This window comes from Phascolarctos cinereus, unplaced genomic scaffold, assembly GCF_003287225.1.
Source record: "Phascolarctos cinereus isolate Bilbo 61053 unplaced genomic scaffold, phaCin_HiC Scaffold_726;HRSCAF=1367, whole genome shotgun sequence".
Lineage (NCBI taxonomy): Eukaryota > Metazoa > Chordata > Mammalia > Diprotodontia > Phascolarctidae > Phascolarctos > Phascolarctos cinereus.
Window position 1 is genome coordinate 293743700 of NW_027556098.1, and position 70512 is coordinate 293814211.

The 70512-nt window shown below is 37.2% G+C and overlaps 1 protein-coding gene across 1 annotated transcript; it reads right to left on the bottom strand.

Moving 5' to 3' along the window:
* Nucleotides 1–13864: 13864 nt before the first annotated feature.
* Nucleotides 13865–34385, bottom strand: LOC110214965 (macrophage metalloelastase-like). Its single transcript, XM_020996130.1, is given in 11 exon segments — nucleotides 13865–15006; nucleotides 17455–17558; nucleotides 19691–19850; nucleotides 20801–20934; nucleotides 22780–22915; nucleotides 23506–23667; nucleotides 26657–26782; nucleotides 26883–27031; nucleotides 32269–32513; nucleotides 34285–34352; nucleotides 34355–34385. Coding segments are annotated over 11 exon segments (1416 nt in total). The 3' UTR covers nucleotides 13865–14905.
* Nucleotides 34386–70512: the final 36127 nt, after the last annotated feature.

The window sequence follows — 70512 nt, forward strand, 5'->3', positions numbered from 1 at the left end:
TGGTTCTTAAAGTGCTTTACAACCTGGTCCGTTCTGCTGTGTCCAGTTTTCTTATACTTTACCCCAGCTTGGCATACGGTATGATCTAGGGATACTGGCTTTCTTGCTTCTTTGATCCCTTTACATTGACTGTCTCCCAAGCCAGAACTGTTTGCCCTCCTCATCATTGTCTCCCACTTTTCCTGGCTTCCTTCAAGACTTATTTCAAATTCTACCTTCTTCAAGAGGCCTTCCCAGCCTGTCCTCCTTTCCTGGCCCAGTGCCCACTGCCTTCTTTCTAATTACCCTCCTTTTATACTGTATTTCCTTAGTCTCCTTTAGACTGTGATATCCCTTTCTTTATATCTTACCATAGTACCTGGAAAATACTAAGTGCTTAATAAATACTTTTTGACAGTCTGAAAACAAATATCTTGGGTAACAAGCAGAAGACCACTAATGAGCAACCTTCTTCCAAATATTTACATAAGTTTCCACACAGTTTCAGTATAGAAGAGGAAGGTTTGTCCCTCTCCCTGCGTGGGCCCCTTCTGCCCCTAGCAGGTGTCACCAGGAATCACTCCTGCTTGGTGACAAAGCTGCTCTGCATCGTCTTTCAGCTCACTGGGGCATCATCAGAATTGGTTCTGAGAATGATCACAGCTCTTCTCCATCCTAGTTCCTCTTGTAGTTTTCTGTAGCTCCAGCAGGTGTCTCTATCCAGAAATCTATCAGGCCCTCATCTGCAGTAGCCCTAAGGTGTTATGGCTCTCTGACTCTTCCCCTTCACTCCCACAACTTTCTGTCTCACAAGGTAAAAACCCTCCTGAGGCAAAATTATTTGTCATTACGTGCTCCCTACTAGTTGCATTTCTGCCTTCTGGGGTAAAACAGAAGGAATCACAACAAAAGACCATAGACAGGAGATAATAGTAAATGTTTAACAACCAGCTTTCTAAAAAAATATGTACTCACAATACACTTTTAAGATTAATCTGCATCCCTAACATTTTTCTCCATTACATTGTCATTAATCAACAAAATAATAAGCTAAGTCCTGATTTGTAGCATTTGTCCATTTCTGAGGTATAAATACACTAAAAATTTAGCAATCAGCTCTTGGGAACTGGCAGAGGCTGGCTTCAGCACACCCCTGATTGTAGGCCATAACTTTGGAGTAGGATAGGACCTTGGAGAGCATCTAGACCAGAGCATTTTACAGATGAAGAAACTGAAGCCCAGAGAAGAAAAGCTAGTCACCCAGCAAGTGGCAAAGCCAAGATTTGAACCCAGGTTTTCCTGACTCTACCACCCTACCTTCAAATATTTAAAGAGAGCAGTTATTTCTCTCCAGGTTTTCTTTTCTTGGGGACACCATTCTCAGTCCCTAATTAATGGAGCCCTGGGATTCAAAAAGTTACTATGGATTTTTGATTGGATCTGGTGGCCCTGAGGCAGAGGAGAGGAGAAGGTGAAAGAGCCAAGTGTTGAATGAGTAAATGTACTTCTTCAGATTTCTTTTGGTGGTTTTCATTCCTCTCCTTTTCCCAGCTGTTTTCTTTCCCTTTTCTCTGAAGTCCAAAGTGAGATAGAAGGATGTGTGGGGAAGGTTAGGATGTTTCTCTAGTTTAGAGGTTATCTAGTTCAGCTGAAATGTGAAGGGTGAAAAAAATTCATCCAAACAAATAAAACCACACAGCTCCAGCTCCATGGAGGAAGAAATTGTTGTTATTCAGCCATTACAGTTCTAATTCTTTGCGACCCCATTTTGGGATTTTCTTGGCAAAGTAACTGGAGTGGTTTGCCATTTCCTTCTCCTGCTCATTTTACAGAAGAGGAAATGGAGGCAAACAGGGTTAAGCCAGATTTGAACTCAGGAAGAGCTCCTGACTCTAGGCTTTGTATCACCTAGGGAGAAATTACTTTCCTTTGGGGGGAAGGGATGGGGAGTAGATTAATATGAATTGTACTGACCACATTTGAATCACATATTTTTCAAATTATGGGATATGTAATTAACAAGTATATGTTCTCTTGTCTGTGACTATATGTGAAGAGTAATTTTTATGTCATAAACTATTCAGGATAGGATGTTGGAAAATTTTACCCTGGAGCAGTAAGTGATCATCAAAACAAATCTATAGAAGTCAATGAAGCTGGTCTCCTCAGTCAGAAAAATGTGATTGTTCACTGACCTCAGGGTATATCAGTCATCTTTGCTCTGCCAATGACTTGAGAGCTAAAGGCAGATTGTCCTCAGATAGGACAAGATGGTGGGAGGCAGAGCTAAACTGCACATCATTTGAAAAGAAAAAAAAAGGTTTAATGATTACAAGCTCATTGAAAGCCAGCAGAATGTGGTGGCCAAAAGAGCTAAGGATATTATGGTTTCATTGAAAATCATAGTGCTCAGGACTAGTCCTACCTTGCTCTATCCTGGTAGGACCAAATTTGCATTATTGTGTTTAATTCTGAGTACCACATTTTAGGGAGGACATTAATAAACTGGAGAGTGTCCAGAACAGGGCACGTTGATAGTAAGGGCTTTGAGTTCATCTCATATAGGATCAGTCAAAGTAAGTGGGAATATTTTGCCTGGAGAAGAGCAGGCTTGCACAGACATGATTGCTGTTTATAACTATTTGAAGGAAGTGACATCAACAAGGGAGTAGTAGACTTGTTCTTCATGGCCCCAGAGGGCAAAACCAGCAGTAATGAGAACTTGCAAAAAAGGCAGATTTAAATGGGTAAGGAAAAACTTTCTAACAATGAGAGCCATTCACAAGTGGGGTAGACTGTCTCTGAAGGTGATCGGCTTCCTCTCACTGAGGGTGTTCAAGCAAAGGTTGGATGATTCCTTGGTACAAGTGTTGGACCAGAGAGCAGCCTCTGATATCTCTTACAACTTAAAATCTCTTGATTTTTTGAGGAAAGGGATCATTATGGGCAGCTCTTTACTTTCAAATAATAAGAGTCAGAAATCAGCTTCTGGCCATTGAAAGAGGCGGCATAATGCCAACACCTGGAGGGGAGAGGATGCCTGCCTTTGAGGTCACCATTGCCACTAGTGTGACAGGGGATAGTAATGTGTCTAAGTCGGAGCTTAGAACAACTGGTAAGGAAATTGAAGGCAAGAATTTTGGGAGTCTAGAGTCATAGAAACCTCCAATATGGAGGTAAGGCAAGGAATAGGAAGGGGGACTATGTGTCCAAGATACTGTTTACCGGGCAGCACAGGCCACTTCGGAGATAGATATTAGTTAAGGAATCTGTGCTCTGAAAATCTATTTGCTTTTACGATTTTTTCATTTTCTGTTTTGTTATGATTTTTTGTTTTATTTCATTTCTTTTTTAATTAATTTTTAATAGTTCCCTTAGAAAAAGTTTCTCCTTAAAATTGATCATTTTTGTTCCATTTTTTCTGATCCAAAGATAGAGAAAATAGAAACAAAATCAGGGTTAAATAGTTCCATCTTCTTTTTATCATATTTTTCATCTCTGAGTTACAGTCTTTTTCCTTCCTCATCTTTTTCCTGCAATCAATATAATGAAAAAAACCCCCAACCTTTTTGTTAGCCTTAGCATTTATCACCAACCTCTACTCATTCTGGTCTTTAGTCTTCTGATGCTGTTCTTATGGGATTGTACCACCCTTTCTATGGATAGAGGGAAGACCTGAGTTCAAATCTAGCCAGGCTGTGTTACCCTGGGCAAGTCACTTAACCTGTTTGCTTCAGTTTCCTCACCTGTAAAATGGAAATAATATCTTTGTCTCCCAGGGTGATTGTAATGATCAAATGAGGTAATAATTATAAAGTTCTTAGCACAATACCCGGCACTGAGTAAGTGCTGTACAATGTTAGCTATTATTTTTAATCTTTAAAAAATTTAAATTGGCTCATCGGTTCCCTGGGTGCCAATGAATTATGTCATGATCTCTTTAGACACCTTCACCTTTTGTTTGTTTGCTTGTTTGTTTGTGCTAGCAGAAATTCATTATTCAAATCATCCCACCCATTTAAAGCTGAACTTTGTAGAATTTTAGGCTATGGGATCCTACCTTGAATTTCTCTGACCTCTTTGAAATATTCTCTTTCAAAATTTAGCTTGCATTCAATCAACAAATATTTATGAAGCATCTACTGTGTGCTAGACACTATGCTAGACCCTAAAGATATAAATGCAAAGATTGAAACAATTTGTACTAGCAATGAGCTTGCATTCTAATGGGAGGGGGAACAAGAAGTAAAATACTTATATAGCATAAGTATAAAGTCTATAAGTAAGAACATATATGAATCAGTTAAATACAAAGTAATTTGGGAAGGAGGACTCCAACAATTGGGGGGAATCAAGAAAGCCTTCATGCAGAAGATGTTGTCTGAGATATCTCTTAAAAGAAGAGAGGGGCTTTCCGAGATGAGGGCATGTAGGGAACTGCGTTGCATGCCTGGGAGCAGCTAGTACCACAGACAGATATAGGAGATAGACTATTGCAAGATATGAGAAACAGAGAAGATCTGTTTGGCTAGATTTCAGAGTGTTGGAGAAGTGGGGAGGAAATTCTTTTGGATAGGAATGTCTCATAGGCATCTCAAACTTAACATATACAATATTCATAGTACCTCCAAAAGAAACAGACAATTTAAAAGGAGTGGTGAATTTGAGGGGAAAGTTAATGAGTTCTATTTTGGACACATTCAAAGTATTTTGCAACTTTTGGGGGAAAATTCCCCTGACGTAAACATAATTTCTTATCGTGATGTGGATTTGAAATTGTATGTGGCACCTGGAGCTGAAAGGCAGGTAAGAGGCAGTATTGGTGGTTAGTAATCTAGGTGGAGTTGTGAATAGAGCACTGGACCTTAAGTCAGCTTCCTGAATTCAAATCTGGCCTCAGACAGTTAGTTACTAGCTGCATGACCCTGAGCAAGTCACTTAACCCTGTTTGCCTCAGTTTCTCCTCTGTAAACTGAGCTGGAGATGGAAACGGCAAACTACTCTAGTATCTTTGCCAAGAAAACTCTAAATGGGGTCACAAAGAGTCAGACAAGACTGAAATGACCAAACAATCCAAGGATCTCGGGTACCACCTTTTATAGTCTGCTCCAAATAAGGTTGCAGAACCATTTACTGTTGCAAAAGCAATCCAGCCTTGTAGTTTTTAGCTAAAATTGAGAAGGGTCATAAATTTGGAAAAAGAATTTGAGTAATGAAATTAAGTTTCTTTTAATGATCTGGAAATGTGTATTAGTTGTGTGCCCTCATATAAATATATTTTACAGTTAGCCATTGACTGACTATTCAAATTAAAAAGGAGATATCAACAGTATTTATATAGCATTTTGAAGTTTGTAAAGCTGTTTACATGTGTTATCTCACTTGATCCTCACTACAACCCTGTGAGGTAGATGTTATTATTATTCCCACCTTCTATGTGTGGTACCGAGGCAGAGAGAGGCTGCATAATTTGCCCAGGGCCATGTAGTTAATAGATATCTGAGGCAGAATCTGAATTTGGTTCTTCGTGACTCTAAGTCCAGCACTCTGTTCATGGTGCCACCTACTTGCTATATCATCACCACTACCATCTTCTACCAAAATACTCCTTTGATGGCCTTCCATGAAATAGAGATGATTTGGGGTCCTTACAGGTCATGCTACCAAAATGCATACTATAGCAGGTTCTGTTGGATATTCAAGTCTGTGTGTGTCTTGGCTGAGAATACCACTACTAGCCCTTTAGTTCAAAGAGGTTAAAGAAAGAAGAAAAAATCTGTATGTACACAAATATTATAGCAACTATTTTTGTAGTGACAAAGACCTGGAAACAAAGGGGAAATTTTTCATCAGTTGTGGAATAAATGAATACATATTATGTTCTATGAATGTAAAATATTCTTGTGCTGTAAGAAATTACAGCCAGGACTATTTCAGAGAAACCTGGGAAAACTTGTATGAACTGTTGTAGAGCAAAGTGAGCAGTAATAACAGCATTGTAAAGAAAAATAAGCTGGAAAGAATTAAGAACTCTGGTGAATGTGATGGCCCACCATAACTCCAGAAGATTGATGAGGAAACACATTAGCCTTATCTTCAGAGAGGTGTAGGCTCAAGATACAGAATTAGGTATGCATGTTTAGACATGGCAAATATGTGGATTTATTTTCCTTGACTATGCTTATTCATTATAAAGATTGTGTTTTTTCTCCTTTTTTTTTAATTGGAGGGGAAGAGTCTTTGGAGAAACAGAGGAACAAGTGATAGTGTTCTCCACACACACACACACACACACACACACACACACACACGCACGCACACACACAAAGGTCTTGAAAGCATTTGCATTCAGGAGAAAGAAGTTCAGAAGAAAACATAGACAAATGAGCAGGACATCTTTGAAAGGAATGTGTTGAATTTATTATGTGATTTTTTAAAAGCAAGCTGTAAATAATAGAAATTCGAATTTTCACATAAACTTCTGATTTGTCTTATATATGGAAATATCCTTTTTTGATATTTGTTAAATCCAAATAAAATAATAAATGGTTTTCATTTAGCTAATTGATTAATTTCTTGATGTCTTGTTTTCTTTTTGTGGGGGTTCTTGGGTTACTACTGGCCTCTCTTTTTGCCTACATCCTATGCAGAAGATACACTACTTTCTGAGTTCAAGTCAATCTTTTCCTCACATTTGGCTCTTTGTAGCGAGAACAGGAAAATTTTCTGGCTTTACAGACGTGTTGTAATTCTGGGCACAAAGAAACATCATCTTCTTTTGAGTCACTCTTTTATGGCTGTTAGACCATCCTTGTGATAGATCATGGCACTGTGATGATAGAATAAAAACTTGTATTGCAGTAATAAATATACTTGGAGTTAGGTATCAAAATAGGACTAACATTGGCATTACAAGGTATTAGTGGGTGGGCCTGTTTACTTCTCTCATAGCCATTGAACTGGAAGGTACCTTAGAGATCATCAGGTCCAACACTCTCATTTTACATATGAGCAAACTGAGGCCCAGACGGTTGAAGTAACTGGCCTGAGATAGTGAGGTAGATGGTGACAATGTGCCACAGGAGCAAATTGTGAGGGGCAAAGTTAGGATTCGAGCTCAGAGCCCCTAATTCCAAATCCAGGGCTTTTTCCATAGCACCAAACTGCTTCAACATTATAAAACATTATAAAGTAGAACAATTAAAACTCAGTGTTGAAAATCAGGTGAACAGAGCCTGTATTTTCATGCATTCATATCCTTTTAAGCTACAGATGACTCTTTTGGATTTATTGGAGTGATTTCCATTAGCAGTCACGCCCTTCAACCAAGATTCAGCAGTGTGCGGATGTGAAGAGATTCCTCATTTACCACTGTCATCACTCCAGCTACTGGGGCAATCATTCAGGAACAATAAAACTTTGAGATTCAGTGCTGAAGAGTAACCATTATTCTTCTGTATTTGCTAATAGGAGCAGTTACTGTCAGAACTAAGAAATAACTGCAGCATGACACTTATTATTTCATAACAATATGAAACATCAATGCATTCTTCTATTGGAAGCCCATATTATCTTAATTCTACTGTCACAAGAGAACATTCTTTGCTAAATAATCCATCTAAAAGCCGGTAACTGATATTTCAAAGGTCTGTGACTGTACCTTCTGGTACAGGTCATAACCTCTCTAAGTCTGCCTTGGTAGAACTTTGGCCAGAAAAAATCATCAGCCAGTGGCCAAACCTGTAAGAAAATAAATACTTTCTGCTTATGTTTAATCTGTATTTCCCCCAGAATCTCTGTCTTCTTGCTTCAGTTAAACCCACCTGAGAAAGAACAGTACAGGAACTTGATTAATTTTAAAGTGACTAGTCATTTTAATTTATGAGGAAAAAAACCCTTTATTGTACAATTTTAAGTACATCTTTGCCCATCAAAAGAATGTATTGATGATCAATAAGTTGCTAATTTATCAATAAATTATCAATAAAACACTAAATTATATGATTTGGGCACATACAGCAATGTGGTAAGAGGAAGCATACGTAGTGTAGTGGGTAGAGGGCTTTGTTGTTGAGAAGACCTGGGGCAAAATCTAGCCTCTGATACTGTTATCTATGTTACTGTCACATGTCAAAACTCAATTTCTTCGGGAAACTTTCTAGGAGTGTATGCTATTGATGAATAACTGACCTGTTATGCTATTGGAATTTCATTGAAATTCCTTATACTGATTAGATAACAAATCCAAAAAATTAATGTGGTATAAGAGAATGATAATAAAAGCCATTTATATAGCACTTCGAAGTTTACAAGGTATGTGGCATGTGCTATGTTGTTTGATCATCTTAACAATCTTGTAAGGAAAATAATGCATTTGTCACTTTCCTATTTTAAAAGAAACTGAGCCTCAGAGAGGGTCAAAGATTTTCCCAGGGACACATAGTTAGTAAATCCTGAAGATAAGTCTCAAAATTGAGCCTTCAGGCTCTAAGTCCCATCCTCTTTCCACTAGACCATGATGCCATGACTCTATTTCCAGCCAGCCAGTTTGGGATAGGGTGTGGCACAAAGAGGTTGAGGTTAAGGAGACAGGTATGAGGGAGAGCAAGAAAAATGGAAGAAGGAAGAAAGAGAAGGACATTGATAAATCATTAGGCGGATTCAGGGTGGGCTAAGGTAGAGAAAGTAAGAGGAGAAAGGGAATGATGGAGGCCAGAGGAATGCAACCTGAAGAGAAGGCTGTCCCTTCTTAAATGGAGGTTCTGGGAAGAGATATCCAATCAGAGAGAGGGACCCCAGAGTTGGAGGATACTTGTAAGGTATACACAAATGAACTGATGCAAAGCGAAGGGAGAAGAACTGGGAGATCATTGTGCACAGTAACAGCAATGTTATAATGATGATCAACTGTGAAAGACTTGGCTACTCTGATCAATACAGTGATCCAAGATAATTCCCAAGGACTCATGATGAAAAGTTCTTTCTGCCTCCAGAAAGACCATGAACTCTGAGTACAAATTGAAATATAATTTTCTTGTTTTCTTTAGTTTTCTTGTGATATGGCTAATATAGAAATGTTTTACATGATTTTATCTGTATAATTGATATCTCTTTGCTTACTTTATCAATGGGTGGGGAAAGGGTAGTAGGATTGGAGAGAATTTGGAACTCAAAATTTAAAAAGAAAAAAAGTTTAAAATTTAAAAAATAGTGACTTTTTTAAATGCCTCAAAATCAATCAACACCTTCTGGGGAAGTGCTTGGCCCTCTGCTATTTAATTTTTTTTTTCATTAGTGACTTAGATAAAGGCATAGATGGCATATTTATCAAATTCACAGCTGATTAAAAGTGGGAAGAATATCTAATATGCAACACAATAGACTCCAAAAGTATTGTAACAGGTTCCAGTATTTAGTATATGTAAAGTTTTGCAGTTTGGTTTTTAAAAACTCAGTTTCTCAAGAATAGGATCATAGCAATAATCTGGAAGTTGTAGTGTATATTGTAAACTCAGCATAAGAGTATGTGTGTGTGCATGTGTGATACAACCTATGTGATATAACATCCAAAAATAAATAAATAAAAGGAAGGTGAGTTGAGCAGGGGAATAAGGGCGGGGGTATTCAGAAGTAAATGTGATCTAAAAGCAAAAAGCCATCAATAAAAACAATTTTCTTTTAAATGACTCACCTTTCGGGGCAGCTAGGTGGTGCAGTGGATAGAGCACCGGCTCTGAAGTCAGGAAGACCTGAGTTCAAATCCAGCCTCACACCAAATATGTGATGCGTACTAGCTGTGTGACCCTGGGTAAGTCACTTAACCCCAATTGCCTAAAAATTAAAAAAAAATTTAATTCAGGATTCTACCTGTTAAAAAAAAATTACTCACCTTTTGGAGTTGGCCTCCAAACTACAGATTGTACTTTATTTACTCCCCTCACTTACACATCTCTATAGGATTTCCCTCACAGATATCAACAGGAGTAAGACAAGAAGATTTTTTAAAACAAAATGCAGAATTACTTTTCTTTGTCACTCCCAAGTAGCCAACCTGGAAAATTATACAGTTAAACCTGCCCTGATTTGGGCTGCTGTTCTGCATCAACCTAGGGATGATGCTGTCCATTTCTAGCAAAGGATCATAGGATTTTTTTTTCATATATGAAGCCATGATTCTATTTTGTTCATCTTACATTTTCTGAAGTATATATTAAATTTAACACATAGTGCCAACATTTTCTTCTTATCTGTGTTCCTTTGTCAACTTTCTTCTGCTCTCTTGTGTATTTTTTCCTTTTAGTGAATTTTTATTTGTTTAATTTTTAACATTCTTTTTTAAAAAATTTGAGTTCCCAAGTTTTTCCCTTTCTCCAGCCTATCCCCCACCAGTGATAAGGCAAGCAATATGCTATCAGTTACACACATGAAATCATGCAAAACATAATTCCATATTAGCTATATTACTAAAAAAGCAAGAAAAATAAAGGTAAAAATTTATGCTTTAATTTGCATTCAATAATTCATCAGCTCTCTCTCTGGAGGCAGATAGCACTTTTTACCATGAGTCCTTGAGAATTATTTTGAATCATTGTACTGATCAGACCAGATAAGTCTTTCACAGTTGATCATCATTACAACATTGCTATTACTGTGTACAATGTTCTTCTGGTTCTGCTCTCTTCACTTTTCATTGATTCAAATAAGTCTTCTCATGTGTTTGTGCATCCACCCCCTCATCATTTCTGATATCATAATAGTATTCAGTCACAATCACATACCACAACTCATTCAGTCATTCCCTAATTGATGGGCATCCTTTCAATTTCTAATTCTTTGCACCTTCCCCCCAAAAAAAGCTACTATAAATATTTTTGTACTCATAGGTTCCTTTTCCTTTTTCTTCAGTCTCTAGTAGTGGCATTTAAAAAAATATTTATTTTTAATTTATTGAGAACAAGACATTTCTGTAACATAGTACAATAAAAAGATGATTGTAGATGAAACTGCAAATCTGTTATGTACAACTTGCTATTCCTTTTAAACATATAATAAAGTTATCATGTAAATTTCTATTTTTTCCCTTTTTTTCTTCCCTCTTCCCCCTCTGTCCTAGAGATGAGTACCATTAGACACAATTATGTATGTACATATATATATATATATATGCATACATAAATGTACATATATATATGTAAAATCATCCTATGCATACTTCCATTTATCAGTTCTTTCTCTGGATGGAAATAGTGTCTTCCTTCATATGTCCTTTGTATTTGATTTGGGTATTTATAACATTCAAAATGACTTTGTTGTTCAAAGTTTTTAGAACAATGTTGCTGTTACTGTGTACAGTGTTCTCTTGGTTCTGCTCATTTCATTCTTCGTTATTTCATACAAGTCTACCTGTGTTTTTCTAAGATCATCAAGCTCACCATTTCCTATAGTACAGTAGTATTCCATCACAATCATTTACCACAACCTGTTCAGTCATTTCCACTTGATGCGCAGCCCTGCAATTTCTAGTTCTTCACCACCACAAAGAGAGCTGCTTTAAATACTTTAGAACATTTTTTTCTTTTTCCCTAATAATCTTCGGAGATAGACTTAGTGGTGGCATTGCTGGGTCAAAGGTATAGGCAGTTTAATAACCTCATTGGACATGATTCCATATTGCTCTCCAAAATAATTAGATCAGTTCACAATTCCACCAACAATTGAATTAGTGTTCCAATTTTTCCACATCCCCTCCAACATTTGTCAATTTCCCTTTCAATCATTTTAGCCAATCTGATAGGCGTAAAATGAACTCTCAAGGTTGTTTTAATTTGTATTTCTCTAACCAATAATGATTTTAGAGCATTTTTATATGACTATAAATTATTTTGATTTCTTTATCTAAAAACTGCCTGTTCATATTCTTTGACTATTTATCAATTGGGGAATGACTTATATTCTTATAGATTTGGCAAAAATTTTTATATATTGAGATGTGAGACTTTTATATGAGAAACTGTCTATAAAATTTTCCCCCAATTTTCTGCTTTCTTTCTGGTCTTGGTTAAATTGGTTTCATTTGTACAACTTTTTAATTAGATGTAATCAAAATTATCCATCTTACACCTCACTCTACTCTCTCTTGTTTATTCACAAATTGTTTTTCTATCCATAAGTCTTTTTCCATGTTCTTCATGGAAGTATTTTGCACGTTCTTCAAATTTCCTCTTAATATCTCTTTATCTAGGTCATGTATCCACTTTGATCTTACCTTGGTAAATGGTTTAAGATACTGGTCTATGCCCAGTTTCTGTCATGCTGCTTTCCAATTTCCCCAACAATTTTTACCAAATAATGAATTCTCACCCCAAAATCTTGTCTTTACACTGGTCAAATACAAGATTACTATATTTATTTGTATGTACATGAGCTCTCCAAAGATAGACTGTTTCCAGATGTTAGAATCCCATGTCACTATTGGGGAATATCAGGACTTAGACCCCAAAGGCCACATTAATATTGAAAGTCCATCTCTCCTTTGCTTCCATCATACTCTGCTTGGCATTTTACATATTTGTGTACATGTTACCCTTATTCCTTCCCCCCTTCCAACACACCCACAACCAGTAGAATGTAAGCTTCTAGAAGTCAGGGATGCTGCCATCCATTATCTTTGTGCCTTTTATGTTGTAGGGTTTAATAAGTTTTTTTTTTTTAGTAAAGTGATGTTAAAAAAGAAAAAGGATTTCCTATGGATCAAATCAATGTTCCCTTGGGAACCAAAAAGTCAGTTTTCTTCTTAAACCCCTTAATTAGGTGCAACATTATAGTAGTTACAGAGATGTAACCTACATTTGCCATCAGGAGACCCAGCTGGGTTCAAAACATGGCTCAGAGACGTGTTCTTTGTGGGAGAATGAGAAAGTCACAACTCCTGAGAGCCTGAATTTCTTCTCGAATAAAATGAATAATATAATTATATTTGCAGTAGCTACCTTGCAATATTGATGTGAGGAAAACGGTTGGAAAGCTTTCCATCCTCTAGATAAGTGAGTTGTCATTGTTGTTATTTTGACCTTAGCTTTAAGAGCAAGCCAAGTTAGAAGCAACAGTTTCATCTCACTCTAATTTGCTGCCTGGGAGTCTGAATGAGAGTTGGAAGGACTGGTGGATTCAAATAGCCTTGGGGAAGTTCTGATGTAGGCCAAGGGAGCTGGCAACTAAAGACAGGGGTCCAAATCAGACCTGAACTTTCCTAGCCTCCCACCTTAGAAGGGCTGTCCCACATAGATTCACCCTCAGACAATTGAGTCTAAAAACAAAGACGCCTATTTTATTTAGATGTTGTGCACAGCTAACTCAGCTCACCACAAGAGCAAGGATCCTATACTAACTCTGAAGGGATAAGGCCAGCTTAACCTTCTGTCTCGAATGTGCATTGATGAGGTGGAGACAACAAAGCATTCACTTAAGTAGTAAAGTAACAGGAACTTCTCAAGTCAAGATGACGTAGAGCTCATGCTGTGCTAAAGACAGTGCATGCACATCCTGTGCACTTATCTGACTCCAATCCCAGATAAACTGCTAATGACCATACAATAACTAAGGGAGTTAAAGATTGTTAAAGATCCATAGAATGGAGCACCGAACCAGGCGACCTTTGCTCATAGATCAGCCCCCCAGAGGGGCCTCCACCCATCAGTGAGACCTCATGAACAGCCTGTGGCCCTCTACATCCTTACGGATCCCCAACATTTAGACAAGTCAGAGATCAAAATAGGAGTTTTAAAAGTGCAGTCTGATGTGTTAAGCAGATCAAACATCATTCCAACAAAGTATGACTTAAAAAAAATTTATTTCTGAGCAAAACATATAATAAGAACACTTTGCAAATACAGTTAAAAGACAAAAATAATTAAGAAAGTATTATAGGTATTGCACAATAAAAATAAGTATGGTAGGTATTATGACAAGCAATAAGTTACGTAGTTAAATTACACTCTTAGATTTTTTTTACTTTAATTACACAATCAAGGATGACATTTTGACCTTGAAGAGAAAGTCTGGATTTCTTTTGTCCTTACTTTCGAAATATGCACTTGATTCAACTATAAATAAGTTTGAATTTTCACATAAACAATTCATGTCTGAGGTTAAAGGTAGAATGGTTGTATTTAAATAAGCCCTCTACTGTGAGCCAGAGAGATACCATGAAATAATGAGCACAAGGGCCAAAGGCCAGCCTTGGAATTAAGAAGACCCAAGTTCAAGGTCTATCTATGACACTTACTGGCTCTGTGACCTTGGACAAATTACTTAACCTTTCAGTGCCTCCATGCAGCTCTCTATGACTATAAATTATAGGAAAGGGGGTCTGTATCAGGGGAGGGAATTTCCATACTGGGAACTCTCTACACTAAAAAAAAAAATCACAGTTCCAGAACAAAAGCCTATAGTGGCAGGCTGGAGTTTCTCCTGGCCTGCAGGGTTTTCTTCTCTTAAAATGGTAAGTGACAAATACACAGGGGTAAAAACATGGACCCCAAGAAAACTATGTTCTATTATGTTATAGAGGCTTTTTGAAAGTGCAAAGTACCAAAAAATAAAAAATAGGCTTCCATTTGTTATTTTCTAAGTCAACTTTTTTAAATGATCTCCATTTTTTATTCATCAAGTTAGTTGAGTATTAGTTAACAATATATAAATATGTCTATGTTTTGAATGTAGACTACATTTTACATCATGAAAAGGACAAGAACCCTAGCAGATGTATTGGTAGATATATCCCTCTTCATCCCCATATATAGATGAAATAAATCATGGGTCTATCAAAATAGGGAAAACCTAGCACAATTCTGGGCAAAGAGTTTATGTTCAATAAATTAATGAAATAAATTAATTGGATCAGACCATCAGCCCACGGGTTCTGTTTCTAACAACCAAACCAGCTGTTTCTATTCAGAACTTGAGTAACACGGTTCGAAAAGATGTCATATTCAAGTTGCTTGGCTCCTTGGAAAAAGTAGTAGTGTCCTACAAATGAAAAACAAATTCAAATGGTTACATTTTTAGAGTCACAGACTCTTAGAGTTGAAAGGAACCGCATGTATGACAGAAGCCCAGTCTGGAGCTTAACAGGAAGTCCATCTATTACATCTTTAGCTAGTGATCACCCAACCTTAGCCAGTGTTAGCGAACTCAGTAGTCCCCTCCCCCCAACCCATTTTATTCTAGATATTAATTAATTATTAATAAGTTTTATATACATAAAACAAAATTTTTCTCCAATTTCCAAACCATGCTGCCTACACTCTGCCTCCTTCCACCACAGGAACTTGGATCCTGACCCCTGAGATCCTGGGTTCTTAAAGGTGAGGAGTCACTTTATCTTGCCCTGAAGCAGGTCACCCCATTCATTAGCCATTTCCAAATCCTATCACGGACTGCATACCCTTCTCGCTCCCTAATTTTTGTCCCTCTAACTTCCCTTCATGGGCTGTCTTCCCTTATTAGAATATGAGTTCCTTGAAGACAAAGATGGCCTTGCTTATATTTTTTTTGTATCCCCAGCTTAGCACAGAGCCTGGCTCATAATAAGCTTCATTCATTCATTCAACCATTCATGGGACAGTCTTAAAGAACTTAAAGATGGCTCACTTCCCTCCCCCCCATCTCTTCTAGGTTAAATATCTTTAGTTCCTGCAAACTGACTCACTGAGCTGATGACTCAAATCCTTCCCTACTTTGATGGGAGAGTTGGGGGAGAAGTGGGTAAGGTTATAGTTAGAAATCAGGAAGGCATTATACCTCTTGCCTTCCTGGTTAGCCTTCTCTGGGAAATTTTTAACTTATCAACGACCTTCCTAAAATGTGATGCCCAGACCTGAATACAATGTTACAAATACAGGCAGGGCAGAGCCAGAGCTGATCACAACTGAGATTATCAATGTTTTTGTGTTAAACCCCATGTACCTATTAATGTACTGTAAGATTATATTCACTTTCTTGGCCTCTCTGTTGACTCATATTGAACTTGCCATCCACAAAAACCCATAACTCGTTTCCAATGTTGTCTTCCTTCCCGTGCCAACTTGTACCTTTGACATAGATTTTAAAATGCAAAGAAACGGCAATTCTACTTTTATCCTGATTAAATGTTATCTTATTATTTTCAGACCATTGTTCTACCCTATCCATGTCATTTTGTACCTTGACTTTTTCTATTAGTGGTCCCTTTGTGTCATCTATAAATCCAATGAACATGTCTTTCTGTTCTCCTAGATCTTAAAGAGGATAGGAGTCATCTATTTTTGAGAGTTCTGGAGACCATTAGTGTCCTAGGGCTACTTAATGAGAATATCTGGGATTTTTCTCTTGCTGGGCTGGAAGTGGGGGAGCTACAAAATGAAAATATTCATCGGTAGTTCAAGCCCTATGAGCTGTCATCATGGGAAGGGGGATTGGGCATGTCCCACATTGGTGGATTAGAATAATTATAAACAGGTAAGACAAAAATTATAATGATCAAACTTGGATTTGGAAGAAGATAAGGAAGGAGAAAAGGATCCTCCCCCTCTTCTTACAGAGATGGGAAATTACGGTGTGAAACTTGTCAGACTTGTTGATGTATACGTTTGGAAATTCTAAACAACAGTCAAAAAAGAACAAATAGAGCCCTGAGGTAAAGTTACCCAGTCATAATGGTCAGGTGAGTGGCTAATTAGGAGGAGACTACTGGAAGAGTTCCTTTACTTGATAAGTGAACTAGGGAGCTCTACCCCATGAGTAGTCATTATTTACAATACAATTTGAAATGGAAAATGGAGCTTTAGGTCCCTGGGCAATTGTGTGTTTTGATCTAAGGTTATTCTACTTGTATCTGGACCCGTGCTGCCAAATATCAGTGGAACCTCTTATGTTACTATTATAACATCCTTCCTATGTACCACATACATCAAACCAATCCTAGCCCTTCAGCATCTTATCTAGGGCTGGCCTATCTTAAGTCGACTCACAGGCCCCAAAGAACAGTGCTAACTTTGTGGATTCTTGAGGCAATGCCAGCACTTTTGAGGGAAAGGGAAAGGGCTTTAGGGATTGTCCAGGATATGCTCCCTTGTTCCCATATCAGAGAGTGGAAGTCTGCCCATTAATGTGCTACATAATCTTGATCACTGTGCAGACAGGAATTTATCTGAGAGCAGATGTCAGGGAATTGAGTGCACAGTCTCACTGAAAGCTCATTAGGAATTTGAGAGATACTATCAGTGTGCCCCAGAGAATGCTACAGTAGATCCGTAGCTCATCCTGATCTCCACTCCCTACCAAAGTCTGGCTATGAGAACCCTGGAGAGGATTGGGGGCTTGTGTTATCTTTGCCAGTTTATTCCCATGTTTATTCCTTAATAATTTAGAGAAAGCTCTTCAGCTGGAGAATCTCAAAGAGGTTTCTTGTTTCTTAAAAAGCATCAAAATACTTACTGTTGTAGTAAAAGGCAGCTTCCACTTTAGGTCCAACTCCTAGAAATGCTTTAGCAATCTGTCTAGGATAACTCTTGTCCATTGAATGACTCTTCTCATCGTACCTGAGCAAAGAAATCATTAAGAAATGCTCTATCAGAAAATTGGATAGTAGTCAATCTTCTATCTATCCCTACATTCCCCCAAAGACTCTCTGATACTTGGGGCCATTCTCTCACTCCTTCCTTCTTTCCTTTCTTCCCTTCTTTCCTTTTTCTTTTTTTTTTGGGGGGAAGGGGGATAAGGATAGAGGAGATAGGGTCTCCCTATCTTAGCCAGGCTAGAAATGTAGCAGCATTCATGGGCATAATCCTTCATTGATTGCCACAGCAACTTTGACCTGTTTTGTTTCTTTTTTTTTTCCTGCTTTGTTTCTAAACTCGGTTAATTCAGCCCTCTTTAGGCAGCCTGTTGCCATCCCCTCCTTCCACCTCTGGAGAACCTGGGGAATTTACTTAATGTGGATACCCAATTAACTTAAGCCTGCTGCAGCCCTAACTCCCTCTCTCAAGCAATCCATCAGGCTCAGCCTGCCCTCCACCCCCAGCAGGGATTACAGGGGAATGCAGCCACATCCAGTAACTCTCTTCTTTTTAAGAGCTCTCACCTATGAACTTTTAAAGTTAGCAATGCCCTTGTTACATGGATGTTGCAGATACGGAAGGCTGCAAGGAAACTTTAGAGATAATTTTGTCCAGCTCACTCATTCCACAAATGCAGAAAATGACTTGGAAGGCATGTGTCTTATTGGAGGTTACACAGCCACTTAGTGAGGGATCTGGGACTGAATCCCTGCATTTACTAGCTGTGTGATATGGGAAAAGCCACTTAAATTCCCTGGGCCTCAGTTTCTACTATAGTAAAAATAAGGTGATAGGACTCAATGACCTCTGAGGTCCCTTTCATTTCTAAATCTATGGTCCCATGATCTTGATAGTACTCTCCAAAAAGTCTGACGTGACATAGAGAAAAGAATGTTTTTAACATCAAGAGACCTGGGTTTGAATCCTGACACTGATAGATATTTACTAGTTATGTGACTACAGACTAGTCATGTCACCTCTCTGATCCTTACTTTCTTCATCTATAAACTAGGGGTAATATTCATGCACTATGTTTTTATAGGGTTATTGCAAGGAAAGCATTTGTGAATGAGAATTCACCATGTAAACATGAGTTCCTACATTATATCCTCAGAGACATGGCTCAAATGTGCATGATCCTGCCCTTTCCTTTTGTCTGTTGTGGCAGTCCTATCGTATTTATGTGATTAATAATTATCTAATCATTTTGCTGAACTAGGAAAGGGAATTCTCTCCTATATCATCCATCATTGGAACACCCTTCCCTCAAGGCAACCTTGGGTATGTTTCCTCACCAGAGAAAGGAGAAGGAAAATAGGTGGGAATGGAAGCACCAATATGGATCCTGCTTTTCCCAGCTACCACTGAACCTTGCCTCCCTCCCCTCTGCCCATACCAACTCAGAAGATCCCAAGCCTACTAAAGGCTATGCCAGAATGGGTATTAAATGACTTCTCATTCTGCAAGAATCTCCAGTTAATATCAATGTGTGCTCCATAGCTGGGCCTCTCCATCCAAATTCAGACTGTTACCTGCTAAGCCTAACATCTCTTGATAGGGGCGAGAGATTGAATAAAAAGCCCCCAGCTCCGCTACAAATCTTACCTACCACATCCAATGTCCTTCCTCTGAGATTAGAATATTAATTAAAACTCAGAAGAGCCCAAACTAGACAAATCTTCTGTCTTGTCATGACAGATTTGTGCTCAGTCAAGAAACACTTATACTTAAACCCTGCATGGCAGAATGATGGGCCCCTTCTGCCTTCTAAACTGCTCTGGTTCTCTGCCTCCCTGGAGGTAGAGGATTCCCACTCACTAGGATCCTTCCTCCCTTGCCAGCTGCTTAAATGATCTAACTTTGTTTTCATGTTCCTATGACATTTCAAGTATATCAGAACCCCAAAAGGCATTAGTAATCCATCACTCAATCTAGACTAGTGTTCCTTAAAAATGATTAGATTTGATGCTGGTCTTAAGCATCAAAAGGGATAAAAAAGCCACCTATGTGCTCTGCCTCTAAAGTAGGGAAGGGAGGCTAACTACAGGATGCCCTTCCTACCTCACTTCTGCCTTTCTATTTTTAAGGCAAAGGTACTAAACAATGAACCTCACCTCCAGTAATTATCTCCTACGAAGAAATAGGTTTTTCCAGAAAAGGGATTATGAACAGCTGCATCGATTTTTTTCACATAGCTTGGGAAGCCCAGAGAATGGATGTTCTTGGGATATCGTGTTAGAAGGTTTGTTCCACTGACCACCCAGTACTTGCTGTCTGTGAAGAAAAATAACTTAATTTTAAAATGTTGCTTTCCTCTTTGCCCAAGATCTAAATGGGGCTTAAAATGGAAGCATTAATAAAATCTAACATATGGATTTTTTTAAAAGTAACAACCCTGCAACATTTAGCCCATAATCCATTCCACAAATTCACCCAAACATTGTTCACCTTTTCCATAATAATGAGTAGCTTGAAGAAATTTAAGAGTGAGGAGGGTACATAGGCAATTAAAAAGAAATTCAGTCACTGCTTGACACAGTCTCATTTTTTCAGTCCTTGCCCAATATTTTCAGTCATATATACAGGCTGCATTCATCTGCAGGACTATATTAATATTATACATAAATCATAATAAAAACAAAGCTGAAGTTGTATTTTTAATGAGCAGACTAGAAAGTAGAAATATGTATGCTTTAAACTTATTTTAGACCTATAAATGCATTGAAAATTCAGATACCTGTTTGTATTGACAGAAGAGCGTTCTTGATCAAAGAAAGCTGTCCTTGAAAGTGCACTATTTCCCATCTCCCCATATGTCCCTCCATTGATATGACCATTTTACTTTTTCATATCTTACATTTGTATTTGTTTTAATAAACTTGTATTAGGTAGTGGGATCCCCTTCATTAAAGGTCTTCAAGCAAAAAAAGGATGACTGATTTCTGAGTATGTTATATGAGTTAGACTAGATGGTTGCTAAAGTCCTTTCCAATTCTATGATTATGATTTTGTGTTAATATGATATGGGTATTGGGGCTATCCTGGGTGCCAGTTCACAGCGGAAAAGTTGCAGAGTCTTAAGCAATTTGGTATATACCAAAGATATATGAATTAAGTATACCATATCATATAAAAGCTATTCATGTTCCTTAACTTTGAATTCCTTCAGGTGTATTCACTGTCAAAAATAATTGAGAGAAAAAAAAACAAATGCATGTAGTCACCTTTAAAAAGAAAAACTTGATCCTTAGATTCAAATTCATAGGCAGCCTGAATGCCAGATGGTAGAGATGGCCAGAATAAGGAAAGCAAATGAACGATCACTTCAGGGTTCTGGAGCTGTTTCCGCATTAAGAACCTGATAGGAAAGACAATGTATAGACAGAAGAATTACCTCATTCTATATTCAGGAGGTTGAATTCTGGTGTCAAGAAGGTCTAAGTTCAAATCTGGCCTCAGACACTTACTGTGTGATCCTGGGGAAGTCACTTAATCTCTGTCTGCCTCCATCTCCTCAACTATAAAATGGAGATAATAATTGCACCCACTTTCCATGATTGTTGTGAGCATCACATGGGATAACATTTGTAAAGTGTTTAGCACATTATAGGTACTTGAAAAATGCTTTTTCCTTCCATGCGTGTGCTGGCTAAAGTTTCTTTTGTGCTGTCTTTACATTCTATGCATCTGTGTCCATGGCAGCATTTGTCTCGGATTCTGATCTTCTTGACCATAAGGGTCAGTCTAGTACAATTCTTTCAGCAGCACCTGAATTCTTTCAACAATGTGAAATCAGGTTAATTCTTGATGATGGCAACAATTCTTGATGATGAGAGGGAGTGCAGCGTAATGGACAGAGCTTAGGCCTAGGATAGGAGACTTGGGTTCTAATGTTGGCTCAGCCACAGAGTGTGTGATGTGTATGTAATGTTAATCAAGAATGGGCCTCAGTTTCCTCGTCTATCAGAAGGGCATGATAATACTTGTCCCACCTAACTCACAGAGTTGAAAGGATAAAATGGAATCATAGATGTGAAAAAATGAAATGTACTAGACAAATATTTGAGGACAATGATGGTGAGGATAATGGCAATGTTTCCAGAAATAGTGGATCATGTAAGATATTGTTTCTGGGGTCCAATGGCAGAAGTTCTGCCTGGTTTCCAACATTCTTATTGTTAAAAGATAAATCTGCTTTTGTTCCTACGAGACACAGCCCCAGACCCCCCCCCATACCTCCTTAGAATAGCTTTGAGTATTATTTTTGTGCTTTCATGCAAGCTTTCTCCTTATGTTACACAGACCTCATGTCATCTAATATTAAAACTTCTAGTCCATTTAACTAAAAAAGAAGTCAGTTAAGCTGATTATCATTAGATGAAATAGTCAGCCAATTAACATTTTCTTTTTTTTAAATGATTTATGTGGTACCATATAGATAGAACTTGGCATCCCACTGACACAGTTGCCAGTAGCTGGCTATCTATACTTTTTAAAGTTCCTCCATCTTTCTGGAGCTGTTTCCTTACCTGTAAAATGGAAGTTTTAGGGCATGAGTTACAACCTGGTAAAGGAATGTGATTTGGTGGAAAGAGTACTGATTCAGAGTCAGAAGCCTTGGCTTAAAATCTAGCCTTTACCACTTTCTACCAGTGAGTTTGTAGCAGTCAACTCACCACTCTGAGCCTCAGTTTTCTTATTTGTAAAATGAAAGGGTCAGTCAACAAAATTTATTAAGAACTTACTATGTACCAGGTATTATACTAAGCACTGGGGATACCCCAAAAATAGTCCTTGTCTTCAAGGAGCTTACAATCTAATGGGGGATACAAAGAACTAACAAACATGTGCAAACAAGCTATATACAAGAACAAGCTGTGCACAGGATTGGGCTAAATAATAACAGTTAACATTTCTATAGCATTTGAAGGTTACAAAGGGAATTACAGGCATTATCTCATTTGATCCTTACAACAACCCTAGGAGGCAGGTGCTTTCATTGTACTGATTTTATAGAAGAGGTAACTGAGCTTGAGGGAGGTTAAATGACTTGTCCAGAGTAGCACACCTAGGTGTCTGAGGCAGGCTTGAACCTAGGACTCCAAGCCCAGCATTATGCCGTACTGTCTCCCTCTAAAGTCCCTTCCAGAACCAAATTTTATAATTCTACAATCCTGCAAGTTTAGTTCAAAAGTTGGCCTACCCGTCTTTAAAGAAAATGATTTCTCCTCGGAGTGTGGTAATAGCATCAAATGTCATGGAGGAACTGCAAACGTTTGGCTTCGTGGTGGGTTTGGAGGGTAATTCTGGTGACTTAGAAGGACGATTCACTGGACCTCCTGAAAAAAGCCCCAGAAATATTTGAAAAACTTTGTATGCTATCATATGAGAAAATTCATACTATGGAATCTATGGAATTCTTTTAAAACATGATATATTTTCTTGAACAATAATGAATGGAAATGACTTGAGCATTCTGCATTCTGTCTCTGAAAAAGTTAATGGCTTGGTGATTTAAAAAAATTATTTAGCATGATTTTATGTAATAGTTTCTCCTGTCTAAGAAAAAGAAGTCCTACTTTCATCTACTTTATCTGTATTTTACTTTCATGATTCTCCTGCAACTTTTCCGATGGAGTTACTCTTCTGTTTGACACTCTTTTCAAAATGGAGAATTAGTTTGGTGAAGTAGGAAGTGTACCAGCCTCAGAGCCAGGACCCCTGGGTTTTAGGCCTAGCTATCCCACTAGTTGACAGGACTCCATAAAGTCAATTCACCTCTCTAGGCCTTAGTTTGATTTATCTATAAAATCAGAGAACTAGAGTAGGTGATTTCTAAGGTGTCTTTTAACTCCAACATCTTGACCTCATTTTCTCATGTTCATAAGAGATATTAGATGATGTTAAAAAATAAACTATTGGTGCCTACCATAGAGGGTCTGAATGCCTTTGACGTCATCCTGAGAAAGGCGGAATTGGCTGGGGTCAACATGCCTGTAGTTGGGATACATTAAGGCTTGTGGATCTCTAGAATGATCGAGACCCAGTGAATGGCCAAATTCATGAGCAGCAACAAGGAATAAGTTGTATCCTGAAAAGGAAACAATCCAGGTAAAAATCAGTGATATTCATAGGTAAATATTAAATAAAGGGTACAGTTATACAAATAAATGGGCCTACACATCAAGCTCAACTCTGGGAGGTTTTCTATTCCTACTGCAATGACCAATGACCTAGCTAAATTATCTCCTTTGAACCTTTCTGCCCTCCAGGCTCTGTCCAGCTATTTCCAGTCTCAGGGACCAGAAGGCAGCAAGAGGAAGCAAGAAGGAAGAAGCTGGGAGGAGGGACTGGATGCAAGAGGAAGGAGGAGCCAAGTTTTTTATGTTTTATTTAGATTTGTGCATTTTTTCTAGCCAATAAAAATATTCTAACAAATGGTTGAGTTCATCTAGCCCATTCCTTCACTCTCCAGCAGAATCATATTTAAGCCAGAAAGGTACAAATGTTTGCTTGATAAAGATAGCTAGTGAAAGAACTTCCTTAGAAGCTCCCTAGATAACTCATCCCCACGAATGACAGTATTTCATGTTCTCAGTAGAATGTAAGCTCCTTGAGGTCAGGAACTGTTTCATTGATATCTATATCCCCAGCACTGAATTCAGTACCTTGGACACAGTAGGCATGTAATAAACGTTTATTTAATCAAATTGAATCAAAATTCCTCCTAACTTCAAATGTCTCTTGCTTTGACTCAAGCCTTTTTCCTCTTGTTCAGTGCTTGTGGAAGATGGAGAATATTTGGTTACTCTCATATATTTGAGAACCCTCTGCATTTTTATTTTGTAGACTATTATTAAATCCTGTCTTCTCCAGACCCAGTGATCCCAGCTCCTTCTACAGTTCCTCATATCAAGTCTAATTTCAATGATTTTAACAAATTCAAGTAGACACAAAATTTGATTACAAATGCACTGCCAAATTACAGTATTTGCTTTCTGTTTTCTTCTTTCTCCCTGCTAGACAGTATGCATTCCCTGAGTGTAGAGGAGAAGAAGTGTCTGTTACTTGTAGCACTTATTTGTTTCTCAAATACCCTCTCCTATACTTTTTTAGCTTCTTTGAAAACACTAGTAAGTGTTAGGAGAACATATTGGGGGACATCACTACATTCCCTGAACCCTGAATGAAGCCAAGGAGCATAGGGATGAAACATGGGAGTGATATGGACATTGTCCTCATGTTGGGTCAGGAAGGCAAGACAGCAATCATTTTCACATTGAATGGAGTCTTTAGGGCAAAAAATTATGTTCATTAAGTATCCCAAATCCAAAATTTGGATATCAATATACAAAAAAAAAAACCTTCTTCTTTTGCTCAATCAAAAAAAATAAGATTATATTATAGCCTGTTGTTTTTAATGGATGCTGTTTTTTTTTCAATTAAAGATTATCAATGATGAGATATAGGATTACCTGTTTTTTACTTCAGCCTACTTAAAGCAAGGAGACAACAGAGTACAGAGGAAAGTGTATTGAAATAGGAATCAGGAGACCTGGGTTGTAGACCCTATTAAGACGCTTGCCAGCTGTGTGACCCTCAGTTTTCTCATCTGTAAAATGAGGAGCAGATCATCCTACAGTCTTTTCTAGCTACAAAATATTCTATGAAGCAATCTAACACGTGGCCCCCTTATACTTTACACATCACAAACTCCATAAAATCTGATTGAACACATTGGGGTGGTTAATTACAGCTAAGGCCTAATCCTGGATCAGTGCCTGTTTTTTTTGTTTGTTTGTTTTTCCTTTTTAAAAAATAAACAAATCTCCTCATTAAGAAGAATTTCATGAGCTTCAGGCAAAAGCTGAATGGATTCTCCAGAAAGATTCTTGGGAAGATCTGGCCCCTATAAAAATGCTGGAATTCCGTTTGAGCAAACTCAATCAGGTTGGGTTGGGCACATTTCTTTGATGATTTTCCCCTCAGGTTGCTTGTCCTTTCTTAGTGAAAATATGTATAAATGCAGGCCTTTTAGAAAAGTATTCACAGCTCCCTAGTGTGATAAACCCTGAATCATCCCAAAGAAGCTCTGTACAATGGATGTTAATCCATTGGATGCTAATCCAGTTGGAGGTCTGAATCAGCCTAAATTTCATCATGCTTGAAAGACCAGAAGATTTATGCCAGGCACTCTCTACTTTAAATTCCTACAACACACTCTCCCCTGTTCTAAAAACAAACAAGAAAAATCCTTTTATTTGACTCTACTATCCCCTCAAGTTATCATCCCATATTATTCTTCTATCAAAACCAAACTCCAAGGGTGAAAAAATTAAAAGGCCTACACTCATTGCTTCTACTTTTTTACCTTTTATTCATTTCTGAATCTCTTGTAATTTGGTATCCAATGTCATCACAGAATTGAAACTGCTCTCTCTAAGGATACAAATAATCTTTAACAAATCCTATGGCCTCTTCTAGTCCTTTTCCTTTTCAACCTCTGTGACATTTAACTGTGTTGACCAAGCCTTCCTCCTAGGTGTTATTTCTTCCTTTTTTTTGTGACACCACTTTCTTCTGATCTTACTCCTATGGTTGGGTCATCATCTAGCCATCTGATCCTGACTCCTATGTGTGGATGTGTCTCAGAGATCTATCCTGGGTCTCCTTGACTCTCTCCACTCTCTCAGTGAGGGCACAGTCTATTTCATTTTTAGCTTTTTTCTCTCCTAAGTCTAGCACAATGTCTAGACCATAGTAAACACTCAATAATTGATTGTGGAAGAGAAAGAGGCAATAGGAAAGAAGAAAGGAAGAAAAAGGAAGGAAGGAAGGAAGGAAGGAAGGAAGGAAGGAGGAAGGGAGGAAGGAAGGAAGGAAGGAAGGAAGGAAGGAAGGAAGGAAGGAAGGAAGGAAGGAAGGAAGGAAGGAAGGAAGGAAGGAAGGAAGGAAGGAAGGAAGGAAGGAAGGAAGGAAGGAAGGAAGGAAGGAAGGAAGGAAGGAAGGAAGACATCTGAGTAGTCTGGTATCATTTGTAGGATAGACACAATAAGAAAAGAGCTTCTTTTTTACCCTACCTCTTGTTCCTGCTGTCCAGCTTTCATCCTCATCAAAATGAGCGTCTCCTCCAATCCCAGTGCCAGGAGCATAGGCATGAGCCAAGGTGCCATCGCGGCCATCAAAAGGATAAAAGTCACCATGAGCTTGGAAGAGAAAAACAAAATTGAGTTCTTTGCTTCACATTATCAGCTATACTGAGAACAATCTGGGTAAAGTAAGTGTTAAATCTTAAAGGCTATTTACCTCCAGATGCAAAAGATATCATTATATCCGCTTCTCCCTCATAAATCCTTCTGAATGTCAGAGGGGTTACATTGCTCCATACTTTAAAAGCTTTCTCAATGGCATAGTCCACATCAGCTCTAGTCATGTCAGGGGTATAGTTTGTTATTCTTTATCAAAAATAATGAGAAAAAAATGGAAGTTATTGACTGATATTGGAATAGAGTATCTCATGGGATAAAGCATTTGATAGCAATGAATTTTACAGATAATTGAAGCTTTGCTTCCTTTAGCTATTTTAAAAGGAAATTTTATTTTTAACGCAATATGCTGCACAAGGACTTTCATCATATTCTCAATTACTAGCACTGAGTCCCTCTTGAAATTAATCTGCATTTCTTTGTATATATTATATTGTTACTTACTTGTGTATGTGTCTAATCTCCCTAATAAAACATAAACTTCTTAAGCAAGGGAATAATTCACATTTGTCTTTATATTTCCCTCATCTAGCCCAATGTCTGGCACATTGTATTTATTAATATTTTTTAAATTTTTTTATTTTTTTACTTTCAGTTCCAAATTCTCTCACTCCTTTCTGTCCCTGCCTCAGCCACTGAAAATGTAAGCAATAAGATGTTGTCATCATTCAGTCGTTTTGTGTCCAACTCTTTGTGACTCCATTTGTGGTTTTCTTGTCAAAGATACCAGAGTAGGTTGCCATTTCCTTTTCCAGATCATTTTACAGATAAGCAGGGTTAAGTGACTTTCCCAGGGTCACACAGCTAGTAGGTACTTAATAAATGTTAGTTGACTTTAATTGAATTTAACAGCATATCACAACCCAATTTCTTGTCCTTGGCCCAATTGCTAACATATTTAATATTTAAAATTGCGCTATAATCATGATGCCTCCATTGTATTGGGCATTGAGTATATAGGAATATTGACTTGTTACCATTGGTCCAGACTGCTCTGCTTGAATAGTTCTTTATACAATTCACCCCCCTGATTTCAGGCAATTGTTCCTTCCTTCATTCAGCAAATACTGATTGAGTACCTACTATGTACAAGGCACTGTACTTCAAAGCCCTGTCCTCATGGAGCTTCCAATCTAAAGTGGCTCAAACTATGGCTCTTCCATTTGTTATCTATGTGAGCCTGTTCAAATAATTTTCCCTCTGTAGACTTCAATGTTCTTATCTGTAGAATGGGAGAGTTTGACCAAATGACCTCTGAGGTCCTAAAGATCCTAAGAGATGTCATAGACACAGAGATGGAAGGGACCTCAGAGGTCATCTGGAACATACACACACACATATACATATACATATATGTAATCTGTATATATGTGTACACATTAGACACCTAGAGACCACACAACAAAGAGCTATGCTAATCAGAGATTACTCATGCTTTAGGCTAAGGGTCCTTATCCTCAGGTCTGTGAACTTTTTGAATGCTATTGTAATGTATTTGATTTCCTTTGTAATCTGTGATGTTTTAAAAGTTTGAGGGATATAATTTCTGGGTAATTAACCATTTTATTACTTAGTTAAAAGGGTCAGTGACACTCTTGAATGCCAAAGACCCCTCATGGGACTGGGCTCACAATTTATATGCCCTTGGAAGAGTGGATATTCCTGAGGGTGGCAATCAATTCTGATTGGTTAAGAGAATGAATATTACAATGAGAAGTAGGCTTACTCCAATGAAGGGCTGAGAGAGTGACATCATGTCACTCTTGGACAAAAAAGACTATCTCTACACCCAGACCACATCCAGCCTTGGGCAATCTAGAGGAAGGAACTACTTCCACCCAAACTTGCTTGAGCAGAACACAATGGGCAGAAATTCATCTTAACTAAGATAGTCTAGTTGGGGTAAATTTTTCATTAAAGTCAGTACTATCCTTCAAAGGTTGGGCTTTGAACAGGACAGGGAAAAGGCCTGGATCTCCCTCATAATTGGATATTAATAATAATTTCTCTCAAATCTTATGTATTTTATGTAATTAAAAAATTATTCTGAAAAGGGTTCCATAGGCTTCACTAGATTGCCAAAGGGGAGCATGATGCAAAAAAAAAATACATATATATATGTATATACATATATATATATATATATATATACACACACATACATATACATATATACATACACATACACACACACATATATACATGTATACATATGTATATATGTATACATGTATATATGTGTGTATGTATGTGTGTATGTAATTCCTCTCTTAGGGGATGAGGGAAAACTAGAAAGAAGATTAGCTAAGCAAGGCCTTGAAAGATGTGTAGGAGTCAGGAAGAAATGGGGTCAATGAAGTATTAGGCACAGGGAAGAGTGCATGAAAAAGTATAAGTGGAAAACAAGAACAGTGAACAGTACAGTTTGGCTCCAGGGTAGAATGTATAAAGTAGGGGTAATGGGTGACATGATTAGAAAGAAAAGGGACAGCTAGGTGGCACAGTGGATGGAACACTGGCCCTGAAGGCAGGAGAACTGGATTTCAAATCCAACCTCAGACAGTTGCTACTTGTGTTAGCCTGGGCATTTGACAGCCCCGTTTGCCTCCAATAAATCAACAAATAAATAAATAAATAAATAACAAGAAAAGTTGAAGCATAATTTTAAAGCAAACAAACATATTAGAGCCAGAAGGGACCTGCAAAATTACCTAATCCAACCACTCATTAACATATAAGGAAGCTGTGGCCTAGAGAGATGCAATGATTTCCCCAAGATCATACGGATGATGAACTTTAAATATCAGTATTAGGGTTTTAAGAGGCAATGGGAAGCCACTACTGATTTGAGCAAAAGGGTGACAGGATTGGAGATTTGCTTTAGGAGGATTCACTTGACAGCCGGTGTAGAAAGGGTTGTAGGTGACAAAGAGAGGAGATAAAGAGACAAGTTAAGAGGATGTTTCAATCATCCAGGGAAAAAATAGGTCAGGGCCTAAACTGAGGCAAATTAAGAACAGGTGGGGCCCTTGGAAAATACACTGATAAAGGGCTGCCTTTAACAATTAGTCAGTCATTATTTACAACTTAATTTGTAGTGCAAAATAGAGTTTGAAGGTCCCTTCCATTTTCATCATTATAACAATAAACACCTAGCCTGAACTATGTTGGTGGCAACTGGAATAAATGGAATGGGATAGATATGAGATATTAGGACAGAGAACAGTAAGATTTGGTAGTTAATTGGAAATCAGAGGCAAAGGAAGAATAAAAGTGGAACCTTAAGTTTTGAGCCTAAGCAACTGAGAAAATTGTGGTACAATTGAGAGAAATATAGAAGTCTGGAAGAGTGGGTTAGAGGGAGAGACAAAGTTGATGAATTCAGTTTATGGCATTAAGACGTCATTGAGACACCCAGATGGAGACATACAGAATATAGTTAAAAAGTGAGTCTGGAGAGAGGTCAGGGTGGATTAATAGATATATTAATTGAGGAGCCATACAAATAGAGGCAGGTTGAAGTAAAAGGAGTGGATGCAGTAATGCAGGGAGAGAAAATTCAGGTGGTCCGTAGAGTGACGGGCCTGGAGTCAGGAAGACTAGAGTTCAAATCCAGCCTTAGACACATATTAGCTGTGTTACCCTGACAAGTGGTATCTAGCTTTTTTTACTTGGTGGCCTCCAGTAAGAGGAAAATCACTATATTCCAAGGCAGCCCAATACACTTTTGGAGAGCTCTAATTGTTAGAACAGGTGTCCTTACATCAAACCTCAATTTATTTCTTGCAACTTCTACCCACTGGAGTCAAATATAATTAGACTAATCTCTCTTTCATGTGCTAGCCCTTCATATTCTTGATGACAATTATCATGCTCCCTATAAGTTCTTTCAATCCATCCTCATAGGACGTGAAGTTGAGTTCCTCCACCATTCTGATTGCCTTCTACTGCATATTGATATTCTTTACAAAATGTGGCAGTAAGAACTAAATATAATGTACCAAATATTGTCTGACCAAGGTAAAAGACAAGTGGAACTGCCACTCCGTTATTCCTGTATGCTCTTATTTTCTTAAAGCAGTCTGAAATTGAATAAGCTTTCTTGGCATCCACATCATACATTTGACTCGTGTGCAGTTCACGATTCCACGAAAATCCCCAGATCTTTTCAGACAAAGTGCGTCTATCCATGAATCTCTCATCATCTATCTGTCAAGTCACTCTTTGTAAGACTTCATATGTCTCCTCACAAAGGTTGTCTTACTAGATTTGTCCTAACATTCTAGTCTGCCAAGAACTTTCAGAAATCTTATTCTGTCATCCATGCTACTTACTAGCTATCTCTCCCAGCCTTGTGTCATCTGCACAATTGATAAGCATGATGTCTATTCCTTTATCCAAGTTATTTATTTTTAAAAAATGTTCTATAGCACAGGGCTAAGCACAGGTTGCTGGACACTCTACTAGAGCCATCCTTCTAAGTCAAGATAAAATCATTAATGACTACTCTTTGAGCCTAGTGACACAACCATGAACTCAGTCAATTATTCTCTCATCTAGCCCATGTCTCTCCATCTTTTCCACAAGCATAACATGAGAGACGTTATCAAATGCTTTTCTAAAATTTGGGGAAACAGTATAGTGTTCTCAGACTAAAGAAGGGGGTCAATATCACAAAGATAGCATTTTTAAAAGGAGGGGCTTATCAACAATGTCAAATACTGCAGAGAGGTGAAAGAAAATGAAGACTAAAAAAAAATCCATTGGATCTGATGGTTCAGAGATATTGTCAACCTTCCAGAGAACAGTGTCAACAGAGAGTAGAGACAGAAACCAGATTGCCCAGGGTTGGAGAGTAAATGGCTAGTGAGGAAGTGGAATTGCTGTCAATTACTTAGAATCTATTATATAGCAGTAATCTATTTAAGATTAGAGCAGTGTAAAGTGGAGCAGTGGATAGAGTGTTGGGCCTGGAGTCAGGAAGCCTCATCTTCCAGAGTTCAAACCTGACCTTAGACACCTGCTACCTGTGTGACTGTGGGCAAGTCACTTACACCTGTTTGCCTCAGTCTCCTCATCTATAAAATGATCCAGAGAAGGAAATGGCAAACCACTCAACTATCTTTGCCAAGAAAACACCAAATGGCATTGTGAAGAGACAGACACTACTGAAATAACTGAACAACAAGAGTCAACAGGCTCTGAATAAGGCTCAAGACCTTATACTACAGGGATCATGAACATTGCTCATAACCTTTAGTATTTGGGCTTTATGAGATTAATTTGGTGGAACAAGGGACATTTTCAGTCTCCATATTTGAAGCTTTAAGCATTTGGAGCTCTGTGCCCTAACTTGTTGACAGTTCTATGTTTCCAGATAAGGCAAGTGTTACTATGCACAAAAAAATACCTGAGTAAAATGTTACCTGTAGGTGAGATCATATTTCTTCCATGTTGGCCGACTTGGAAATACACTAAAATCGTGCACATCAGGAACTCCACATCGAGGTTTTTGCATCATCTCCAAAGTTGCAGAATCCAGTGTGCCTGTCACCTCCAACCCAAAGAACTCCTGCATTTCCTCAATCTTCTCCACTACAGGGTCATTGCCTTTTACTTTATTCAAAGGCACTTCATTCATTTTAAGGCCATAAAAATTTTCCAGGTAAGTCTAAGTAAAGCAATAAACATAAGAAAAAATTATCCCACCTATAAGATTCTTTCAGTTCTCATTTAATCTGCTTAGGAACATCAATAAGAACTGGTTCCAAATGAAGTAAACAGAACCAAGAAAATAATATATACAAATACATCGACGTGAGTGGAAAAGGCAACAACAAGCCAACAAAAATGAACTTTGCGTAATTATATTGACTAAGCTTCCCTCCCTCCTTCCTTTCCAGAGGTCATGACTGTGGGTGCAGAACATTGTATATACTTTCAGAAGTGGTTGATGTGTTGGTTAGTTTTGCTAAGTTGGTTTTTCTTTCCCTCTTTCTCTTTCTTTTTTATTCTTTCTTACAAGGGATGACTCTCTTGGTAAGAGAGAAGAGAGAGATGCATCAGGAAATGAAGATGATGCAGGTGATGTAAAAATAAGAAAACTATTAATAAATTTTTTAACTTTTTCACCTATGGGTATGGACATACAACTGAGAAAGGCTGACTGTGATTCCACTGATCCATCCCAGCTGTCTTAGGAAGATCAAAAAATGGTGAACTCTGAGACACAAACTGGTACTCAGTTTCTCTTTTTTTGGCAGAGGTGGGGGCAGGGTAGAATGAAAGATCTCAGCCTGTGACTTCACTGTTGTGGAGAACTCTTGGTGTGGAAGTATGTTCAACCTCAACAATCACTCTACAATTTGTTATCTTTAAGACCTGTGTGGGACACAGAGATTAAGTGATTTGTCTATGTCCCATAGATTGTATGTGTCAGAAAGCAGAACCTGACTCTAGCTCTTTCTGACTCTAAGGCTAATCTTCTATGTCATGCTGTCTCTCCATCATTATTAAAATGGCTAGAAACTTTGCAGTGACTGTGGTGACCTCACTTGGACTGTGGTGGTTCCCTTGTATAAATTATCACACCTCCAATCTGGGTAGTTACATTTTTATTCTGACATACTTTCTCTGGTGCTTATGCATCCTATTAGACCAATTTTCATCTGGAACTTCAAAGAAATTCAGATCACATAAAAAAGATAGACATTATATAAACATTCCCCAGCCTGTGACTTGAAAAGGAAAATATACAAATATTATTAAATACTAAAAAGAAAAATTCCCATTGAGCTTGGCATCTCTCCATTTCCTCTTGCAATAAGACAAATAGAGGGAAGAGTTGAGGTTATCCCATCTAAACAACACTGATAGAGAAAATAGTTGGTGGCCTAGATGATCTGAATAGGCTGCTAGTATAAAGGGAGCTGATTCAGTGCTTGCTCAGTTTCAGCTTATTAAACTGACAAGCTAAAGATTCATTTAAAGATTGTAAGGTGAAAATATATCTCTAATTATTGTCACATCTACAATTCATATTTGCAATTTCCCCCTTTCTTAAAAACATACAAACTAGGAATATAGCTTCCTTTCTACCCCAGCTCAAAATGTTCCTTCAAAACCAATACTGTTAGTTTAAAAAATTCCTATTTGGCAAAGGAAATTATGTATACAAAACAGACTTGAAGTTGTCACTTCTAATTTTCCAAATGGATATAGTAAATTATCTAATGCTGTCCCATGCCATTTTTAAACTAGTGCTTTTCAAAATAAAGTCAGCAAATCAACAAACAAGCATTAATTGAGGATCGACTATAAGTGAGCATTTATTAAGCACTTATGTGGGACAATAGTGCCATTGACCAATTTTCCACCAAAGCACTAGATATAAAAAATACTAGATACAAAAAAAAAAGATTCAATGCAATGGGAAAACTTACCTCTGCAAGCAAGAGATTCTTTTCAAGAGTTGTGTGATGGTTTGCTGGGAAAGTATAGGAGATAGAGCATGCAGAGCCAATATCAGCAGAAAGCTCTTCATTCTGAGAATCTCTTCTACCTTTTAGCTAAAGCCAGTTCACCTTCTTCCTCTTCTGTACAAGGTTCCCTAATGGTCCCTCTTTATATAGTACTTGGACTGGCTTTGTTAACCTCAGACCCAGAGTGACTCACTCTTCATATCACCCTTTGATTTGTCACCAAAGCATGTCAACACATGTATAACCCTCTTCCAGGACAAGGAAAAGAGACCCATGAGTATCCTCTAAAATAAACCAAAAGGACCTACAAGTCAGATAGCTTCTAATGTCTTCCCTTGGTCAATCAGATTAAGAAGTTCATTAGAAAATGTGTTAGCATTCTGGTATCTGTTCAATTGCAAAATATTTATTATGTTCTGGTGTCTTCCGCAGGGTGGCTTCCTCTAAGTTCCAATCCCATCTTTTACTGGAAGTTTTCCCCAACTCATTTCAATTTTACTGCTTTCCCTCTGTTAATTATTTCCTATTTATCCTGACTATAGCTTGATATGTATGTGTATATGTATATGTGTATGTATGTATATATATATATATATATATGTGTGTGTGTGTGTGTGTGTGTATATATATATATACACATTATATGTGTATATATATGCACACACACCACATATATTTATATATACATACATAGACACATATGTGTGTCTGTGTATGTATATATATGTGTGTGTATAATTTTGTTTTATTTTTGTTTGCATATTGTCTCCCCATTAGGTTTTAAGCTCCCTGAGGGCAAGGACTGTCTTTTGCCTCTTTTTGTATCCCTAGCACATAGCACAGTGCTGGGCACATAGTAGGCCCTTAATAAACGTTTATTGATTAGTTGATTGAGAATGGACACTTCATAAATGTTTGTTGAATTTAAATTACCTAGAAAAGTCAGCTACATGGCGCAGTGGATAGAGTGCTGGATCTGGAGTCAGGAAAACTCATCTTTCTGATTTCAAATCTGGCCTCAGACATTTATTAGCTTTGTGACCCTGGACAAGTCATTTAACCCTGTTTGCCTCAGTTTCCTTATCTATAAAATGAGCTGGAGAAGGAAATGGCAAACCACTCCAATATCTTTGCCAGGAAAGCTCCAAAACGGGTCACAAAGAGTCAGATATGACTGAAAACAACCGAACAACAACAAAAAAAGTCAGTGTTAGCAATGCTAACAGATGGATAAAGACAACTTCTCAGAACTTTGGAGTCTCCATATAATGCTTCAGGAGCATAAAAATTAAAGCTAGAAAGGGTCTCTGAGATCATTCAATCTAACTTCATTTTGTAGTGAAGGATCATGGGATCATAGGTATCAAACTGAAAAACATTAGAGGCCATCAATTTTAACCCCTTCATTGCAGATGAGGAAACCAAGCTTGAGAAGTTGTGACTTACCTAAAGCCATAGAGTAAAGCATCTAAAGCACTACTTGAACCCAGGAATACCTGACTCCCAGTCCAGCATTCTATCCATTATGCCCAATTATTGAGGCCCAGGGTTTTGACTTGCTCAAGATCACAAAGGTATTAGGTGTCAGAAGTAGGGTGTTAAACTAGGTGCCCTGAGGCCAAATCCAGTACTTTTTTTTCCCCTATGACATCACACTGCAGGAACATAGCTGTCCACCTACCGCTATAATTTTGCCTACATCTCTACATCTTTATCCATGAAATGTCTGCCCTGCTCCATCCTGTACATAGAATCCTGCATCTGGAACTGAAAAGGACCTTAGAGGATGTGTTGTCCAACTCCCTCATTTTTCATATGAGGAAATTGAGGCCCAAAGGAGTGAAACACCTTGCCTCAAGTCATTTAGCTAGTAAATGGCAGTGCCTGTGTTTTTTTACCCTTGTTCTGATACTCTTGCTTTCTTTTAGTGGTTAAAGAAACAGTATCACCAGGACAAAATTCAAAATGAACCTGTCATACAAGTAACCCAACTCTTACAGTGGAGAAAACATGGACATACAAAACCAGTAGGGAAAGGTTAATTACATTGACATATTTCCATCATTTTTATTTTACTTTAAATTTTTTTAAGTCTGATTCTGCCACCATGCATAGAGTGAACTTTTTCTATAGCTTCAGGTATATTGGAATTCTATTCTTGGAAATGGGTGACTGCAGAGGCCCTCAGCCTGAGCCTCAACCAGTCTTGAGCTGGATGGCCTACGCAAAGTGCAGGGCAAGTAAAGTTACTCTTTCATTTCTTTCCCACCACCTCCCCTCTCAGCATGCCAGGAACCCAGCCCCAGTCCTGTTCTTGCAAGGCTTACTCCATAAGGCTTAATACTGCCCAGACCCATTTGCATTTCCAGGGATAATACTGGGATACCAGGTAGGGATATTGGGAGGCAGAGGAAAAGAATAGTAGATTTGGAGTCAGAGAATCAAAGAATTACAGAATTTTATTCAAGTCCAACATGCACAAAGGGATTCAAAGGACCTGATTTCAAATCTCAGCGGTGCCATTTCCTACCTGTAAGACTTCGGAAAAGTTATTTCATACCTTGTCCAGTTCTCTGTTTCCCTACCTATAAAAATAATGGAAATGAAGTTTCTTACCAGCTCTAAACTTATTACATTGGTATGGGGCAGAGGCACTGCTTGATACCGTTTTTAATCACATTACTTAGAATCAAAGGAGCAAAGGATTTCAGAACTGGGTGTTACACACCTGAAGGGGACCCCACATGACACGTTACTGGATTTCCTTCCTACAGGCTCCTTCTATGGTCAAGAATCATCCCTTAAGGATAACTAGACAGGACGGGGGGGGGGGACAATATATTCATAAATAAACATGATATAAAAGTAAGAAAGAATAGACATTTAAAAAATTACCATGCCTTCTGTTAGCCTAGTTGAACTTTTACTTACATAATCCTTTTCATTCTCATAGCTTCCCTGAATGAAAACTCAGAGAGCTAAAGTGACTTTTCCCAGGTCACATAGCTAATAAGCTTTCTTAAATTTTCTGTCTCCAATATACTACATCTGACTGCCTGTCCTCCACACAGCCTCACCAAATATTACAGAAGAGACAATCCAAGATCATCATCTCTAAGGGGTCCTTGTAGAGTGGTGTCTGCTCCATGCCCGTGCCATCCTGCAGTAGAAAATCCCCCATCCATGCTAGTGCCAGCACTATTTGTGTGACCTTGGGTAAGTTGCTTAACATCCCTCAGCCTCAGTTCCCCCATCAGTAAAACAAGGAGGCTGGACTAGAGGATTCCACCTCTAGGTCTATGATCTAATGATTTCTGATCTATAGTCTGTTTCATAGGCCTTGGGGTAGATTGTCAGGTAGAGACCCCAAAGTTAGGGTCATCTTGCCCTGCAAAGAACAGCACATTTATTCATACCTGCTGGGAAGAGGCAGAACAGAGAGCAAATGAGGTCAAAGGATCCCATGAGGGCTGCCAGCAAATCCTCATAGGTCGTAGGTGATAGATAAGAGCTTCCTCTTTAGAGGTGAATGCTGAGGCTGGGATCACTAACACTGCCCTTCCTGAGTCAGAGGTCAGGGCATTCCAGTGTGTCTGAATGATAATACTTCCTGTAATCACCTGGAGTATTCACTCATGAGTATGATAAGACCAGGGAAATGCCAAAATTATATAATGTTGATACATTATAAGGTGATGGTGATGATGATCATGCTAGATAGTACAATCTTTAATTCAGTCAGACCTGATATAACATCTTACCAGGTGATAACCTGTTTAAAATATTTCCCCTAGTTGCAGTATTACAGGGAACTCCAGAAGAGAGAAAGGTGTTTCAAATGCAAAGAAACCTATTTCTACTGAAGGAATTCCAGGTGCTCTAGCTTAGTGGTTGGGAAGGCCCTCACTCAGGGACTCCTGAAAGAGAGAAGGCTCAGGGGAGATGTGGTAGCTATCTGCAAGTATTTAAATGGCTGTCATGTAGTAGAGGGACTAGATTTATAACCTACCTGTCAGTAGGCAGCTAGGTGGCCTGGAGTCAGGACGACTTGATTTCAAATCCAGCCTCAAACATTTAGTAGCTATGTGACCGTGGACAAGTTCCTTAACCATTACTCGCCTCAGTTTCCTCAACCATAAAATGGGGACCATAAGAGCACCTATCTTACAGGTTGCCATGTGGATCAAATGAGATAATATTTAAGTGCTTAGCACAGCACCTGGCACATAATAGGCACTTAATAAATGCTTGTTCCCCTTTTCCCTCTTGTTCTGAGAAGATAGAACTGTAAGCAAAGGGTGAAAGTTTCAGAGAAAAAGAGTTATGCCTGATGTGAAGAAAAGATTCCTAATTAGAGCTCTCCCAAAGTGCAATGGGCTGCCTCAGGAGGTAGTGGGTGTCCTAGCAATGGGGTCTTCCTTGGAGTTGGAAGACCATTTGTCAATGATGTTGGCTAGAGACGGCACTTTGTCAGGTACAGGTCAAGCCAGATGGCCTCATATCCTGTGATTCTGAGAATTCAAATCATGTAGGCAGCCACCTACTCAGTTTATTTGGAAATTCAGCCTTCTCTAAAACCAAAATGTAAACTATATGAAGTGAATCACATCAGGGTCCAGAAAGAGGAAGAGGGGGCAGAGGAGCAAGCTGGAGAAAGATAAAAAAAGGGGTGAGAAATCAAAAAAAGGTTAAGACAATTATCCTAACTCTATTCTATGCCCCTTGATATCAGGAACCATGTCTTAGAATATAAACCATAAAAGTTGGAGGATTAGTTAGTCTAACCCTCCAGATAAGAGAACTGATGCCCAAAGAAGATTGTTTTTATTGATAATTATAACTGGAAAGGACCTCAGAGTTCGAGTCTTAACCCCACATTTTACAGAAGAGGAAAGTAAGACCCAGAGTGCATAAGTGACCCAAGTCACACAAGTAATAAGAAATAGAACTGATTTGGACCCAGTTTCTCTTATTCCAAATACAAAGCACTTTCCCCTCCATTACAATGAAATTGCTCCAAATCACGCAACCTGACCTCATGTGACAACTTCCATCAATTGCTACTAGTTCTGCTTTTTGAGACCAAGGAGAACAGAAAATGAGGGGGCAAAAAGTATCAGTGGAAGTTGTGAGGAAAACAGGAAATCAAAGCAGATGATATCTCAGTATAGAATGTGTAGTCACCTCACCTAAGACAAGAGAAGCAAGAAGCTAATTCTTCATAATACCATGTAAGGGAGTTTCTTCTTTTTATTTACAACCCCTCCCATTCCTCCCAAAACCCAAACTACAAGTCTCACTAGTGCTTTCATGTGAACAAAAATAGAGCTGGGATTTTCCAACTTGGGCCAGCAATGAGACTGTCTACTTTTTAGAAAGGGAGAAAGACTTCCTTCCTTCTTCTTTAATACCAAGGTTATCAGGGGATGAATAAACCTTGTGAAGAAACATGAATCATCATCTGGTGAGACATAGTAAGTGGAGTAGGGGATAGCACACTGGACCTGGACCTAAGGAGTCTTGGTTTGAATCTGTTCTCTAATATTTATTAGCTACGTGACACTGGGTAAAACATTTAATCTTTTTGAGTATCAGTTTCTTCACCTGGAGAATGGGGATACTAGTATCTGTAAATCAGTACCTGAGAGTATTATTGTAAGGCTAAAGTGAAATAAAACATGTAAGTTTTTGCATATCTTAAAGCCTATTCAAAAAGCCTCTATTTCCCCTTCTGTAAAATGGGGATATTATTCCTTATACTATCCATCTCACAGGATAATAATGAAGAAATATATAATTACTATATAAACAAATACTATATATAACATATATACATACTATACTATGTATAAATATGTATAAACATATGTACATGCTATACTATGTACAAATAATATGTAAAAACCATACAACTATACAATGACTGTATAAATGAGTAATAATTCTATTTGTTTAAAACTCCTTATGAATTGAAAATATTCTGTAGTAAAATTACAAGGCAAAAATTTTGTGAATTTTGATTTATGTAGCAACAATGACTAATTGTATGTAGATTGAGGATACTTCAAAGGTTCATAGGTGCAAAGTCAGAAGGGGTCTCAGAAGCCTTCATTTTACCAGTCAGGGCATGGAAGCCTGGAGAAATTCAGTGATTTTCCCAAGTTTACACAGGTCATAAGCATTGGAGGAGAATTGAAACCAAATCTGTTAACTCCAATCATCGTTCTTTGCATTATACCATGTTGCTTCATTATCAGTCAAATGTGTGCTCCTTGATTTTGCCTATGTTTTTCTTCCCTTTCCTATCTACTCAGCCCTGCTCCTTTCTCCCCACTTGGCCAAATCTCATTCATCTTTCTATGGCAAGCTCACATTCCTCGTCTTCCATGAAAGCTTTTTTTCCACCTCAGCTTTTACACCTCACAAGAATCTCTCTCTTTTCTAATATCATGGGGCATGGACCAAACAAAGCCTTTGTTTTTTGGTCTTAGCCATATTGACATCCAATTTTTGTGTATTCAACAATTGAATCCTACAAACATATGTTAAGTACCTACATTGAGCCAAACACTGGGCTAAGCACCAGGGATATAATAGAAAAAACAACAGCTTACATTTCCTGGCAGCTTTGGAAGAGCAGGGGATAAGGAGTACAAATCTTGCCTCAGACACTCGCTAACTGTGTGACCCTGGTCCTGTCACTTAACCCTGTTTGCCTCAGTTTCCTCATCTGTAAAATGAGCTGGAGAAGGAAATGGTAAATCACTCCAGTATCTTTGCCAAGAAAACCCCAAAGAATCAGACTGAAAGACAACAAAGGTGTGTTAACAAATTCCTTTGCTTTACTTCCAGAGTTTGCCTTAAATGATCAGGGTGAGGCCCTAATCTGGATTTCTTTCAACACTGATAAGGAGGAAGTGTGGAGGGAGAGAAGGGAATTAGGAAAGGCCTTGTGTACGTGGTGGCATGGGAACTGTGCCTCAGAAAGAGCCAAGGATTCTGTGAGATAGAATTTAGAATGTAGTGCATTCCAAAAATACGTTCCCCACTTACTCAAAGGCATATGGGTGGCAGTTGGAATGTCACGTTGTCGTTGCTGTTCAATCTCCCTTCAGTGAAGAAAGAAATCTAGGTTACGGCCTTGCCCTCATCAATTAAGGCAAACTCAAAAGTAAAACAAAGGAATTTGTTTAACACATCAAGGCATCACAAATTGGTGGACCTGGCCTCTATTTAATCTGTATGCTGCTTTTTATAGACAGGAATAAGCCATTTCCATATAACTGAAAGACGATCTTGATCGGTCTATGTTTCCAGTGAGGAGATGGGGTTAGTGTCACCTCTGTTCTGATTGGTCCACCTAATTTATGAGATTAGAATAAGGTTGCTCAACATCAACAATAGGGCTGGGAGATAGAATGTAACTTAGGGGCAATAAGTCTCAGGCCAGTTTGACTGGAACAAGAAGTGTGGGAGAAGAAAAATATAAAATCAGACTGGAAAGGCAGGTGAGGGAAAAGGAATAAGCATTTGTATAATGCCTACCAAGTGCCCCCACTGAGCTAAGCACTTTTTTACAAATGTTATCTCCTCTGATCCTCACAACAACCTTGGAAGGTAGGTGTTGTTATTACTCCCATTTTGCAGTTGAGGGAACTGAGATAGACAGAGGTTAACTAACCTGCCAGTTCCACACAGCTAGGAAGGGCTGATGTCACCTGAGCTCACAACCTAGGAATCACCTTCAACACCTCTCTCTTACCCCACTCTATCCAATCTGTTTCTAAGTTCTGTCAATTTTATCTTCATAATATCTCTCATATATACCCCTTTCTCTCCTCTGGTAATGCCAGCATCTTGGAGCAGGCCCTCATTTCCTCACTCCTGGACCTCTGCGGGAATCTTTCGGTTGATTTTCCTGTTTCAGCTTTCCCCACTCTAATCCATCTTCCACTCAGCTTTCAAATTAATTTTCCTAAAGCAAATGTTTGACCATGTCAACCCCCTATTCAATAAACTTCAGTGACTCCTTTTCACCTCCAGAACAAAATATAAAATTCTCTTTGGACATTTAAATGCCTTCATAAATTGTCCCCTTCTTACCTTTTCAGCTTCTAAAAACTTCATTGTTTGATGGGGTAAAAAGAATGATACTTTTCTCTTTTTCTTTTCTTCCCCACATAACCCTCTCCCCTCATCTGCTTCTTGTGATTGTGGGTACAGGAGGAGTTTGGGGATATGGTTGGGTATGTTCAAGTTAAGAACATTTGATCTGTTTCTTTATAAACTATATGGCAACATTATGTCTTTTTAAATAATTAATTAATTAATTTTTAGTTGTCAACATTCATTTCCATAAGATTTTGAGTTTTAAATTTGCTCCCCTTCCCTCTCCTCCCCCTGCCCCTGCAAGATGGCATGTAATCTGATATAGGCTCTACTTATACATTCTTATTAAGCATATTTTCCCATTAGTCATGATGTAAAGAACAATTAGAACTAATGAAAGGAACCATGAAAATGAAGCAATAAAACAAAACAAAAAAGGAAAAGGAGAGCAAACAGTATGTTTCCATCTGCATTTAGAGTCCATAGTTCTTTCTTTGGATGTGGACAGCATTTTCCAGCATGAGTCTTTTGGAGTTGTCTTAGATCCTTGCATTGCTGAGGACAGCCAAGTCTATCAAAGTCAGTCATTGCACAGTGTAGCTGTTACTGTGTACAATGTTCTCCTGGGTCTGCTCATTTCACTCAGCATCAGTTCACATAAGTTTTGCCAGGTTTTTCTGAAGTCTTGCCTCCTCATCATTTCTTACAGCACAATAGTATTCCATTACATTCATATACCACAACTTGTTCAGCCATTCCCCAATTGATGGGCATCCCCTCAATTTCCAAATCTTTGCCACCACAAAAAGAGTTGCTATAAATATTTTTGTGGATCCTTTTCCCCTTTTTAATGACCTCTTTGGGATACAGACCTAGAAGTGGTGTTGCTGGGTCAGAGGGTATACACAATTTTATAGTCCTTTGGGCATAGTTCCAAATTTGCTCTCAAGAATGGTTAGATCAGTTCACAATTCCACCAACAAGACATTAGTGTCCTAATTTTCCTACAGCTTCTCCAACGTTTATCATTTCCCTGTTTTGTCATGTTAGCCAATCTGATGGGTGTGATGTGGTACCTCAGAGTCATTTTGATTAGCATTTCTCTAATCAATAGTGATTTAGAACATTTTTTTATATGACTATAGATAGCTTTGATTTCTTTTTGTCTGAAAACTGCCTGTTCATATCCTTTTACCATTTCTCAACTGGGGAGTGACTTGTATTCTTATAAATTTGACTTAGTTCTCTAAATATTTCAGAAATGAGGCCTTTATCAGAGACACTAGTTATAAAAATTCTTTCCCAATTTTCTGCTTCCCTCCTAATCTTGGATGCATTAGCTTTGTTTGTGCAAAAACTTTTCAATTTAACGTAATCAAAATTATCCATTTTGCATTTCATAATGTTTTCTATCTGTTGTTTGGTCATAAATTCTTCCTTTTCCATAGATTTGAAGGTAAACTATTCCTTGCTATCCTAGTTTGCTTGTAGTATTAGTCTTTATATTTAAATCCTATACCCCTTTTTGACTTTATCTTGGTATAGGGTATAAAATGTTGGTCTATGCCCAGTTTCTGCCATACTATTTTCCATTTTTTCCCAGCAGTTTTTGTTAAATAGTAATTTCTTATCCCAGAAACTGGAGTCTTTGGATTCATCAAATAGTATATTTCAAATTTATTTATCAAATGTATTTATCAAATAGTATAGACTAATATAGTCATTGATTGTTGTGTCTTGCATACTTAACCTAATCCACTGATCCACAGCTCTATTTCTTAACCAGTACCAAGTAGTTTTGATGATTGCTGCTTGATAATACAATTTAAGATCTAGTACAGCTAGGTCACCTTCCCTTGCTTTTCTTTTCATTAGTTCCCTTGATATTCTGGACCTTTTGTTCTTCCAGATGAATTTTGTTATTGTCTTTTCTAACTCCATAAAATAATTTTTGGTAGTTTGACCGATATGGTGCTGAATAAATACATTACTTTAGGTAGAGTTGTCATTTTTATTATGGTATTGGTATATATGGTATATGGTATATTGGTATGCTCAGCATACCAATGAGCAACTGATATTTTTTGAATTATTTAGATCTGACTTTATGTGAAAAGTGTTTTGTCAGGGCAGGTAGGTGGCACAGTGAATAGAGCACCAACCCTGAAATCGGGAGGACCTGAGTTCAAATCCAGCCTCAGACCAAACACTTGACACTAACTGTGTGACCCTGGGCAAGTCACTTAACCCCAGTTGAAAAAAAAAAATGTGTTTTGTTATTGTGTTCATATAGTTCCTAGTTTTGTTTTGACAGTTAGACTTCCAAATATTTCATGATGTCTACAGTAATTTTAAATGGAATTTCTCTTTCTTTCTCTTGCTATTGGGCTTTGTTAGTAATATACAGAAATGCCAATGATTTGTATGAGTTTATTTTATGTACTGCAACTTTGCTAAATTAGTTTATTTCAAGTAATTTTTTACTTGATTCCCTAAAATTCTCTAAGTATACCATCATATCATCTGCAAAGAGTGATAGCTTTGTTTCTTCTTTGCCTATTCCAATTCCTTCAATTTCTTTTTTTTCTCTGATTGCTACAGCTAACATTGCTAGCACAATATTGAACAACAGTGGTGACAATGGACATCCTCATTTTACTCTTGATCTTATTGGAAATGTTTCTAGCTTATCCCCATTACATATACTGTTTGATGATGGGTTTTGATAGATGCTATCTATCATTTTAAGGAAAACTACATTTATTCCTATATCCTCTAGTGTTTTTAATAGGAATGGATGTTGTATTTTGTCAAATGCATTTTCTGCATCTATTGAGATAATCATAATCATGTTGGTTTTGTTGTTAATGTGGTCAGTTATGTTGATAGTTTTCATAATATTGAACCAGCCCTGCATTCCTGGTATAAATCGTACCTGGTCATAGTGTATTATCCTCAAGATAAGTTTTTGTAATCTCTTTGCTAATATTTTATTTGAAAGTTTTGCATCCATATTCATTAGGGAGATTGGTCTATAATTTTCTTTCTCTATTTTGACTCTTCTTGGTTTAGGTATCAGATACAACATATTTGATAAAAAGAGTTTGGTAGGAGTCCTTCTTCACCTATTTTCCTCAGTAGTTTATGTAGTATTGGAATTAGTTGTTCTTTAAATGTTTGATAGAATTCACTTGTAAATCCATCTGGCCCTGGAAATTTTTTCTTAGGGAGGTCATGAATGGGTTGTACAATTTCTTTTTCTGAAATGGGATTGTTTAAGTATTTTATTTCCTCTTCTGTTAATCCAGGCATTTATATTTTTGTAAATACTCATCAATTTCACTAAGATTGTCAAATTTATTGGAACACAGTTGGGCAAAGTAGCTCCTAATTATTGTTTTGATTTATTCTTCATTGGTGAATTCACCCTTTTTATTTTTTGTGCTGGTAATTTGGTTTCCTTCTTTCCTTTTTTTAAAATCAAATTAACCAAAGATTTATCCATTTCATTGTTTTTTTTTCCCATAAAACCAGCTCTTAGTATATTTATTGGTTCAATAGTTTTCTTAATTTCAATTTTATTAATCTCTCCTTTGGTTTTCAGAATATCTAATTTATTTAATTGGAGATTTTTAATTTATTCTTTTTCTAGCTTTTTTAGTTGCATGCCCAATTCATTGATCTCGTCTTTGTCATGTAAGCATGTAGAGATACAAAGCTTACCCTAAGGACCAGTTGTGCTGCATTCCATAAGTTTTAGTATGTTGTCTCATTATTGTCATTCTCTTTGATGAAGTTATTGATTGTTTCTATGATTTGTTGCTTGACCCACTCATATTTACAAAAGTATAAATTGCCCAGATTAACAGAAGAAGTAAAATACTTAACCCCATCTCAGAAAAAGAAATTGAAGAAGCCATTGATGAACTCCCTAGGAAAAAATCTCCAGGGCTATAAGGATTTATAAGCAAATTCTATTAAACATTTAAAGCAAAATTAATTCCAATACTATATAGACTATTTGGGAAAATAGGTGAGGAAGGAGTCTCACCAAATTCTTTTTATGATACAAATATAGTGCTAATACCTAAACCGGGAAGAGTCAAAACAGAAAAAGAAAATTATAGACCAATTTCCCTAATGAATATAGATGCAAAAAATTTAAATAAAATATTAGCAGATAGGTTGCAGCAACTTATCACAAGAATAAAATGCTATGACCAGGTGGATTCACACCAGGAATGCAAGGCTGGTTCAATATTAGGTAAACTATCAGCATAATTGATCATATCAACACCAAAACTAACAGAAACCACATGATCATCTCAATAGATGCAGAAAAAGCTTTTGACAAAATACAACACCCATTCCTATTAAAAACACTAGAAAGCATAGGCATAAATGGAGTCTTCCTTAAAATAATAAATAACATCTGTCTAAAACCTTCAGCAAGCATCATATGTAATGGGGACAAGCTAGAAGAATTTCCAATAAGATTGGGAGTGAGACAAGGATGTCCATTATCACCATTGTTGTTTAATATCATACTGGAAACATTAGCTTTAGCAATAAGAGAAGAAAAAGAAATTGAAGTTATTAGAATAGGCAAAGAAGAAACAAAGCTATCACTCTTTGCAGATGATATGATGATATACTTAGAGAATCCCAGGGAATCAAGTAAAAAACTACTTGAAATAATAAACCTTAGCAAAGTTGAAGGCTATAAAGTAAATCCACATAAATCATTGGCATTTCTATCTATTACAACAAAACCCAACAGCAAGAGATAGAAAGAGAAATTCCATTTAAACTTACTGTAGACATTATAAAATATTTAGGAGTCTACCTCCTGAAACAAACCCAAAACTCTATGAACACAATTACAAAACACTTTTCACACAAATAAAGTCAGATCTAAATAACTAGAAAAACATTAGTTGCTCATGGGTAGGCCAAAGTAATATAAGAAAAATGACAATTCTACCTAAGCTAATTTACTTATTCAGTGCCATACCAATCAAACTACCAAAAACTATTTTATAGAGTTAGAAAAAATAATGTTCTTCATTTGGAAGAACAAAAGGTCCAGAATATCAAGGGAACTAATGAAAAGAAATGCAGGAGAAGGTGGCCTAGTCATTCCAGATCTTAAATTGTATTGTAAATCAGCAATCATCAAAACTGCTTGGTACTGGCTAAGAAATAGAGTGGTGCATCAGTGGAATACATTAAGTATGCAAGACACAGTAGTCAATGACTATAGTAATCTATTATTTGATAAACCCAAAGACCCCAGCTTCTGGGATAAGAACTCACTCTTTGACAAAAACTTCTGGGAAAACTGGAAAAGAGTATGGCAGAAACCAGGCATAGACCCAAATCTCACACCATATACCAAAATAAAGTCAAAAATGGGTTCATGATTTAGATATAAAGGCTGATACTGTAAGCAAACTGGGAGAGCAAAGAATTGTTTACCTATCAGATTTATGGAGAACAGAAGAATTCATGACTAAACAGGAGATAGAGAACATTATGAAAAGCAAAATGGATAACTCTGATTACATTAAATTGGAAAGTTTTTGCACAAACAAAGCCAATGCAACCAAGATTAGAAGAAAGGTAGAAAATTGGGAAAAAAAATTTTACAACTAGTCTCTCTGATAAGGGCCTCATTTCTAAAATATATAGAGAATTAAGTGAAATTTATAAGAGCACAAGTCATTCCCCAATTGATAAATTGTCAAAGGATATGAACAGGGAGTTCTCAGTTGAAGAAATTAAAGCCATCTATAGTCATATGAAAAAATGCTCTAAATCACTATTGATTAGAGAAATGCAAATCCCAAACAACTGTGAGGTACCACATCACACCTATCAGATTGGCCAACATGACAAAACAGGAAAATGATAAATGTTGGAGATGTGGGGAAATGCATTGTTGGTGGAATTGTAAAATGATCCTACCATTTTGGAGAACAATTTGGAACTATGCCCAAAGGGCTACAAAAATGTGCATCCCCTTTGATCCAGCAATAGCACTCCTAGGGCTGTATCCCAAAGAGATCATACAAATGGGGAAAGGACCCACGTATGCAAAAATATTTATAGCAGCTCCTTTTGTGGTGGCAAAGAAGTGCAAAATTGAGGGAATGCCCATCAATTGGGGAATGGCTGAACAAGTTGTGGTATATGAATGTAATGGAATACTATTGTGTTATAAGAAATGATGAACAGGCTGACTTCCGAAAATCCTGGAAAGATTTGTATCGTCTGATGCTGAGTGAAATGAGTAGAACCAGGAGAACGTTATACACAGTAACAGCTGTGTTGTGGGATAACTAATATTGATAGACTTAACCCTTCTCAGCAATACAATGATCTAAGACATCTCCAAAGGCCTCATGATGGAGAATGCTATCCACATCTAAAGAAAGAACTATGGAGTTTGAATGCAGATCGAAGCATACTATTTGCTATTTTTTTCTTCTGTTGTGTTTTGTTTGCTCTTTCTGGTGGTTCCTGCTTTGGTTCTAATTCTTACCTACAACATCACCAATGTGAAAATATGTTTAATAGGAATATATATGTATAGCCTGTATCAGATTGTATGCTGTCTTGAGGAGGGAGGGAGGGAGGGGTAGAAAAATTAAAAACTCAAAAGCTTATGGAAGTGATTGTTGATAATTCAAAATAAATTAATTTAAAAATTTTTTTTAAAGTTACAAGTGTCATCTTCCTTTCTAGAAATGTAAGCAGTTTGCCCTTATTAATAACATGTTATTATTTTTTTCTTTCCTGTTTACCTTTTTATGCCTCTCTTGAGTATTGTATTTGAAGGTCAAATTTTCTGTTAAGCTCTGATCTTTTCATGAGGAATGTTTGGAAGTCTCCTATTTCATTGAATATCCATCTCTTCCCATGAAAGATTACGCTCAGTTTCACTGGGTAGTTAATCTTTGGTTGTAATCAAGTTCCTTTGCCTTATGGAATATTGTATTCCACACCCTCCAATCTTTTAATGCAGAAGCTGCAAGGTCCTGTGTAATCCTGACTGTGGTTCCATGATATTTAAATTGTTTCTGGCTGCTTGCAGTATTTTCTCTTTGATCTGGTAATTTTGGAATTTGGTTACAATATTCCCTGGCATTTTCAATTTGGGATCTGTTTCAGGAGGTGATCAATGGATTCTTTCTATGACTAATTTACCCTCTGGTTCTAGAACCTCAGGGAAGTCTTCTTTGATGATTTCCTGAAGGATGTTGTTCAGGTTCTTTTTTTCATCATGGTTTTCAGGTAGACCAATAATTTTTAAATTGTCTCTCCTGGATCTATTTTCCAGTCAGTTGTTTTTTACCAATGAGGTATTTTCCATTTTCTTCTATTTTTTTATTCTTTTGTTTCTATTTGACTGCTTCTTGCTCTCTCATAATTAGCTTCTACTTGCCTCATTCTAATTTTTAATGAATAGTTTTCTTCTATTAGATTTTTTACCTCCTTTTCCATTTGGCCCATTTTACTTTTTAAGGATTTCTTTTCTTCAGTGAGTTTTTGTGCCTCATTTTCCATTTGGCCAATTCTACTTTTTAAGGACTTGTTTTCTACAGTTAATTTTTGTCATTCCTTTTACAAGCTATTGAGTCTCTCTTGCATATCTCTCATTTCTTTTCCCACTTTTTCTTCTACCTCTCTTATTTGACTTTTAAAATTCTTCTTGAGCTCTTCCAAGAGCTTTTTAGACTTGAGACCAGTTCATATTCCCCTTTGAGATTTTGGATGTAGGTATATTGACAATGTTGTCCTCTTCTGAATTTTTATCTTGATCTTCCCTTTCCCCACAATAAGAATCTATGGTCATTGTCCATTTCTGCTTTTTGTGCATGGTGTTTGCCTATTTCTTGACTTAAAAAAAAAAAAAAGTTGAGCTCTCCTGCTGGAGCAAAGGGGGCACTTACCCAAGCCTCTTTTCCTCCTCACCCAGGCCTTGCACAGGGATGTTTCACTGCTGGTAGATGTCTGTCAGCTGGAGTTTTGCCTCCTGGAGTTGTGCTTCCCAGAGTTGTGTTGAGGCATCAGGTGATTTGGTTACTGGAGAAGGCCGCTGTCCATGGTAGTTTTCCCAGCTGGTGTCTACTGGTTCCCCTGCCTGTATTGAGGCTCTCGGCATGTCCTGATGTTGGCACTTGCCTGCTCCCCTAATCTGGGTCTCAGGATGTCCCCTTGGTATGCTGAGGTGGGGCTTGCCACTGGCTTGCTGGGATGCCTCCCATCCTGTACTTCTTCCCCTCCCCTAGAGTGAGAGGGGCCTGTTTTCCTTAATCCCCTAAGCTTTCTGGGCTACTTCAGTGCCCTGTCTTTTTGCTGGCTCAGAGTTTTTCCTGGGTCAATACTTTCTGGGCTTTCAGAGGTCCGTAAGGGAGGGTGGGAGCAACTTACTTTTTACTCTGCCATCTTGGCTCCTGGAAGCAGAACCATGGCAGAACATTATGTTGAGTACTGTGTCCTACAAATTGTGGTGATGTTTTGATTAAGAGGAAATCTAAAGTGTGGGGAGGGAAAATGCTATAGATTTTACATTTTAATATTTTGGAGCAATATTTCATTTTTAATCTCCTTAAATTAATAATTGAGGTGACACAACCTGGTATAATGGATAAAGAACTATCCTGGGAGTCAGAAGGACCTGGTTTCAAATCCTGACTTTCATGCATCCTGACTGTGTCACTTAGCCATTCTGTCCCAGATGATTCCCTCAGACTATTATATAATTTATAATGCTCTGTAATAGGCAGGTGTCCCTATGGATAGTAGAGGAAGTGCACTAGGAGCTCCCTACACTAGTAAAATCACAGGTCCAGTAAAAAAAAAAAAAGCAAAATAAATTATAATCTTTGCCAGCACTGTCAAAAGCAAACAAACAACAAAAACAAAAAACAAATATAATTCAACAGCACTAGGAGGGAAAAGAAGTATGAATGATCTATAAGTTTAGCTTTCTTCTATGGATAGGGGGACATGCAGTGGCTTTTTAGGAAAGCTATTCCGTATGAATGTCCTCAGACCAACTCTGACCATTTGGTTGTTGTCTTGAGTATAACGTCCCCCTAACTCCTTTCAGTCTACCCTAGATATCATTAGGAGAGCCCAGAGGGCTCCAGACAGAACTGGCACCTAGCAAATGTCCCCTTCTCCTTTTCCCCTTCTACTTATACACTAAAACCTCCATCCTTACCCTGTGACAAAGAGAACTTAGAATCCCCTCTCCACTCTATTCTTGTGAGGTAGATACCCTAAAGCATCCTAAGAACTACTAGGTTTTGCCATCAGTAAGTATTCTTCTGACCTCTTGTTCTTTCCATCCACCCTGTGGCTGGACTCTCCTACATGTGTTATCTTCCCCAACTAGGCTGAGATCTCCTTTAGACCAAGGACTAGCTTCTCTTTTCTGTTTGTATCTGCAGAACTTTCACAGTGCTGGGCACATATTTAGTGCTTATTGAATGCTTTTTATTCATTAATTAGTGCACTTCTTTAGATAATTTCAATAGTGGCACATTGCTTTTCAGTAGGCAGCTGACCTGGGCTGCTTGCCTTACTACAGTGCATCAAACATCTGCACCCACCAGCTATCACATTAGACATATACCTGTGTCACAATACTTGACTGCAATTAATTTTTGTAATGTATATAGGTGATGAGGTTCTCCAGATGTTCTTTTTTATAGACAGCATTATGCTGATTGCCTCAAACCCATATCAGAATGAATTTTCAATGAAAATTATATTTATTCAAAAGAGATGAGCCTCATAATCTGCACCCAAAAAAAATCAAAGCAAAGGATTAAGGATATACATTATGTGGACTGTGGCATACCTTTGAATGGGTGACATGTTAAATTGACCTAAAAGAATTTGTGTCTTGGACAAGCATTGCAGATAGGTGATGAAGTGACATTTGGTGAGGATACGTAGGTTCAAATATATTGCTAATGATGGTGAGCCTAGAAACAGTATAAAAAGGCATCATCAAGAATATGTTTAGGAAAAGGAGAAGGCTGATTATATAGTGGGCAAAGTAGAACAGATCAGTACTCTGAGTACGGCACTGATATGGACAATGTAAAAAGACCTGCAAGAAGATCTCCTCCAAAGTATTAGAAGAACCACTGTGGAAGACGCATGAGAGCACATGGAACAAAATTGCATAGGATGAGAAGGCTTGATGAGTAGTAATCTGTCAATGCTCACATCAGTGAGATCTTGAATCCATCAGTGAATTTATGTATGTACAATGTCACACACACAGGCAGGTTCCAAAATCCTCATGTAAGGTGGAAATCACATAGTTAAAATTACCCTTGAAAGTTCCTTGAATCACTCATAAAATACAATCCAGTATCTTTAAAAAGTTGTAGCTGGAAAGAAACTAGGATCTTCTAGTCTACGACTTTTCACAACTAAGCTAGGAAGGAGTCAGGCATCAAGATTTTTCCACCAGAAAAACAAAAAATGGGTAAGATTTAGCCAGCAGGAAGATTGTAATTGAGAAAGAGTATACTGATAAGGGCTCCATACATAAGTGAGTATATTTAAAGGGATTGCATTGCCACTTGAACTGGTTTTTCTTCCTTCTCCAGGAGGCAAGAGAGAACACAGAGGGGACTTTGAAGTTAACCAAAAACTAAGGAGGCCAAGTTAAGTTATCTTCATTAGCTCTTATCACCCCTCAAAATGAATAGACCTGTGGACATGATGAAGAGCAGATTCTGGAATCACACTTATTGCTCCAAGATGGTACAGCTGGCTTTAAGCTTTAGTTGCATTAAAATGATGCCAGTGGCAAAGTTTCAAGAATTAAGGAACAAAATTGCCCTGAACCTGAAAAAAATGGTGGTCCTGAGACAGTATATGCAATTCTTCAAGTTGGTAGGCCCTAGGAGAGCTTATATTTGAGTCCTAAAGACTTGAAGAACTGAAGGTCTCCTTGATTCTACAATGAGTAGAATCTCAGTGGAGAATTTGATGACGTTAATTTTGTAAAAAGTCTTAAGTAAATTATTCATGTGTATTTCAAACAAAAATTATGACAATATATTATGCATATTAATACAATAGTCTATGGAGTCCTGGATGATTTTCATAGACATCAATTGACCTTAGTCACACTTTTATAACTACTCCCTTAGATAAAACAACTGGTTCATATTTTTCAATTTTAATTCAGATGTTTGGCATTGAGTAGGCATAGCCTTGTTGTCTTGTTACATAATATGGTATACACTTTCCTTAATGTTTAAAAGCCTTTTTTTCATTTTAAAATGCTTTATTGATATATTTTTATATCACCATAGTTTCCCCCAGTATCTTTCCTCTTCCTCTGCTAAGAGAGCCATATACATATAACAAATAGTAGTTTTCAAAGACAAAAAAAGAAAGGGAAAAAATCAAAATAATTTTCAACACATAAAGAAATATCTGAAAATATGTGTAATAATACATTTGTAGGCCTCCCACTCTACATAGGAATGGGATAAGAGAATCTTCTCATCATTTTCCTTTCAAGACATGCTTATTTTTTATAATTTTGTAACATTCTCTTTAGATTTTTTTGTGATTATTGTTTCTGTTTACACAATTGTAGTCATTATGTATTTGATTTTTTTGGCTCTGTTTACTTTACTTTGCATCAATTCAAGTAGACCTTTCCATGCTTCTCTCATGACATGCATAATTTTTTATATCACAGTAATAATTCCATTATGTTCAAGTAGTAAAATTTGTTTAATCATTTATTTCCTAGTATGTGGTCACCTCCTTTTTTTCTAATTCTTTGTCAACACAAAAAGTGATGCGATAAATATTTTATGCATATGGGGACCTTCTTTTTTGTCAATGGTCTCCTTGGGGTATAAATCTAGTCATTTAAACCCTGAGTCTAAAGGTATGGACATTTTAGTCACCTTATTCACGTAATTCCAAATGGCTTTCCAAAATGGGTAGCTTGATTCACAGCTCAACTAACAATCTTTCCACAACCTCTCCAACACTGACTATTCCTATCTTTTGTCATGTTCATCAACTTGCAGAGTATAAGATGGAACTTCAGGACTGTTTTAATTTGTATTTCTCATATTATTATTGATTTGGAGGATGTTTTTCATATGGTTGTTGATAGTTTGCTATTTTTTTAAAAGAAGAATTCCTTTTGTCTGAATCCTTTGACAATTGTGTTATGTTGATTTTTAATATATTTGTATTACTGAGATGAAATCTTGAAATCAACTAATTATATAACGTAGTGATACTGGTTTGAATGAGTCCAAGCAATTATTGGTTCACCTGTACTTGCCACATGCTCATGTGGGACAAGAAGGGGATGCTGGCACCTCCGTCAAAAGCTTCAGAGCTGAGTTCAGAACTTCAATTCTGGTAAAGAGGGTTTGTTTTTCATTTGTTTGTTTGTTTGCTTTTTTTAGGTGGGAGTAAGAGAGGGTTAGTGGAATAGGTGGGTTTGCATGTTTTGGATAATACTGAAGTGAATCTATAGATCAAAAGAGATTGAGAATGACTGCTTTGCACAATGCAAAACATCTATATTGCATAAATATGTGGATGATTGAACTCATCTGCTTTTATGCAAGTGTGTGTTTTGCAATCTCAACTTTCTGGACCACAATAAAAATTATCATTCAAAATGAACAGCCTTCATTTATTAAGCAGTAAAGCTGATTTTTCAGAGTTAAGTGAAACCAGACTTCCTAAAGGAAGACAGATAAAAGAACAAAGGGACAGATAAATGATTAAGACTGCCTTTTGCAATTAGAATGTTGTTTCTCTTAAGGTTCTCAAACTTCCCTAAAGGTATAAGTGACCATCTAATGACCTCCCCTCTATCCATTTTCCCTAATATGGAAGCTATATAGGCACATAGGCTTCTGGCCACCTGTAATTCTGAGTTGAATAAAGGGGGAAAAAGTTCTACAAGTATCTGGATAGAAGAGGGAACAGCTTCTAGGGTCTATTATTCCTAAGTAAGATCTCAGTCCTAATGCTGGAAGGGAGTTCAGGGTCTGGCCAGTTCAACCTCCTCATTTTATGGTTAAGGCTCGGAGAAATGAAGTTTCTTTCCTTTTTTTTTTTTTTGTCTAGGCAATGGGGTTAAGTAACTTGCCCAGGGTCACACAGCTAGTAAGAATTAAGTGTCTGAAGTCGGATTTGAACTCAGTTCCTCCTGAATCCAGGGCCAGTGCTCTATCTGCTGTGCCACCTAACTGCCCCATGAAGTTTCTTTCCAAAGGGCACATGAATAAGTGTTGGATTGATGGGTTAAGTGTTAAATAACTGTTAGATGGCCAAGTGGATAGAGCAGTAGGCTTGGTATCCAACACTTATTAGCTGTGTGACGTGGGGCAAGTTACTTAACCCCAGTTTGCCTCAGTTTCCTCATCTATAAAATGGGGAAAATAATAATACCTACCTCCCAGGGCTGTTGTGAAGAACAAATGAGATAATAATTGTAAGGTGCTTAGCACAGTGCCTGGCACATATGTGCTATGTTAAAGTGTCAGAAGAAGGATTTGAAGGTCTGTCTTCTGACTGTTTAAGTAGCTAAAACCATAGATTCATCTCTCAGATGCTGAAGAGCTACTCATATGGGTAGGCAGAATAATCTTTTTAATGTGGTTGAAAATATTGGTTTCTGGGGACAGCTACATGGTACAGTGGATAGAGCACCACCTCTGGAGTTAGGAGGACCTGAGTTCAAATCCAGCCTCAGACACTTGACACTTACTAGTTGTGTGTCCCTGGGCTAGTCACTTAACCCCAATTACCTCGTCAAAAAGCAAAAAAAGGAAAAAAAAAGAAAATACTGGTTTCCCTTTTAGGATTAGTAATCTACTCAATCTTCCCCTGGCGTACCAGAGACCACAGAAAGGAAAACAGTCTCCTTCCTTCTAAGATTCTGAGTTGTTCATTTGGCTCCAAGGAAAAAGCTGATTCCACAGCTATCCTATTTATTCCTCTTCATAGCAAAGAATTTATAAGCCATCATTTCAGTTCCTGGGAAATTCCAGGCAGAAGAGGGGTCTCACATCAAAAGGCTATGACTCACTGGAAGTAGGAGAATCCCCCAGATTCCACCTAGAGTGAAGGGAGAGACAAATTCTTCCCGCTTATTAGACTTACGATCTTAGCCACTCTAGAGAAAATGTGAAGGTATCCAAATTGACTGGTCTCAGTGAATCAATCCAAAAATTCCTGTAAGGTTGGTACCAAGAAGTAAAATTAACTTCCCACTCCAATCTTCCCAGGGGAAAGCCCACGACGTTGATGTTTCGTGTTTCTGTACATTTGAATTACTCCAGTGTTTTCCTATGGGGAAGAGCCACAGTCAGCAAATAGCGTTACAGATTCAAGCTCTTTATTATCATTGGCACTTGATGAGTGCTGCTTGGTTAGGTTCCCACTCTGACACAGTGTATGTCACATTTTCCCCGTTACTCAACAGAGGTTCAACCTCACCGTTGGTTTGGCCAACTCCTCTACCGCATCGTCTGCCAAACAGGATTAACAGGAGACAAATTCCCATCCCTTTCCTGCATTTCTTTCTTGCCTGGCATTCCCTTTGCTCCTAATGGAGGTTGAGTGCCCTGAAAGGGGAAAGGACCGTGAATGTCAAGGGGAGCTCTTCTGGGAAGCCATTCCTGGAATAGCAACCATGGCCCAAACACCAGAGTAGCAACAGCTTTCCGGAATGACAAAACCAAACTAAAGCAACGTTTGTCACTGTGGTGCCACTCTTTGTTCTAAGAGTTTCGACAATTTCTTATGGTTTCTGTTTTGTTCTTGCCCAGTCTCCAAAATGACATAAGGGACTGTGTGATTTGGGGGCAAAAAAAAAATAATTTCCAGGTTTAGTCAAGAGGAAATTCTATAGTCCTCCACATCTGGGACTAACTAACCATCACTGCAGCATGACACTTAGATCTCCTGATATGCATTTTTCAATTGGAGGGGAGGGGAGGGGTGAAGAATGAAGGAAGTACATTGTAGTGAACAGAACAGTGGGCTTGAAATAAGGAAGAACTAAGTTCATATTCCTTCTTAGATACTTACAAACTGTGTGACTCTTGACAAATCACTTAACCTTTCAGCCTCAGTTGTCTCATTGGTAAGATGAGGATTATAATAGTCTCTACCTCACGTGGTTATTGTGAGGATTAAATGGCATATTTTGTGTAAAAATATCTGCAAACATTAAAGTGATATAAAAATGCTTGATATTTTTACTAATAAGACTCTAGTTCATGTGTGTTTGTGGCAGACTTTCCTGTATACTCCAGACTTCCCTGTTTCTATCTGTGGTACCATTATTCTTTCAATCACATAGGGAACTTCTAAGGTAAAATTATCACAGGGGCATAGATTTTTAGTTAGAAGGAATCTTAGTGATCATTTGGCCCAACCTTCTCACCTTACAGATGAGGAATCAGAACCCTAGGGAAGTGATGTGACTTGCTCAAGGTCACACAAATAGAAGGTGGCAGACTTAGGTTTTGAAACCAAATCCTTTGATTCAAAATCCAGCATTTTTCCCACTATATCACAGACTCACAGATTCATAATTGAGTTCAACCCAGGGATCACTCAATAAGTTAAATTCAATATTTATTAAGCACTCATTGTATGTAAAACACTTTGCAAGACACTAAGGAGATGAAAAACTACAGAAGGCTCTGTCCCTGTCTTTCTGTTTCCTCCAACATATAGTTAGTCATCAAGTACTGACTAGGTAAGTATTGACTCTTACCACTTCCTGTATTTATCACTTTCTTTCCTTTCCCAATGCTACCATCCTAGCATAAGACTTCATCAATTCACTCCTGAACTATTCAATGTCTTCTACATGAAGAGCCAGTATGGCAATTCTGAAACAAGACTGGACTAGGAGCTGGGAAACTTGGATTTCTTCCTGGCTCTGTCACTATTAAGTAATCTTTAATATGTAACTTCATTTCTCTCAGCCTCAGTTTAATCACTTATAAAAATGATGGTGTCGGGCTTAGATCTCTGTGATTCCTTCCAGTTGTGATGTTATAGACCCTGATTCTCCCTTACTCTCATCTCTCTTCCTCCTCTCCAATCTATCTTACATGATGCTGTCAGATTCATTGCCTAAAAATGCTGCTTTGCATATATCATTTCTCTGCTCACAAATCTTTAATTGCTTTCTGTGACCTAAATGGTAAAGACTAAATTGCTCAAACATAGAATTAATACTTATTTGGAATCAAAGACCTGGGTTCTATTCCTGACACTGTCATTATTTAGTTGTATCAGTAGATCTCTGTCCTTATCTGAAAATGAGGGGTTGGGTCGGATGACTCACAGTGTTCTTTTCAGCTTATCTCAATTTATATCTCCAACCTTGTCTCCTACTATTTCCTGACTGAACCCTCTAACAAAGTAAAACTGACCTACTCCTTTTTCTCCCAAATAGACTTTTGGCACAGTTTCTCCTATCTGTGATTCCCTCTTTCCTCCTATCTAGATTGTTGTCTTCCTACAAGATCCAGTACAGTTCTGTGTCCTCCATGAAACCTTTCTTAATGACTGTTCTCACTCTCTCAACAACTACAGAAGTTAAAGTTTCTATCATTGATTATGCAATTAGCACATCATATTGTATAGTTGGGATTAGGGTTCTTCAACCTTTTGCATCACGTGCAGATTCCCAAGAGATACAGCTAGAGGAAGGGGTAGCTGAATACACTCTTTTATTCTTGGACAGTGTCAGCCCTGGATCCCCATTTTCCATGGGTCTCAAGATCATGACCTATGCATATTGATTAAAGTCAATATGAATATTTAGCCTGGAGTAGAAAAGTCTTACTGGGTAAATTATAGATAAATGTAATCTAATTTAATCCTTAGCTAAGTGACGACACGGCAGAGGGGTGGGTCAAGAATTTGTCTTGGAGGGGCAGCTAGGTGGTATAGTGGATAGAGCACTGGCCCTGGATCCAGGAGGGCCTGAGTTCAAATCCAGCCTCAAACATAACACTTACTAGCTGTGTGACCCTGCCTAGCCAAAAAAAAAAAGGAAGGACAAGAATTTGTCTTGGAGCCAGGAAGATCTATGTTCATGTCTCAACTCTGACATGTACTCACTATGTGACTCTGGGCAAGTCATTTAATTTCTCCATTATCTCAAGCAACTCTAAACAACCCTCTAAGACTGGAAATTTCAGAACAAGTGAGTCTGCATTGTTAGAAGGAGTTTCTTCATTAAGTTCCCAACATCAATGAAATTGTGGGTTTGGTGCAAAATAAACACCACCACTGCCCCTCCCCCCCAACCCCATTCCTTATACTGATACTCACTCACTAGAGGTTCCTTGTTGGAATAAGAGAGAAATGTGCAAAGAGGCATTCTAGGAATATGGAATGATTTCATTCTCCAAGGCTGAGGTCCTGCTTAAGGAATCAAATAGCCTAAGAATAGCGGCATGGCATGGATGCAGTGGAAAGTGCTTTGGAGTCAGATAACCCAAGTTTTGATTAATGCACATAGCAGTAACTTGGGCAAAGTTAACAGAGTTTTGCTCTGCGGTAGGAAATTTAAAGGGCCACTGACAACCTTGTATTTCTACAATATAAAAAAGTTGGACAAATCCATCCTTCACTCAACTGTCAAAGTGATCTCTTTTAAGTGAAGTTTTGACCATATCACCCACTATTCAATAAATTCCAATGTTGACTTATTACCTCCAGGAACAAATATGAAATCCTCTGCCTTTTAAAGTCCTTTACACCTTGGACCTCTTCTATCTTTTTAGTCTTTTTAGACATTACTTTCCTTCATGAACTCTACAATCCAGTGACATTTGTCTCCTTGTTATTCTTTGAACACTACACATTGTCAACGAAGGTCTGGAATTCTCTCTCTCCACTTCTTTGCCTCCCAGTTTCCCTGGCTTCCTTCAAGCCTCAGCAAAAATTCCACCTTCTGTAAGAAGCTTTTCCCAATTCCCCTTAATGGTAGTGCCTTCACTCTGAGATTATCTCCAATTTATTCTGCATATATTTTGTTTGTACAGAGTTGTTTACAAGTTGCTTCTACAATTAGATTGTAGGATCTTGGAGGGAAAGAACTATTTTTGCCTTTCACTGTGCTTAACACAGTCCCAGGCAAATAATTAAGTAGATACTTAACAAATAAATGCTTTTTGGCTTGAAAATAAGGTGGCAGTGAAGGGTTTTTTTCCCCAGTTTTAACAATCTGTGAACCTATGAGATTTGGGTTTCAATTAACTATACAGTTCATACTCAATTTCAATAAAAATTGAACTAGTCCTTCTCTGTTGGCTTGTGACACTCTCTTCTCCAATCTGGTAGCTTCAGCATACTTACTTAAAGAATAGCTGGTACTTAAAGGCTCTTCTTGCCACATTAAACAAATGTGCATGAAATGACATAGGATTCAAATTCTTAAAGGAAAAGTTGAATCATCTATAGGAGTATAGTGTAACTACACTAAAGGAGGAATTAAACTTCCTCCTCTCAGAGCTACATAAATATAATCATAAAATAAATAACAAAGGAGTTAAGGAGTTTAAAATAATTTTAGAAATGTTAAATATGATAGACCTCTGGAAAAAAATTTAATGGGAATAGAAAGTTTACCTTTTTCTTAGCTATAAATGTCACCTTCACAAAAACTGACCATGTATCAGGGAATAAAAACATCAAAAATAAATGCAGAAGAGCAGAAATATTAAATGAACCAATTTCAGAAGATGATACAATAAAAAAAATTACATTCAGTAAAACCATGGAAGTAAAGTTTTAAAATTAATTGGGAACTAAATAATCTAATTCTAAAGAATGAGTAAGTAAAAGAACAAATCATAAAAAAAATCAATAATTTCATTAAAAATAATGACAATAATGTCAGCATGCCAAAATTTGTGGTATACATCCACAGTAGTACTTAGGGGAAAATGTATATCTCTTAATGTATTTATAAGTAAAAGAAAGAACAGATCAATGAATTGGGCATGCAATGAAAAAAAAAAATGGAAAAAGAACAAATAATTAAAAATCCTAATTAAACAACAAAATAGAAATCATTAAAATGAGAGGAAACAATAAAATTGAAAGTAAAATAAACCCTATTGAACTAATAAAAGTAGCAGCTGGTTTCATGGGGAAGCCAATAAAATAAACCATTGGTTAATTTAATTAAAAAAGAAAGAAAATCAAATTATCAGTATCAAAAATGAAAAGAATGAATGTATGATTAATGAAGATGAAATTAAAACAATTATTAGTACTTATTTTGCTTGATAATATGCCAATAAAACTGACAATCTAAGTGAAATGGATATTAACAAAAACATAAATTGCTTACATTAACAGAAGAAAAATAGACTATATAAATAACCCTGTCTTAGAAAAAAACAAACCCAGTGACTATGAACAAAATTACAAAACACTTTTCGCACAAATAGAGACAGCTCTGATCAACTGAAGAAATATTAATTGCTGAAGGGTAGGTTGAGCCAATATAATAAAAATAGCAATTCTATCTAAGTTTATTTACTTATTCAGTACCAAACTAACAAAGAATGATTTTATAGTGCTAGAAAAATAATAACAAAATTCATCTGGAAGAACGAAAGGTCAAGAATATCAAAAGAATCAATGAAAAAATGTGAAGGAAGGTAGACTAGCAGTTTCAGATTTCAAACTATATTACAAAGCCTTAATCATTGAAACAATCTGATTCTGGCTAAGAAATAGAATGGTGAATCAGTGGAATAGATTAGATACACAATAAATAGTAAATGACCATAGTAATCTAGGGTTTGATAAATCCAATGTTTCAAATTTTTAGGTCAAGAATTCATCATTTGACAAAAATTGCTGAGAAAACTGGAAAGCAATTTGGAAGAAACGAGGCATAGAACAATACATCACACCATATACTAAAATAAGATTAAAATGGGTACATGATTTAGACATAACAAATTATATTATAAGTAAATTAGGGGAGCATGAAAAATTTTACCTGACAGATCTGTGGATAAGGGAAGAGTTTATGACCAAACAAGAAATAGAGAGGAGCATGAAAAGTAAAATCAAAAATTTTGATGGCATGAAATTAAAAAGGCTTTGCACAAACAAAACCAATACAAACAAAATTAGAAGGAAAGCAGGAAACTGAAGGAAAATTTTTAAGCAAGTTTCGCTGATTAAGGTCTCATTTCTCAAATACGTGGGGAATTGAGCCAAATTTCTAAAAATAACAGACATTCACCAATAGATAAATGGTCAAAGGATATAAACACAGTTTTCAGAAGAAGAAGTCAAAGCTATCAATAGTCAAACAAAAAAATGTTCTAAATCACTATTGATTAAAGAAATACACATTAAAACAACTTTGAGATACCACCTCACACCTATCTGATTGGCTAACATGAAAGAAAAGGAAAATGACAAATACTAGAGGGGATATGGGTAAATAGGGACACAAATGCAGGATTAGTGGAGTCATGAACTGGTGTAATCTTTGTGCTGAAAGAGCTATCAAGCTGTACATACCCTTTGACCCAGCAATACCATTACTAGGTCTGTATTCCAAATAGATCAAAGAAAAAGAAAAGTTACAAAAATATTTATAGCAATTTTTTATGGTGACAAAGAATTGGAAATTGAGGGGATACCCATCAACTGGGGAATAGCTGAACAAGTTGTGGCATATGATTGTGATGGAATACTATTGTGCTATAAGAGGTGATGAGAGGGATGGTTGCAGAAAAACTTATATGAACTCATATGATGTGAAGTGAGCAGAAGTAAGAGAACATTGTACAAGGTTAACAGCAATGTTATAAGGATGATCAACTGTGAAAGACTTAGCTATTCTGATCTAGACAATTCCAAAGGACCCATGATGAAAAATGCTCTCTTACCTACAGAGAGACAAACTCTGCATGAAGACTGAAGCATATTTTTTAAATTTTCTTTTTCTTGCTTTTTTAACTTTTTTTTCTCAACATGGCTAATATGGAAATGTTACATGACTTCATATGTGTAATTGATGTCATATTGCTTGCCTTCTCAATGGGTGAGGAAGTAGGCAGAAGGAGGGAGAAAATTTGGATTTCACATTTTTATAAAATGAATGTAAAATAAATAAAAAGAGATTATTATAGTAGTACATATACATACATATATGTATATAAGTATGTGCATATATACATATATATATATATACACACATATATATACACATACCCATATACATATATATGTATGTATCTCACACTTTAAGGAAAGGATCCAGACTGGTAAGATAACTTCAGCCCTTGGTTCACCCCCACGTGTTTATAACAGTATTGCAAAGAAATTGACTATCCCCTTTCCTCCCTCCAAAAAAAAATGTTTTATCTAAAATCCTAAAGTCTTGTCGCTATAGAATCAACCAATGATGTGAATTGAGGAACAATTATCTTACTTTAATCCTTGAAAGCTTTTAGCTTTGCAAGAGCAAATGGGGGTATACAATAAAAACAAATTGTTCATATCCTGTGATGCTGCAATCTCACTATTAGAGTCATACTCTAAGGAGGTTATTAATAGGAAGAAAAGACTGGATCATGGGGAAATATTCATTGGGGAACCAATTTTTTTACAGTGGATAGTGGGAAACAAACCATGTGACCACTAATTAGGGAATGGCTAAACAAATGGTGGTATGAGAATGTAATAGAATATCATTATACTATAAGGACTGACAAGCGTGAAGAATTCAGAGAAATATGGAAAGACATAAGCCATGATGCAGAACAGAAGCTATAGTAATGAAAATAAAGACAATATAAAATAGCAACAAAATTCAAAATAAAGACCATGTACAACATTGGCATTGCCCTGTTACGGTCAAAGTACTTAACTTTTCTTTCTTTTAACAAATGTCAAATAACAAAAGTGTATGGTTGCACACACTATCATTCATAATCACTCATTTGTGTTATTCTGCCTAATATAGCTTGTCCCAAAAGTGCAGTTTTAAGCTATTTTTTAAAATAGCTTATTTTTAAGTTTAAAACAGCACTAAGACTTCTATACTTTAATAGCTTAAAACTGCACTAAGACTTTTGGGACACGTTTGAGAGGTTTCTATTTTGAAAAAGAGGAAGGTTGGTATGGTTTTTTTTTTAAATCTTTTTAGTTAAAATACAATAGGTCAAAAGAAACTTTAAGAGCAAATAGGGATCCTTCACCTTCTTTATCCTCCAATATATTTTGATATTTCTGTATGGGAGAAGCAAGAGTAACTATTCAGCCCTTGCTTAGCAGCAAAACTTTCCCTTTTCCTCCCTATCTCTCTCAAACATTGAAGCAATGAATCAGCTTCAGCCATCTGGACTCTGGACCTTGGCAGAGCTGCAGTTGAGTCTGAGTTACTTCTGAGCCCATTTCTGTGACTGCCTTACTCTCAGGCTTTGCCTAGAACACTTTCCTGTGTCAGCAGGAGTCCACCTTTGTGTGGTGACCAGGGCCAGCCTTGCTTAATGCCAAATTGTGACGCCAAATTCTTTCTGTTCTTGTCATCCTGTCACTCAATCACTCAATCAGTACTCATTGAATTTTTCTATAAATCCTGATTCAAAACAATTAGTTATGCCAGGTGCTGAAAAGGACATATAAAACAAGAAAGAAATAATTGGTTTATAGCTAGGTGGAGATAAAAAAAAAAACACACAGATCAAAAGATGACTCACAATACAAGGCAGTTGGTAATAGGCATCAAGTGAGCTGGACCACCTGGAAGTGTTTTGGGACTTAAGGGAAGGGACAAAGTACTGTGGGGAGGGCCTGATATAAGAGGCTGGTTATGACATGAGCCTAAAGGATAGAACTAAAAAAAGGAAGGAAAGACATTCTAAATACATTATTGCCACAATGAAAGGTATTTCCTAAAGTGTTTGCATCATCTCAGAACAAACTTGTTCTTTTAACTGTAGGTAATCTCATTAACAATTTAGTTGGTATCACAATCAATATCTTGTCCTGGGGAACCTAGGGCTGAACTGAAGAGATAAAGTTTACTGCCTTGTAATTGAAAATCTCTGGAGGATTGAAAGCTTAGAGGGGGTGAGTCTAGGCTGAAACTTTTGAGTGAAATTGAGTAATCAGACCTGGATGAAAACAGGGAATTCTACTCTGGGACCAAGTCCAGGATGAGGATTTATGGGACAGAATTGGAGGTATGGGTCTGGTGACATCCTTATTACCTTATCAGTATATACAGTCTACTGATAGCCTTTCCACCCTTCACCCTGACCCTTGCTTAATGGGCCTCTATTACTTTAGAGTGGTGGTCCTAGGATATAACACTCAATTTATTTCAAGGTATTTATGAGTTTGAATACTTACATTTTCTTGTATCCTTGATTTTAAAATATCACATTTAGTTTCTCCACCACACTCTTTCTTTTCCTATCTTGAAAGGGAAGGAGAAGGAGGAGGAGGAGGAGGAAGAGGAGGACAAGGAGGAGGAGGAACATTTAAAACGTAATTATCAAAAGACTGGAAATGTTAAACCTTTTTCCTTGGACAGATATGCCAAATGCAGACATGGTTTATGTGAGCTGGTCCTGTTTTGCTTGTGTTTATGTTAATCTGAGTCTGACAGCTTACAATATATGCTAACAATGACTCTCTCAGATTCATCATAACTTTATTCATGTCAGTCTGAAGGTAGTGCCCTGGAGCCACTGTTAGATTCAGGATGTTTGTGGGACACACCTATGTTGTCAATATCTACAAATCTTGCTTATTTAGAACTAACGCCAAAGATTATCAAAAGGTTTGTTCATAAGAATTTTGAAAAGGAGCTAGTATTTGAAGTGAATGCATGTGGCTGTGTTATGGGACCCAACATTCTTCTCCCCTAGTAAAACTTCCACTGAATTTTCCTTCCCCCTACAAGTTGCTGAGAGTCTGATCACCTGCCCAGAGATAGAATGGAGTTTAATTTTATTGAATTGAGCTAGTAAATTATTTAAAGCAGAGGTGGGGAACCTGTGGCCTGTAGGCCACATGTGGCCTTCTAAGTCTTCAAGTACAGCCCTTTGACTAATCCAAGCTTCACAGAAAAAAGTCCCTTTAATAAAAGGATTTGTTCTGTAAAACTTGGACTCAGTCGAAAGGCCGCACCCAAGGAATCATTTAAAAGAATAGCATGAAACTTGAGTTTGGGCTAATAGAGAATGCTTCTATTACTGTAATATGGGAGTTAGATAGGCATAAAGAGGGGGGGAAATGTGACGTTGTCAATTGTGTTAAGGGAGAAAATTTTTGCTGCTTAAAATCAAACTGATCAATATATTGTTTAAATTGAGGAAAACCACTTAAAAAATTCACTTTGAATATAGGAGCTGGCCATTACCTTAAAGATTTAGTCCAACCACCTTATTTTATGGATGGGGAAACTGGGGCTCAGAACTATTAAGTGATTACCCAAGGTTTCCAAGGACTGTATAATAAATATATCATAGAAAGTATATGGTGGATATTTGCTAAATGAAATACTTCGGATTGCTAGATCTAAATTAGCTCCTTGAGGGCTGGGAGTGTCATTTTTAATCATTATATTTTCAAAACCTATGTGCCTTTCACATGGTGAATGCTTAATAAATATTTGTTGAAATAGAAGCATGTATACATAGAGTAATTTTACATGTATACATATATACATACATACTTATTTGTGTCTAACGGTACCCATCTCTAGGGTAAGGGGTGGGGAGGGAAGAAAAAGGGAAAAAGAGAAAAAATAAATTTACATGATAACTTTATTATGTATTTGGTTTTTTATGCTTTATTTAGTATTTTATTTTTCCTCAATTACATGTAAAAACAGTTTTTAATATTCATTTTTAAAACTTTGAGTTCCAAATTCTCTCCCTTCCTCCCTCCCCAACCCTCCCTTCCATTGAGAAGGAAAGCAATTCAATATGGATTATATGTGTATAGTCATGCAAAACATTTCCATAACAGTCATGTTGTGAAAGAAAACCTAGACCAAAAAAAAAAAAACCTCAAGAAAAATAAAGTGAAAAAAAAAGTATACTTCAATCTGTATTCAGACACCATCAGTTCTTTGTCTAGGTATGCACAGCATTTTTCAACTTTATTATATATTTGAAAGGAATAGTAAGTTGCACATAATAGATTTGCAGTTTTATGTGTAATCATCTTTTTTGTTATACTACGTTATGGAAATGCTTTATTCCTTAAATTAATTAATTAAAAATAAAGATTTTTGAACAGATATAAATTGAAATGAATTGTTTCTTTGGCTGTCCTTTCAAATAAAACTTTAGTGGTGGCTTAGCGATTATACATCTAAGGTCTCTGAGAAAAAATGAATTGACACATCCCAAAATAGCCATTTTTTCCTAACTGTATTTAGACACAGGCAATGGAAAGAGCCTAGACAATTGGTTTTAAAATTGCTTTGATAATTCGTGGCATAGAGGATAAAGGGCCAACCTGTCTAGGTTCAAGCCCTGCCCTTCACACATGGTAGCCTCTCAATGGAGGCTAAGTCAGGCAACTCTCTAAAACTGTATGTTACAAATAAGTTATGAAAAGGCATCTAGGAGGGAGTCTTGTAGCAACAAAGTGATGGAACTGCTCTGCTTTACAAATATCATGGACAAGTAAAGAAAAACACTTGGTTTATCTTGATAATGGGATTAATGCAGTGAAAAACTAAGCACAAGATAACACTGGAGAGTTTTGCCATTCCAAGCCATTTTTAAATGTGATTTGATAATGAAGCAGACTCAGCACCAACAGAACAAATTTCATCCCAGTGACATAAACAATAGATGAGAGAAGCTTGACGTGAATACCAAAACTCTAGAACAGATAATCAAATTAATACTTTGTGAGCAGTTAGAAGAAAATGGTGATTACAAGGAGAACACAGGTTTACCAAAAAGTCATGCTAAGCTAATCTTATTTCCTTTCTTTTTTGAAAGGCTTACTAGACTCTTAGGAAAACACGATCAAATTTATAGAATGGAATTTAGCAAAGAATATGACCGTCTCTCATAGTGATGATAGAAAAATATGGGCTATATGATGGGAAAGGTTAAGTTGTCCTTTTAGATTGAATGAATACAAAAAATATATGGATTAATGGACTATCGCCTTCTTAATGGAAGACCCCTATTCTGTCTTCAACTTTGCTATGTTAATCATTTTACTCATGACTTGAAGACATTCTTATCTGACTTGTAGATTACACAAAATTGAGTGGTGTAACTATTTATTGACAAGAAGAATTAGGCCCCATAAAAATCTCAACAAGCAGGAACAATAAGCTTAATAAAATATAATGTGGACAGAAGCAAGGTCCTGCACTTAGGGTAAAGAATGATTTACACAAATATATACTGGGGAAGAAATAGTTTAACAGGAATTTGTGTGAAAAAGATAATAGGCTTTCATCAGGCTGTAAGATCAGTATCAATCAGCAGCGTGATGTGGCAGCCCAAAAAAACTAATAAAATCTTGGGTTTCATGGATATTTTAATTACTAATAATACTCCAATACTGCAATAGTTCAAGAACTATAATTTTGTCAGTATAAATAGTCTGTCACTATTAAAAAAAAAAAGAGCCACTTTCACCAAAATTTTCTGTATTCTATGGCTAACTGGTGATGATCTTCTAGAGGCTTACCTAGGCTGGTCTGCAGACCAATAATCAATAATAATAATTCACCCATATTACACTTTAAGGTTTACAAAGTTCTAACTTTGTAAGGTACGTAGTGCAAACATTATTATGATGACAATTTTACAAATGAGGTAATTAATGTTCAGAGGAAGGGAAATGACTGACTCACCATCACATAGCTAGAGAGTGGCAGCACTCTGACTCACCCTCCAGTCTTCTGACTCCAAGTTTATTGTTCCTTTCATTGTACCCCATAATGGAACATAAAAAGGCAGAGCTGGATCTAACCAACACATGTCAGCCAAGGACTTGGCATCTCATACTTCTTTCATTGACAGGGCATCATCAACTAAAATCATTCTGGTGTAATGACTCACTGGGCTTTACTAGCCACCCTTCCTAAGATCCACTGGGCTATATCATTTGCTCTGCAGCTTTGCAGAGCATATTTAATATTTAATATATATAATAAATGTCTTAATAAATTTAATAAATTCCCTATTCGTTTTATAGTTCGGGAAACTTAGGGTCAGAAAACAGAATAAAAGGGAGGATAATACAAGAGAGGTATGATTCTTATTGTAGTTGTTACTAATTCAACTGTATCTATGGTATCATATTCAATTCTGAGCGCTGTGGTTTAGGAGAGTACTTGATAAGCTGGAGCAAATTTGGAGAGAAACAATATGTCATAGATGAAACACTGAAATAACTGGGTTCATTTAACCTGGAGAATAATAATGACAGCTGGTATTCATATGGCATTTTAATGTTTGTAAAGTACCTTAGCTACATTCTCTCATCTAAGAGAAGAGTTAGTAGAATCATGATAGCTGACCTCAAAAATATGAAGGAATGCTAAGTAAAAAGGGTTTTAGGCTTATTATTTAGGCAGAACTAGGACTGAAAGGGAGTCAGATCTGATCTTAACCTAAAGAAGAATGCCCAAGAACTAGAGATGTTCAAGAATGAAACAGATAGACCTGGGAAGTTCTAAGTTTCCCATCACTTGAAACAGGATGACAGATATGTGTAAAGGGGATTGATGTAGAAGGGATAAAGCTTTGGGCTAAATGGCTTCCAAGATTCTGTGATTCAGTGAAGAGCTGTCCAATGGCAGTGGCAGGGAAAAAAAATGCTGAACTTAGCTGAAAGTTTTGCTGTGGGTCTATGTGTAATCTGACCTAATGGAAGATGGCTACTGATTCTCTTCAATGCCAGCCAACTCATTACCTGGGAAACAGATGACACCTTTTTTAATTACTCTGCTAACAGACAATAAATAGATTTGAAGGAAGAAACCAGAGAAAAACT